The sequence below is a fragment of the Microcebus murinus genome, chromosome 12 (assembly GCF_040939455.1).
Source record: "Microcebus murinus isolate Inina chromosome 12, M.murinus_Inina_mat1.0, whole genome shotgun sequence".
NCBI lineage: Eukaryota > Metazoa > Chordata > Mammalia > Primates > Cheirogaleidae > Microcebus > Microcebus murinus.
The window spans coordinates 26093862-26165950 of NC_134115.1; the positions used below are offsets into that span (position 1 = coordinate 26093862).

Consider the following 72089-nt stretch of genomic DNA (forward strand, 5'->3'; position numbering starts at 1 on the left):
ATTTTTTTCTTTCCTTTTGTACTAAGGAAAAAACAAGAGGACCCAGGCTAAATTTGTAATATTACAAAATTTTTATTTAGAATGTCAATCAAATAAATTCTTGAAGAACGAATAGATTTTCAAGGAAAGCAGCGAATCCCCTTTTCCACAGGACTTTGGAAGTTAAGATGGAAATCCCTCTGTGTGGCATGACTTAGGCACAGTTCTGCTTAGGAGCCAGCAGAAGAGATAATGTAGCTGCATAACGTGACCAGGAAGTTCAAGTGCATCCATGCTGATTTTTCCTTCCGCAATCTAGCATTTTTAAGTCAGAAAATAAGTGTCATGTTCACAAGCTTGAGCCAACCTACATGCAACCATCTCCATTATTATCCACGCTCTTAATTAAAACTGGAAAGAACAGTGGGGACATGACCTCTCAGAAGTATAGGCTATTAGAGGATAAAGGTAAGAAGGGCTCCTTAGGAAACCAAAAAGTGCTGGATTTTTTTTTTTTTACCATTTCTGGCATCTAAATAAAGTTCAAAGAAGAAAAAGTATGAAGTGAACACATAAGATATTCCAGTCCTGGTTTATTGATATAACATTAGGTTGACCTCCACAATGATAGCTACTAGAAGTGTCATAATAATAACCACAGATATAATAACTGTTTACAATTATAATTACAGGTTGGATCAATGCATCCTGCAGTCACACATTTTGGAGCAGCGTAATCCTCTCCACAAGCTGATGCCACATCAATTAATACATATTCAATTTTCCACGTGGTTTGGGAACTTGGTTTTCAAAAGGCAATTGTAGGATCTAAAATTGTTTTCTGGCCGGGTGCGATGGCACACCTGTGTAATCCTAGCACACAGGGAAGCTGAGGCAGGAGGATCGCTAAAGGTCAGGAGTTCAAAACCAGCCTGAGCAAGAGCAAGACCCCCATCTCTACTTAAAAAAAAAAAAAAAAATAGAAAGAAATTAGCCAGAACTAAAAATATATAGGCCGGGCGCGGTGGCTCACGCCTGTAATCCTAGCACTTTGGGAGGCCGAGGCTGGCGGATTGCTCAAGGTCAGGAGTTCGAAACCAGCCTGAGCGAGACCCCGTCTCTACCAAAAATAGAAAGAAATTAATTGACCAACTAAAAATATATATACAAAAAAAAATTAGCCGGGCATGGTGGCGCATGCCTGTAGTCCCAGCTACTCGGGAGGCTGAGGCAGTAGGATCGCTGAGCCCAGGAGTTTGAGGTTGCTGTGAGCCAGGCTGACACCACGGCACTCACTCTAGCCTGGGGCAACAAAGTGAGACTCTGTCTCAAAAAAAAAAAAAATTAAAAAATAAAAATATATAGAGAAAAAGTTAGCCAGGTATGGTGGCTCATGCCTGCAGTCCCAGCTACTCAGGAGGCTGAGGCAGGAGGATTGCTTGAGCCCAAGAGTTTGAGGTTGCTGTGAGCTAGGCCAACGCCATGGCACTCTAACCTGGGTAACAAAGTGAGAATCTGTCTCAAAAAAATAAAATAAAATAAAATTGCTTTCCTTCATTTAAAAAAAAAATGTGTTTGAGAGAACCAATTAGAGCACTACCCACTATTTCATATAGCATTTATTTCTGTAAACATCTCCTGGGTACCGGGTATGGTACCCAGTGCAGGGATACAAAAATGAAAAAGACAAACATGGTGGAATGACATTTATCCCAGCTCACACATAAAACATATTCATTAATATGCCACATTACCTTTGAGGGGAAATATCATGCTTTCAAATGTGATTTTCTGCCTTTGGTCTAACAGAAATTGCACTTCTGTACACATACAAAAATTCACAATTTCTTCAATATGAGTATAAGGAAAATATGCATATATTTTGGTCTTTGAGAGATGAGTGTTATTGTAACAGTGACCATTTAATGCACATCTACTATGCCCTTGCACTGTTCCAGATCTTTTACATTTATTGTTTCATTTAATTATCATAACAATTTTCCAAGATAGATAATAATGTCCCCATATTACAGATGCAGAAATTGAGGTTCAGAGAGCCTAATAATGTATCCCAAATCATATAGCCAGTGAATGGCTGCCTAGCAGGGTTACCTTGGTCTGCTTGATCCCCAAACACTTACTCTTTCCTCTCCTCTAAGACATTCCCCATAAACCACCGACATCTATTTCTCCATGCCTTTGTTCAGGCTGTGTCCTCTTCCTAGAATGATCTCCCCTGCCCAAACTCCAGTCTTCAAGGCCAAGCACAGATAATTAATTCTTCAGTCCCAACCACCCCAGGCAAAATTTGTAATCACAGCACAAGCTTTTGCTACTAGTCTAGCACTTATCACATAATATTGTAATTATTTGTATGTATTTCTCCCCCGTGGGAGGTTAAGAAGACCTTGAGAGGAAAAACTGTTTCTTATTCATTTTTGAGTTCCCAACACATAGTTCACAGCTTGGCATTTAGGTTGGCGCTTCCTATATTAATTGGTGGTAAACCTAATAACATGCACCAGCCTGCTATAAACTAAAAGGACCTCTTCATAAAATAGCGACAGAACCAATCCTCCTGCTTCAGTTTGGCAGATACCTTTTTTACTTAGTTTTATTTGTTTTTATTTGTCTGTTTTAAAGACTCTCAGAAGAGTGTATGCTGCAACTTCTCTACCTTCTCTGTTTGTGATTCTTCTAGCAGGTCATTCTAGCACCATTCATGCATGTTTTCTCTCTCTGAGAAAATGCTGCCTTCCAATATTTTCAAAAACACAAAATGTAATTTTCACAAAGTCTGTCTTTATTTTGCCTATGTCCTGGTTAACTGAGCTGCACGTGGCACAAAAATTTATGTCAGGACTCTTATCACAGGCCTTTTCTCTGCCAGTGAAAAATGTGATGGCCACAAAGGTGTATACTGGTCTTGTAAGGAGGGAACAGACTAGAAGATGGTGCTTGGCTTAGCCTTTCAAACAGAATAAATCCATCTGCACTGATTTGTGTCTTCAAATCAATCACCAATACTTTATTTTCCTGTAAGGAGAAAAGTACATAAATACTTTGATTCTCACTGAGCAGATTGGAAAACTACATACAGAAAGAGTAAATGATCTGTCCCAAACCTTACTGTCCTAGAGTTAGGGATTTAATCCAAAAGTTTTCACCTTCCAGACTGCACTCAAAGCCAAGGCCAAATTTTCAGAAAATGGGCTGCAGCTACATTATTTTCTTTGTCAAGAGAATCAGGTCATCCCTTTAAATAACTCCTTTCTGCTTTAGAACTGACATGAATATACAATTATCCTGAAAGCTTATATGCAAAACAGGCTAATAAAAAGGATCTAGCTTTTTGTTATTTTTTGGAGTCTTTTCCAAATAGGGATATTCACAGATAATTGGCATTACTGTCTGGACAAAGAGTCACAGCTTCGAGGTCTAAAAACATAGTCTGCTTGTACAAATTAGCTCAAGAAATTTCCCATTTCTGAGAGGATGGGCCAGCTGCCAGCTCTTTAAGAGAGAAAAACACACCCCCTTAGAGCATGAATCATTAAATATTACATAAAGCATGCAAGCACGCATACGCATACACACAGAGGCATTTTAAATAATTGCTCAAGACTTTCCAAAATATCCCTTCACTACACATAAGGTGCACATTTTGTCAACCAAGATCAGGTGGTGGGTTTTTGTCTTTCCCATACTGTTTACCAATTGCATTGCGACATGAAAAGGCTCAAGATGTACTGTAAACAGGGATGCCAAACACACAGAGCAGATGACTCAGAACTGATTTTAATGTAGAGTATACACTTGTAGGTTGAACTTAGGCCTGCAGCTGGTTGTCAGCCCTGTTTTAAAAACAGATAGGTTGACTTTTATGCCTATAAATAGTTATTTTCTAAGTCCCATACCTAAAATGCAGTCTTCTTAGAGAAAGAAGACCTAATCAATGCTTTTAGTATAGGTGGACTAAAAAAACCTTTCTTTGGAAACGTGGATTGAAAGTGTTAACAAGGACAGAGGGGAGCCCACCAAACCAAAACAGGACACAAAACCAGAGGCTCTCGGTGACCTGGCAGAACTAAGAGCAAATGTTGGTGTGACTCCCACATACGTTGTAAATGAGTGTCTTTATTCTTTTTATTGTCAATACTCAAAAGTATTGAGATGTTACAAGCAGAAAGACATATAGTTAACAATTGAAATAAGACCAAAATAGTTCCAAGTTAATGTAACAATGTGGAACCTCAACTTTTGAATTCCTTTCCTTTTAATTGGAAGAATATTTGCCTATTTCATACTACTTTTTTTAAGGGTTTTTTTTTTTCTTTGATAAAGCCCTTTTGGAAAGAAAATTTGCATACCTTTTTCAGGCTATATCTGCTTCTATTTAAAAAAAAACACTAATCTAAAAAAAGTAAATGCAGACAAGCAATTAAAAAATAGATACTTTCCCATTTGAAAAGCAACTTTTATTTTGCATGATTTATCAGTGAATTCAAATGCACGTCAATTGATCATTAAAATGACTTGTAGGTTTCTTAATCTCACTGTTAAAAAACCACGGGATAAAATGTGAGTGCCTGATATTATTAATAAAAGTTACACTTCGACCTAAATATGGTGCAGCACCCCTAAAATGGCAGGTGATGAGGACATTATTTCCTTAGATTAGTTCTTATGAGAGACCATCATGCTGAGTTTTCATAGCGATTTAGAGATTTCAGTTTGTTTGGTTTTCTGGGGGTGTTGGTGAGGGTGGTTTATGAAAGCTGTTCAACATTATGTTATTTATTAATACAAATGCCTTTAAAATGCTATGAAGTCAGGAAAGATAAAAGGTCCACTTCCAACAATAAACAACCCTTCTCACTATCACAGTTACAAATAATGGGACAAACGAGATTTTGCCACTAAAATTAAAAGTCATTGAATCTCTTTATTTGTAGCCTCAAATTTCTCACAAGTGAAATGAAAAGTTAAACAGAGACTATTAAAAAACCCTTATAAGACTATAAAAAAACCCTTAAAAAAGTAGTATGAAATAGGCAAATATTCTTCCAATTAAAAGTTAAAACAGACTATTTGACATTTTTATTGAAATATAAAATAGTTCTAATAAATATTTAGAGCAGTACAAAATAATTCACTAAAAAATTAAAATTTCTCAAAGTTAACTCAGCCAACAAATGTGCTTATAATCTATGTCCAGTCATATAGATTTTCTAAAATTTAAAAATGTAAATATAAGATGATAGATTTCCTGATTATAAAATTAATAAGTATACATTATTTTAAGAAGAAAATTACAGAACAAAGAACAACACTTTTATAGTTTGGTTCTTATTTCTGCTTAATATATGCATCGCTTTGGAGATTTTCTTACTAACTTTCTATGACTACAGAAGAGAACTTAGCTCATTACATCTCTCTACATGTCTCAATTTATAGCAGTTATAGCACTATTTTTAGTTTCTCTATTGGTTGCCTTTATCATTTTAATAATTTTCTTAAACTATTAGTTCAACTTAAACTACTAAATCCTCTTTTTGGTCTGTGATATAGGTCACACATCAGAAAAACACATAAAGCCTGTATGTATTCCGAAGCAAACCTCCCTGTAATGGCTGCTCAGGTCACATAGAGGAGAACTGTCCCCCAGAAGGTCCCCACATCCCTCTCTTAGGCAGAGTTCACTCCCTTTTCCTAAAATGTTAACTCTCTTGACTTTTGTGATAATCACTTCTTTGCTTTTCTTTATACTTTTGTCATCCAAAAATGCATCACTTAAGACTATAGTTTTCACAACTGTATTAACTACCTCAAGAAGAGAATAAAACAAAAAAAAAAAAAAAGACTATAGTTTTGCCTGTTTTTGAATTTTATGTAAATGGAATCATGCACTATTTTGCATCAGGCTTTTCGTAGCTCGATGTTATGTTTACAAGATTCAGTTATATTGTAGCATTCGGTTGTAGTCCATTCATATTCACAGCTATACAGAATTTCATTGTTAGAACCTTACCTCAATTTATTCATCCATTCTCCCAAAGATGGACATTTTATTTGTTTTCTAGGTTTAGGCTATCATGAATAAAGCTGTTATAAACTTTTTCATGAATGTTTCCTGCTACACACGGACACGTAATTCTTTTGGATATATATACCCAAGAGAGAAACTGAGCCACAAGGTACAGTATCTTTAATTTTAGTAGATAAAGCCAAATTGCTTTTCAAATTTGCTAAACTAGTTTCCATTCCCACCAGCAGAGTGTGAGAATTCCAGGTGTTCCACATCTTTGGAAAGCCTTGGTATTTTCCATTGTTTTAAATTTTAGCCATTCTGACGAGTGTGCAGTGGATTTCTTTGCAATTTTAATTTGCATTTCTCTGATGACTGAGATTAAGCATCTTATCAAATGTTTGTCAATCAATTAGATATACCCTGTTTTGAAGTGGCTGTTGAGTCTATTTCTACATTTTTCTATTGAGTTGCATTTCTCACTCAGTTTTATGAGTTCTTCACATATTCTATTACAGTTCTTTGTTGGCTGTAACAGATATCTATTAAATATGTGTTACAAATATCTCCAAATCTGTGGCTTGCCTTTTTACTATTTTATCTTATTTGCATTTTAATTTTTCATTTATTTATTATTTTTTTGAGATGGGATCTCAATCTGTTGCCCAGGCTGGAGTGCAGTGGCACAGTCATAGCTCACTGCAACCTCAAGATCTTGGGTTTAAGTGATCCTCCCACTTCAGCTTCCTGAGTAATTGGGACTACAAGTGCACACCACCACAGCTGGCTAATTTTTTTCAAATTTTTTGTAGAGAGAGGATCTCACTCTGTTGCCCAGGTTGATCTCAAACTCCTGGCCTCAAGCAAATCCCCTCCCTAGGCCTCCCAAAGTGTTAGGATTATAGGCATGAGCCACTGCACCTGGCCTTCTTATTTTACTTTTAATATTCTTAATTTTACCATAATCAAATTCATCAATCCTTATATTTAGGGTTGGTGCTTCTTAATGTTCAATATATTTAAAAATCATTCCCTCATACAAGACATTATGAATCTGTTCTTCTGCATTGTCTTCTAAAGCCTTACTGTTTTGTCTTTCATATTTTTTCATATTTCACAGGTCTATAATTTACCTAGAATGGATATTTTTGTTCACAGTGAAGTGGATTAAATTGTTTTGTTCTGTTTTTGTCTTTTTTTGTTTTTTTCCAGATAGAACATTCTCTTTCACACTGCTCTGCAGGGTCACTTTTGTCATCACTATTTAATTTTTCCATCAATTTTCAACAGATTCTCTTGACTCCTCATTTCATGAAATGAGGGTATTTGCGTGCTCACCATTCCTGCCCCTTCCCCATCTACTTTTCATCTCTCAAAATCTGTCAGCTAGAGCTTTACTTTAAGGCATGAAAGCTGAGAGTATTTACATTATTTTCCTAATCATGATTAACCCTCCATGCTTTGTGCATGGGTTTATTTTAAAAGCTGATAACCAATAAACAAGTGTTACACCATTAGGAGTATTCCACTCATTATTCATCACAGAGCCAGAAACTGCTAATAATTATATTCCCTTGACTCCATTTCTGACCTTATAATCCTTGTGCCACTCAAAGGAAAATAAACTAATGCCAAGGTTAAATAGATTTTACTCTCTTGTATTTTACCAATTGCTAAAGAATGATCATGTTTTAAATTATTTCATATTTGGAACATGACATTCTCATAAATGTTTTGAATTATCTAGTTTCTGGTTATTCTTTGTTGCCTTCTTAAGATAAGATTCATAGACTTTTTCTACCATATCCTAAAATATTACAACTTCTCATTAGCAGCAGCTACTATCTGGAATATATTCCTTGAAAATAGTCATCTATGAGTCTGCTGATCTCTGTCCTAAGCTAGACTGATTTCCTTCTTGGCCTACTGCACAACTGTCATCCTTGAATACTGTTTTATTATCACTCTAAACAAGTACTATTGTTTGTGTATCCCTGAAAAGAGATAAGACAATTGCAAAGTCAGAAGAAACACACAAGACCACCCTCATCTATGACATCAATTGCAAGTTTGGGAGGACTATACAAACCATAGTCAGTTTTGATAATTTGCTAGGATTCACAGAACTCTCTGAGCTATTATACTCACAGTTAAGATTTACTACAAAGAAAGCACATAAATTAAAATCAACCAAGGGAAGAAGTGCATGAAGCAGAGTCTGGGGAAGTAGCAAATGCAGAGTGTTCATTGTCCTATCCCGGCGGAGCAAAACTCATTACTTTTCCAGTATTGATATACGACAGTAGGTACAGACTCTTGTTAACCAGAGAGCCTCAGCAGAGCCTCCACATTCAGAGCTTTTATCAAGGCTCCATGATTGGGAGGCTGAGGCGGGCGGATTGCTCAAGGTCAGGAGTTCGAAACCAGCCTGATCAAGAGCGAGACCCCATCTCTACTATAAATACAAAGAAATTAATTGGCCAACTGATATATATATATAAAAAAAAAAATTAGCCGGGCATGGTGGCGCATGCCTGTAGTCCCAGCTACCCGGGAGGCTGAGGCAGAAGGATCGCTCGAGCCCAGGAGTTTGAGGTTGTTGTGAGCTAGGCTGACGCCACGGCACTCACTCTAGCCTGGGCAACAAAGCGAGACTCTGTCTCAAAAAAAAAAAAAAAAGGCTCCATGAGTAAACATGACTGATTGTCCATATGGCCAGTTTCAGTCTTCTGCCTCTCAATGTGTGACCCAAAGCCACCTTCCTAGATAACACTGTTACTATTTGGTTGGCCCAAAGCCTTCCCCCTAAATCACATTTCTGGAATAGGTCAAAGCTCCATCCTAAGTCACATTGTTACTGTCTGGCTAGCTAAAGGCTCCTATGCAAATAAAGATGCCGTGTTTCCCTGAAAATAAGACAGGGTCTTATATGTGTTTTTCCTCAAGGAGACACCCTAGGGCTTATTTTCAGGAGATATGTTATTTTTTTTAAGTACAGTACAGATATCTACATTTATTCAAATATAGTTAAGTCGTTGTCTTCTTCTGGAACGTCATCATAACTCTCCAAACCCCAAATTCCATACTGAATTTCTTGCGACTCTATTTCCTTTAGAACCATTGGCCCCAATCTCTCATGTTGAGCAACAGAGCTCTCATGGGGCAGATGAGAAGGGCTGCTCGTCTTCTTTACTGCTCCGCGACGAAATGCATGGGTTGTGCAGATACACTGCATAGCCACGCCCATCACTAGGTCTTATTTTCAGGGTAGGACTTATATTGCGCAAATGCTTAGAAATCCCGCTAGGGCTTATTTTATGGGTAGGTCTTATTTTCGGGGAAACACGGTAGTTCTATCAGGCACAGCATTCCAAGGGTTTAATGATGACCTCCCAGAAGCTCAAGGCAAAGGCCAGACTTCTTTGGGGACAAGAGTAAATTCCTTACTACCCAATCCTACATCTTCCTCTTTCTTGGTTTTCACCCTCATTTTACCGGCATACATCCTCCAGTAACTATGCATGGATGTAAATTCTCATTCTAAATCTTTGATGTTCTGAGATTTCACGATGAGGTCCCTAAATATGGGTTTTTTTTCCTTATCCTACTGGTCTCATATCCATCCTTTGGTTTTGAAGATCTCCCTTCCCTCTATCATGAGTGTTTTGTCTTTCTGGAATTCCTACTAGTTGGTTGTTGGACATCCTGAACTAATGCTCCAGTTCTGAATCCAAAGCTTCTCCAGGGTTCTTCAGGGAAACTCTGTGACTTCTAGCCTAGATGTCTCCTTCCCTTACGCTCTGGAGTCCTGCTGTGTCCACTTCTTCCTTTCTGCTCCACTTATAAACCTCTTAAAGCAACTGCTTTCCCTCTTTTCTTCTACTCATTACCACCTACAAATCTCTTCATTTCTGTAGTCTATATCTTTTTTTATCCTTTGGATATTATTTTACATTAGTCCTGGGAGAGAGGAATAAGTAAGTGTGCTCACTTTGCCATCTTGAACTAGGAGCCACCCACGAGTTGAAGGTATTTTAAAAGGTATTTTAAAGAAAGATACGTTTTTTTGTCAAAGCATGTTTCCTGTGACTACTTGAGTGGTGTGGGAGCAGCAATGAATGTATTCCCTGAGACTCAATAACAAAATTCAGAACAAGAGCATCTTAGCAGAAGTATAGACAGAGAGCCTTATAATGGCACTTCTGTCTTTATCATATTACCTATTCAAGATACCAAATTACAGCATAGTGAAAAGAAAAAAATGACCTCCATGACTTAATTTTTTAAATGTATTTTCAGGGCCAGGTGTGGTGGCTCACCACCACAATGTAATCCTAGCACTCTGGGAGGCCAAAGAAAGAGGATCACTTGAGCTCACGAGTTCGAGACCAGCCTGAGCAAGAGCAAGACCCTGTCTCTACTAAAAACAGAAAAGTTAGCCTGGCATGGTGGCACGCGCCTGTAGTCCCAGCTACTCGGGAGGCTGAGGCAGAAGGATTGCTTGAGCCCAGGAGTTTGAGGTTGCTGTGAGTTAGGCTAACACCACGGCACCCTGGCCCTGGCAACAGAGCAAGAGACTCTGCCAATAAAAAAATAAATAAATAAAGTGTTTTCAAAGTTATCCCTGACTAAAGAGAAACACAAAAAAATAAAGTAAAATGTCTTGCCAGGTTCCAGATGGCAGCTGTGCTGCAGAAGAAAGAACACAGGCTTTGGCATCCAAAGATCTGGGTTTGAGGCCTGGCTCTGCTTTTGTTGTCTCTGTAACTTTGGTTGAATCACTAAACTTTTTTGAGTCACACGTTTCTCATCTACAAGTAGAATAATAATACATGTGTCTCACCACTGTTGTGAAGTTGAAAAGAAATAACAGACAAGAAAGAACTTTATAAATTAAAAAGTAAGTAGAAAATAGAATATATTCTCCAAATGGATCCATTCTCCAGGGGAGGTTTTGTGCAGAATTCAACAGAATCCTTCAGAAGACAAAAAGTTTCCGTCTCTATGACTATCTCTCCCAGATAAGAAAAAAAAATCATACAAGATTATAGATATGAAAAAAATAAGCCTTTCTTCTGGGAATTGTGAAAAGCTTGGGTTTCCTGTAGAACAGGTTTCATATAGAAGGTATGGGGGCTGGACCATACTCTAGAGAACAGCTTATAACACACTACCTATTGCATGGGAACTCTATTCTATAGACAATATTTATCACTGAGAGGGGTGCATATAAAAATAGAGCATAATAACAATAATATTTTATTTTATATTGATCTTTACTCTTTACAAATGGCTTTTACATACATGATCTCACTTGATCCCCACCACAATTCAGTGGTGGGGGTGTTATTACTACAGAGAGTTCCTGACTTATGATGGTTCAACTGAATCATTTTTGGGCTTTATGATATTGCAAAAGTGATACACATTCAGGAGAAAGCAGTACAATAAACTACGCAATGCCAGGCGGTGCCAGTGAGCCATAGCTCCTAGTCCCCCCACAATCACAAGGGTAAACAACCAAAACTCTACAGTGTACCGTGTTGCCAGATGATTTTGCCCAACTGGAGACTACTGTAAGTGTTCTGGGCATGGTTAAGACAGGCTAGGCTAAGCTATGATGGTTAGGGTAGGTTGGGTGTATTAAAGGAATTTCCAACTTACAATATTTTCAACTTATGATGGGTTTATCAGGCCATAACTCCATTGTAAGTACAGGGGTACCTGTATTTGTTGGTAGAGTAAGCCTTAAACCAAATCAAGAGTCCAGATCTTCTGATTCCAAATCCAGTTCTCTTCAAATCTACTTTTAGTGATTTGCCGAAGATGTGTACAAAATACGTGAAAGTGAGTAGACCCTGAAGGCAATAAGGCAGTTCCTGAAGAACATAAAAATTACTGAAACAGAGTTAGAGTTTAGGACCCAGAGTTCAGCAAAGTAATCCAAAAAATGTACAAGCTTTTCTTCCAGCAAGTTTGACACTACCAATAACGCAGCAGGAAGAGGATCAAGGAGATAATAACATTTTTTTTAATCCCCCTCCTATGGTATTTAGCACTGTGCTAAGCACACAACACTGCCAAACAGGTGGCTGATGTACTCATTCCCCTCAGCGGGGCACCAACGCTACATGTATGTTCAGAGTTCGGAGGGTTCAAAAAGTAGATGCCAAAGACAGAGAGCACCTTCATCCCTACAGTGCTCTGAACTGTACTAAATGCTCCCAATTGCCTAGTCCAAACTCAGGATCACACCACTCCCACAGAATGTAATTAGACGCCTCTCCCAACATGACAAAGATATGTTTGTTTAAATGACAACTGTAGGACTCTCCCAAGGACATGTAGGCCATGTGAAAACTATGAGCACAGAGCTCACAGCTGTTCATTTCAACAGTCAACACTGGACAACTGGTAAGAATCTAAACAATTTTTTTATTGTTTAAATCTTGGGTGCTGTTGTTTTTCTAATAGCTTCCATGCCAATGATGTCAATTTGATCTCTAAATGTAAGAACTTTTTCAGGGAAGATCTTGTGTATGTTAACAAAGACTTGCATTTGGTTCAACTTCTCTAAAATTGAAATATAAGTAATTAAGATTAAAATTTCCTAACACCACATTACTTTTAAGGATTATTTTCTGAAATAGTTAAATCATTAAACTCTTCCTTTCTTTTATGGTCTCCCACCTCACCCTACCCAGATTCTGTACTGGAGAAAGCTGAGTCTTTATAAGACTCCAGGGATGACTCACTTACTTAGTTCAGACACTTCTTCCTGGTTACTTAGAAATGGTGAGAGAATGTGATAAAGCAAAGACTTAACCTCCTTTAACATAATCCCCAAAATTAACCTTCCTAAACGCCCCAACTACTGCTTTTCTTTTTTCTGTTTTCTGGTATTTGTTTTATTCTTGTTGGTTAGCTTAGGGAACCCTATCTTTACAAGAAATCTCATGTAGAAGCCTGCTATATAGCCCTGCTAAAAGCAGAGCTGTTGCCATTGAAGGAGAAAAGGAAAAGAGGTGGGAGGGAAATGGAGACCTGATCATTTACCCTCACCTATGCCATAAGTCATTTGCTGGACACAGAATAAAACTATTAACCTTGAAGTTTTCTGAGGGCACTTCAAATTTGATTCATGACCTTCAGGATTTAGGAACATAGAAACACTGAGCTAAAGCAATCTTGCGTAAATCGTAGAGCAGTCTGTTTGCACACTTCATTCATTCATTCTCTCCACAATTATTCACAGAATATCTACAATGTGCCAGGCACTGTTATAGTCATCAAAGGATATAACAATAAATGAAAGAGACAAATTTTCTACTTTCATGGCACTTACATGATAGTAGGCAAAGACATTAAATAAATTAAATATACATATATGTTACATGTGATTTTAAAAATGAACATAAAAAAAGGAAATAGGATAAGAGACTAGTGAAAGGGTGTCTGTGAGTATGTATGTATATGTGTGTGCATGTACATGCTCTTTTACATGGTGGGTCAGGAAAGGTCTCCCATGTGAGAGCTCTACTGTTTCTTCCATCGAAATATTCCAATGGAAGAAACAGTAGATGCAAAATTGCTAAAACAAGAAAGTGCTTGGCTTGGCTGAGGAAGAGCAAAGACCAAGTGGCAGGAACAAAGTGAGCAAGGGTAAGAGCAGTAGGAGATGAATTTAGAAAGACATAAGTTCCTCTAAGGAAGAGGCCAGATCATCTTCAACACTGCTCTCCAGTAAGTCATGTAGCAGATGTTCAATAAATATGTATTGAAGAGAAGCAGAAAGTTCATTGGTTTAGCAAATAGAAGGTATCAGAGAACATATCTCATTCCTTAGTTGTTTCATCAAAAAGTCTGAGGTGGAAAATTTTGTAAGGTATTTGTCTGATTACAGCTCAGAATGTCCCCATCTCTTAAAGAGAGTGTTGTCTCACTGTCCAGTGTTCCCTGCCTTGGGGACAAAGAGTTTCTGGTGTTTTCAGGCCCACATCTCCCACCACATTCCCAGAGTTAGTTTCTGGTGTTCTTATTGCTCAGATTACATAGTATAGCATGTTCCAAGGAAAATGATGACTCGTAAAGGATGAATGTCATAATAGATTAGATACCCTGGTGCATAAAAATCACTTTTTGTTTTAAATCATAAAAGAAACAAATTGTTACAATATCAGTGGCCTTGTACTGTAGCCCTGAGCTTCATAGGACTTCTGTCCATGCTGCTTAGTCAATGTCACTCACTCTGCCACTTAGTGCTACATTAAGCACAATTTCAGAGCTAAACTGGTATTACAAGGTGAAAATTAGTTTGTTCTTATGTTTCTATTTCTGGAAGCAAGCCATTTTTAGCATCATTTTTTAGTTGGAGTAATTTTCAAATGAGATCATTTTTGTGGCAGGCTTTATAAAATCTTACCAACTAGACCTATGTCTTGTGTTGCTTTTTGTAAAGACAACCATTCCATCATTCTCTGTCTTGGCACCCACTATCTGCTAAGAAACATGACTGATTCCCGGTTTTCTGTTCCCTTTACCAATTTGTAACTGAATTAAAAAAAAAAAAAACAAGGTTGTTCTATTTGCAACTCTAAATACGTCAAGATTGATAAACTGTTCAAGAAAAAAATGCAATCTTTGTTTTTAAAAATTCTATCTTAAAGGGACATTTCATCTTTGGTGAAATGAGGTTGATTTCAGATATCCCACACATACAAACACACATAACCTTAAATCTGTGCAACACTGATAATGCCGTAGCTTAGACTACTATCTTGTAGTTGAAACAAGGAAATTCAGGATATTTTGTAGATCTGTCATAGATAGAGGCAGGACATTACATATAAATTGGCTGACATTGAAAACCAAAAAGGAAAGAAACTTTTGTCATCATAAAATTTGTGTAATTAGGTAACTCTTCAGCATCCTTAGTTCCCTGATATATTAGAATGCAACCTAAGTATAGGCCTCTTCTCCTTTTAATCTTTTCCTGTCCCATAGGGGGTACCCTAGTGACCCTTTGCAGAGAAGGCAGCAGCCTTGACCTTACATGGCTGGATTTACAAAGGTATTCACTTGCCTAGTTCAGAATGAAGGTCCTGTCAACATTCTTTGATGACCATGAGATAGGGGTATCAATTGCCTGCTTCAGATACACCCCCACCCTCAAACAAATACTCCTTGGACTAAGGTGACCACCATCTAGATTTGCCCAGGATTGAGGGGTGGAGTGGGACATAGGACTTCTGATGCTAAAACCAAGAAAGTCCCAGGCAAAGTAGAGGCATTATTCACCCTAACTTGGACCCCCATAAAGAATGGAGCAGTTCCTGCCTGGGAGCCGTGGGCACCTGCTCCCTTTTACCACACAAGGGGTAAGGCCTCAAAGTCCACGCCTTTGAGAACCACGTGGAGGTTCTCTTACTTTTTCACTATCAGGGTAATCTCTGAAATTATTGCTAATTTCTACATCAGCAATAGGGATAACAGCTGTGCCTACTTCCTAATTCTCCTATGAGAATTAAGTTAATATTTATGTGTATAAAATGCTGACTACAAAGCCTGGCACATAATCAGTGCTTAACAAATACATTACCTACTGTTACAATCATTAGCTTATGGATAAGGAAGAAATGATGCAGGACTTCTCTGTGATTGATTCTCTTTCAGTGAATCTTAAACATCCTATGTGTATTATTTGTTCAAATGTTAAAAAAAGAGAGAGAAGGAGGAAAAAGGTGGGGAGAGAAAGAAGAAGGAAAAGAAAAGAAAAGAAAAGAAAAGAAAAGAAAAGAAAAGAGAAAGAGAAAGAGAGGAAGAAAGGAAGGGAGGAAGAGAGGGAGAGAGAGAGAGAAAGAGAAGGAAGGAAGAAAGAAAAGAGAAGGAAGGAAGAAAGGCAGGAAGGAAGGAAGGGAGGAAGAAATAAAGAAAGTGAAAGAAAGAAATTAAAAGTTATGGTCAATTAAGTCAGTAAGATTTATTATCTTTCTTAAAAATTAATTGTACCCTCAAGGACCAACATTTGAATATGGGCAAAGCCCATGTGAAAAATGTGTTTGTTTATTTATAGACAGGGTCTTTGTCACTCAGGTTGGAGTGTGGTGACACCATCATAGTTCACTGTAATCTTGAAAGCCTAGGCTCAGGAGATCCTTCTACCTCAGCATCTCCAGTAGTTAGGACTACAGGCCCACACCACCATGCCCAGCTAGTTTTTCTTTTCTTTTTCTTTTTTTTTTTTTTTTTTGTAGAGACAGAGGTCTCACAATGTTGTCCAGGCTGGTCTTGAACTCCTGGCCTCAAGCAGTCCTCCCAATCTTCCTGTGTTGACCTTCCTGAGGGCTAGGATTACAGGCATGAGCCACTGCCCTCAGACTTGAAAAATGTTTTTAGGCCGGGCGCGGTGGCTCACGCCTGTAATCCTAGCTCTCCGAGAGACTAGGCGGGCGGATTGCTCAAGGTCAGGAGTTTGAAACCAGCCTGAGCAAGAGTGAGACCCTGTCTCTACTATAAATAGAAAGAAATTAATTGGCCAACTAATATATATAGAAAAAACTAGCCGGGCATGGTGGCGCATGCCTGTAGTCCCAGCTTCTTGGGAGGCTGAGGCAGAAGGATTGCTTGAGCCCAGGAGTTTGAGGCTGCTGTGAGCTAGGCTAATGCCACGGCACTCACTCTAGCCTGGGCAACAAAGTGAGACTCTTTCTCAAAAAAAAAAAAAAAAAAAAAAGTTTTTAAAATGCAAATAATTAATATTAATACACTCTGCATTTTCAGGATCACTAACTGCTCTTATCAACATTGTTCAGCATAGCTAAAAATGCAAGCAACCTAAATATCCATCAGTAAGGTAATGATTAAAATAATTATGTTACAGCTATACTCTGCAATTTGTTAAAATGAATAAAGCAGATTTATATGCTGCCATGGAAAGAGCCCCAAGGCATACTGTGGCAGACCGATACATAAAGCAAAATCCCATGTATGTAAACAAATCACAAAGCTGTCTCTGTATATGTATAAGCAGAGGAATGCATAGCAGAGGGTTGAAAGGATAGGGACTCAAATACCTAAGGATTACTTCTGAGGAGAGGAGAATGGATTAATTGTGCTTTAAAGAGGAGACTTACTTTGATGTCAAAATTATTTGTTACTTGAAATTTTTACAAAGAGTAATATTCATATACTATTAATACTTTGTCATTTGTAAAAAGTAAAAGTAAAACAACTAGAGGAAAGAATTCCACCTAAGAATTCTTCTGTTGTCGTTTTGTCCCTCCTCCTTCTCTCCTAACATCCTTCCAAAAAAGGAAAACAAATTTGCTGTAAGTGTCAAAGTACCCAGATTGCTGTAGTTGAGCTATACAGCATATAACTCACTAATTTATGATAATGACAGTTGACCATAGTAAAGTGTTCACAAAATTACACCCAAGTACAAATTGAAAGAAACAGCTGCACTACTGAGGATGACTAATCAGTAAGTTTTTAAAAAATAAAATTTGTTAGCTGTTCTGAATCAATGGTATATTAATAGTGATGGAATGTGTTTAAATGGAATATTAAAGTTCCATTTTTCTGAGGTCGTTGCAAACACGATAATGGTAATAATCTAGATTACTTCTTGTCTCAACATTATGGGGAGGTTGGAACGAATTTCCTCGTGAGCAAATCCTTTCACAGTATTAGTGCTATCTGCACAGAGCAACCTGTATGCTGGATATGCCATAAGTGGATATCTATGCTGGGTGGTGGGCTGGAGAAGACCCTTTAGAGGTTTCATTCCAAGTTCTAATTCTGCGGCTGGGAACAGTGGCTCATGCCTGTAATCCTAGCACTCTGAGAGGCCCAGGCAGGAGGATCACTTGAGGTCAGGAGTTCAAGACCAGCCTGAGCAAGAGTGAGACGTTGGCTCTACTAACAATAGAAAAATTAGCTGGTCACAGTGACATATGTCTGTAGTCCCAGCTACTCTGGAGCTATAAACATGTATCACAATGCCTGGCTAATCCTAGCTCACAGCAACCTCAAACTCCTGGGCTCAAGTGATCCTACTGCCTCAGCCACCTGAGTAGCTGGGACTACAGGCGTACACCACCATGTCCGCCTAAAGAGAAGTCTTTTTGAAAGGAAGGAACTGGCTAGAAAAGAAGCTACAAGTGTACCTGAGGTGTCAGCACCTCCTTTTGACAGATCCACTGCAGAGTGTGGTCTTCTAGTCTCTACAAGCAGCCACTAATGAAGCAATCTTCTCTTCTCTGATCTTCTTAGGAAAGCTGGGGAAGATTGATTTGGACCATCCTTCTGTATCTGATAAAAAGTACAAGAAAGCATTGAATTTCAGGGAAATTGTTTCCCCAAAAGATCAACCTCCTTCAAAGACAATGATAAGATGGATGCTGAAGTTATTCTGAGGTTCTTCTGTGCCATTGTTGAGTACTTTGTAGTCAACAGCTGCAGTCTAGCCCTTACCCTAAGACTATATTCTTCTCAAATCTCTGAAACCAGTAGTGATATCCTTTGAACTCTACTCCTATTTCATTGGCTGAGCTTCCTCTTCAATTGCCTTCTTGAGGTCTTCAAAGACATCACCTTCTGTTATATAATTAGGAGACTCAAGGCAGTATTCTCTCCAGCATCCAAAGCTTCAGGAAATCCTGATAATTTAGGCTTAACCTTATACACCTTTTAGAGATAGTACTATTAAGACCTAACAATCCTCAATTCTTTTTCAATTTTTTATTATCCAGTTAATAGACATGTATAATTTTTTTTAAAAAACCTGGTGAGATGACAATTAGAACTTACCTGAATCCAGGAGATCCAGATTTTTGTGTTTTTTTAAATAATAGATTTTGGTTTTTTAGAGCAATTTTAGGTTCACAGCAAAATCGAGAGAAAGATACATAGATTTGCCATATATGCTCTGCCTCCACACATGCGCAGCCCCCACTATCCAACATCCCCCACTAGAGTGGAACATTTGCTACAACTGATGAACCTACATTGACCCATTGTTAGCACCCAAAGTCTGTAGCTTACAATAGGTTTCACTCTTGCTGTTGTACACTCTATAGGTTTGGACAAATTGATAATGACATGCATTCACCATTATAGTATCATGCAAAGTAGTTTCTCTACCCTTGTGCTCCGCCTATTTGTCCTTCCTTCACTTCTAACTCCTGGCGATCACTTGATCTTTTTACTGTTTCTATAGTTTTGCCTTCTCAAGAATGTTATATAATTGAAATTAACAGCTATGCAGCCTTTTCAGCCTGGCTTTTAAAATTTAGTAATATGCATTTAAGTTTCTTGTATGTCTTTTCATGGCTTGATAGCTCATTCCTTTTTGGCACTCAATAATATTCCATTGTCTGGATGTACCACAGCTTATTTCTCCATTCACCTACTGAAGGATACCTTGGTTGCTTTCAAGTTTTGGCAATTATGGTTACCTCCCAAACAGAGAAGTTCATTCGTCCGGTGGGTAGCAAGTCAACAGACATGGCCAAGTTGGTTGTAGCAAGGGGTTTTTTATTATTTGGCACAAGTAAGTAGCACACACAATGGAGATAGTTGCCAAAGCAGTGTGCCTATAATTAGGGTGCTGGGCTGGTTTCATAGTGAGAGGGCATGATCTGATAGGATCTTGCAATGGGGTGATGCCAGACAACATACTCTGACTGAATCCTGCTATGGGGTGTTGTCAGGGCTCAATCCAACTGGATCCTGGATCCTGCCACATGGTGTCTGCTTCTTTATTCAGTCCCTATTCCCTGGTCCGGGCACTTCGGTTCCACCTACAGTTGCACACATACTCAGGTTACCTGACCCTCAACTTGTGAGTCCATAACAACTAAAAAACAATTAACAACTTTGTTACTTAAGGGTTAAGCTGAATTGGTCTGGTATGGTTCCATTAAGAATAAAACTGCTTAGGGAAAAGAATCCTTACTCAATAAATGGTTCTGGGAAAACCGGATAGCCACGTGTAGAAGACTGAAACAGGATCCACACCTTTCACCTCTCACAAAAAATCAACTCACGCTGGGTAACAGACTTACACCTAAGGTGTGAAACTATTAGAATTCTAGAGGAAAACGTTGGAAATACTCTTCTAGACATTGGCCTAGGCAAAGAATTTATGAAGAAGACCCCAAAAGCAATCACGGCAACAACAAAAATAAATAAATGTGACCTGATCAAATTAAAAAGCTTCTGCACAGCCAAAGAAACTGTCAAGAGAGCAAAGAGACAACCTACAGAATGGGAGAAAATTTTCACAAGCTACACATCTGATAAAGGGCTGATAACTAGAATCCATTTAGAACTCAGGAAAATCAGCAAGAAAAAATCAAACAACCCTATCAAAAAGTGGGCAAAGGACATGAACGGAAACTTTTCAAAAGAAGACAGAATAATGGCCAACAAACATAGGAAAAAATGTTCAACATCTCTAATTAGCAGGGAAATGCAAATCAAAACCACAACGAGATATCACTTATCTCCAGTGAAAATGGCCTTTATCAAAAAGTCCCAAAACAATAAATGTTGGTGTGGATGCAGAGAGACAGGAACACTCCTACACTGCTGGTGGGACTGCAAACTAGTGCAACCTCTGTGGAAAGCAATATAGAGATACTTTAAAGCGATACAAGTAGATCCACTATTTGATCCACCAATCCCATTACTGGGCATCTACCCAAAAGAACAAAAGACACTCTATAAAAAAGACATCTGCACTCTAATGCTTATAGCAGCACAATTCACAATTGCAAAGCTGTGGAAACAACCCAACTGCCCATCAATACATGAGTGGATTAATAAAATGTGGTATATGTACACCATGGAGTACTATTCAGCTATAAAAAACAATGGTGATATAGCACCTCTGGTATTTTCCTGGATAGAGCTGGAACCCATTTTACTAAGCGAAGTATCCCAAGAATGGAAAATAAGCACCACATGTACTCACCAGAAAATTGGTATTAACTGATCAACACCTAAGTGAACATATAGGAATAACATTTATCGGGCATCAGGCAGATGGGAGAGAGGAGGAGGGGATGGGTATATATATATATATATATATATATATATATATATATATATACACACACACACACATAATGAGTGCAATGCACACCACCTGGGGGATGGACAGGCTTGAAGCTCTGACTCCAGGGGTCAAGGGGGGCAGAAAGGCGACACACGTAACCTAAACATTTGTACCCCTATAATATGCTGAAATAATAAAGAAAAAGAATAAAGTTGCTATAAACGTGTGTGTGCAGGTTTTCATGTGGACATGTCTTCAACATCTCTGGGTAAATACCAAGAAGTGTGATTGCTGGATTGTATAATAAGCATATGTTTAATTTCATAAAGAATCATCAAACTGTCCTCCAAAGTGGCTGTATCATTTTGCATGCCCATTCTCAATAAATGAGAGTTCCTGTTGCTCCATATTCTCACCGGCATTTGATGTTGTCAGTTGTTTTGAAAAAAACCTCTCAAGTACCTTTGTCTCAGAGATTAGAAAAGAAGAAAAAATACAAAATAAATAAAGAATTATAAGAATAAAAATAATTTTTTTTTTTAAAAAAAAAACCTCTCAAGGTTTTTCCTCTGCTCTCACACCACAATACACAGAAGACTTCTATGATCAAATGTGTGGATTTTTCCCCACACATCAAACAGGAATGCCAGTTGGGGTTCTCTAATTCAATTCTGACACTGTCTACATGACAATAGCATCAGAGCCCACAGGGTGAGGGCTCAGTTCCCAAAACTGTCCCCAGTCCCCTGTTTCAGATACCAGTCACCAGTCTAGGCCTCTGAAACTTCTGACTAATCAACTTCAAGTTGGGATTCCTACAACCCCCTCTTTGGGCTCAATTAATTTGATAGAGCAGCTCACAGAACTCAGGGAGACACTTACATTTACTGGTTTATTATAAAGGATATTACAGGCCAGGCGCAGTGGCTCACGCCTATAATCCTAGCACTCTGGGAGGCTGAGGAGGGTGGATTGTTTGAGCTCAGGAGTTCAAAACCAGCCAGAGCAAGAGTGAGACACTGTCTCTACCAAAAATAGAAAGAAATTAGCTGGACAACTAAAATTATATAGAGAAAAAATTAGCCGGGCATGGTGGCACATACCTGCAGTCCCAGCTACTCAGGAGGCTGAGGCAGAAGGATTGCTAGAGCCCAGAAGTGTGAGGTTGCTGTGAGCTAGGCTGATGCCATGGCACTCTAGCCCAGGCAACAGAGTGAGACTGTATCTCAAAAAATATATGTATATTTTTAAAGGATATTACAAAGGCTACAGATGAAGACATGACGAAAGTGTGCGGTAAGGGGTGTGGAGTTTCCATGCCCTGCCTGGGCCCATCACACCCCCGGAATGTCCATGTGTTCACCTATCTGGAAGCTCTCAGAACCCAGTCCTCTTGGAGTCTTTCTTATTTTTTTTTTTATTATTTTTTTATTTATATATTTTTTAGAGTCTTGCTCTGTTGGCCCAGCTAGAGTGCTAGGGAACAGTGGCATCATCGTAGTTCACTGCAACCTCAAACTCCTGGGCTCAAGCTATCCTCTTGCCTCAGCCCCCTGAGTAGCTAGGAGTATAGGCACAAGCCACCATAACCACCTAATTTTTCTGGTTTTTTTTTTTTTTTTTTTTTTGTAGAGAGAGGGTCTCTCTCCTCCTCAGCCTAGTCTCAAACTCCTGTGGCCTCAAGCAATCCTTCCAGCCTCCCAGAGTGCTAGGATTACAGGCGTGAGCCACCACTCACCCACTTTGAATCACAAGTCAAACTGTGGTTAGCCTTCTGGGTATGGGGTGGGGTCCTCTCTGGTTTTGAACTCCTGACCTTGAGTGATCCTCCCGCCTCGACCTCCCAGAGTAGTAGGATTACAGCCATGAGCCACCTCGCCCGGCCTATGGGGTCCTCTCTGGAATGAGGGTCTAGTGACCTACAGTCAGAAAGGCAGGGAAGATTAGAGTCCTGCCCTAGGGCAGGAGAAAGTCTGAGAGGGAAGATTAGAGTCCTACCTTAGGGCAGGAGAAAGTCAGATTCTGTTTGCTGAGTCATAACACACGCAACATTATAACAAAAGACTATAACAAGGCCTATGGGTGTTATGAACCAGGAACTATGGACCAGAAAAAAAAAAAAAAATATATATATATATATATATATATATATCTCATAACACCATGTCAGTGTTCTGGATTTTAGCCATTCTAATAGATATACAGTGTATCGCATTGTTGTTTTAATTTGCATTTCCCTGATGACATATGATGTGGAGATCTTTTCATATGTTTATTTGCCATCTGTATATCTTGTTTGGTGAAGTTAATGTTTTTATTTCTTTGTCCTACTTCAGTTTGTTTTATCACTTTTAATTTCGTAGTAAAAAGTAAGATTTTTCTTTACATATTTATATGTTTCACATTTAAAACTGGTCATGATGTTGCAAATTATAGTACAAAAAGAATTTAAATCAGACATACACCAATAACTGAAGCACATGATCTGGAGTTCCAAGGTTCTAACTTTATGTTGGCCACTCTAGAGCCACTGATCAACAAGTAATAAATATAAACTCATCTCTAGTCCAAGGTCCTCCTACTTATGCACCATTCAACAATAGTATTGGTTAGCTATGAATTTCTCTTCCAATGACACAGTATATCTTCAGTTTGCAAAAAAAAAAAAAGTTTTCTGGGTTAAACAGAAAAATGACTATAAGTAAAATTTTAAGATAGATATATCTTTGTAAATGAAAAATTTATTAATCAAGTATTTGTAAGCCAAGGAATAAGTACAGATAGCATTTCAATCTATGGAAGTGGGTAAAATTGCTCCGAAAGAGTGTGTGTAATAGAGAAACTAAGAGAGTTCAGGACCTAAACCTAAGGAAGGCCAACATTTAGAAGTTGGACAGAGGAGTTGGAACCAGCAAAAGAGACAGAAGGAGTTGTCTATTAGCTTCTATTAAGAGTAAGTCACAGTGCTCAGTGAGATGAATGACATATAAGATAAGAATGGTTAACATCATAATGAGAAATATAACTGAAATAAATTACAACGGGACATGCTCCTGGAGAAGCAGAACACTGAACCCAGGGACAAAAGGCTGTACTCTTATTAGATATATTCCAATCAACAGAACACTTTGCCCTGAGCCTCAGTCTACTCCTCCACAAAAGAAGAGGTGATAATACTTATCTCAATGGGCTACTGTGAGAATTTATCAAATTAATGCATTTGTATATACATTGTAAGTGGAAAAATATTACACAAATTTAAGACACTTGCTTTGGCTCTCTGCCTAGAATTTGCATTCCTCTAAGAGAGAGGACCTCTCTGCCCCACTACTCTCATGCCAGTCTTCTGTTGCCTGATAACCAGGGCCTTAGGGCCAATTGTCCACTACCTAAACTTTATACCATCCAAGTTGCTGGGCTCTAGCTGAATCAACAATACCATTCCCGACTGTCTTCCTTGCTCATTCCCCTACCCATTATCCAAGGTTATGATATGCTCCGAAGTATTGTTTCTGAAACAATCACAGAGCTAACTACTAAGATTCAGAATACATACTTAACACCTCACACCTAGTTTGTTCAGTCAAAAAATTTCTTAGTGTCCTTGAGACCAAACTGCTTTGTTTCCTAAAAGGTAAAATTCACAGTAAAATATATATACATATTAAATCATCAATTTCCTTCAACTTAAGTTCTTGATTTACAGAAATAATAAGGCTTTTGTTCTTTTAAGTAGTCTCAAAAATTGTTTATGGCTATGTTAACAATATCTGGATTGTGTCAAAAAGTCTTCTCTAATCAGGTAAGCTATCCACACCATTGATATAAAGTTTCTTTGATCAAGTTTTTTTCAGTGAAAATAAGTATGGCTTTTAAATTATCAGAAGGTCTACATAGTAATGATATTGCTACTTGCTTTATCAATTTTTTAGGGGAAAGTGCAGCCAACCACTTGTTGAGCTGGGTCCAAACACAATCCATTACTGGATCCACTGATACTGATAACTAAATAACTATTATTTAGTTATTAATTATTAAACAGGAAAACATTTTAATTAAATAACTATATGTTATACTTTTAATTTTTTAATTACTTGATTTGCTCTAAATTCAGTACTGTAATCCTTTTAGCTGAACATTTTGAAAATAATAAAAAATAAATTGAGTCTCTTTATCTTGATCTTTGAAATTTGGAAGGGAGCTGGGGAAGGAGAAGGAGGAAGTGCACTATGTGAACGTCAAATGATACTGAAAAGTTTTTAAAACCCCAGCAAAGGCTTTGTGCTTCACAAAGTTCTACTCAGACACGGAGAGAAAATGTTATCCATGACAGAGTATTACTATAATGCCAAAGAAGCAATTCTTGTCTCCATAATGGGAAGTTACATGTCAAGATAAAATAACTCCAGGTCTTTTATATTTTACAGTGAACCAATAACTTACATTGCTATTACTAAGGGATGTCAGTTTCCACTTTCTAAGAAATTTAATTACATTCGCTCTTCTCCAATCATTAATCCCCTTTCTATCCCATTCCTAGTGTACAAAGAAAAATGTAAGTGAACCTGCAATGACTTTACCTGAGTTCTTAAGCAGAATACCGGGTTACCTATCTACTTTAAAGAAATAAGCTTGGCTTCACTGGCAATGGGGATGGTTGGAACTCAGACCTGGGTGGCTTTTTAGGATCCATTATGATTGGTTATCAGCTCCCATAGCATTCTGTACTTTTCTTTCAAAATATTTACCAGTTCATAATTATATATTGTATGATAATATTAATGTCTTTCTCTTGCACATGACAGTAAGATCCATGAGAGTAATGTCTATTTTTCCCACCAATGTGCATTCCAGCACCCAGTTCAGAAGGTGGCTAGAATGTATTAAGTGTACAATACGTCTTTTATTGAAAAAAAAAATAGAAAATACTACGATTTTACATTGTTTTCAATGAGTACTTAGAAAATGGACTGGCTGGGTGAGGTGGCTCATGCCTGTAATCCTAGTAATCCTAACACCCTGGGAGGCTAAGGCGGGAGGCTCACTTGAATCAGGAGTTCAAGACCAGCCTTAGCAAGAGTGAGACCCCATCTCTACAAAAAATGGAAAAATTAGCCAGGCGTGGTGGCATGCCTCTAGATCAGCTACTTAGGAGGCTGAGGCAGGAGGATTGCCGGAGCCCAGGAGTTTGAGGTTGCAGTGAGCTATGATGAAGCCACTGAGAATATGGATCAGTGCCAGTCACTTGGTATGTCCCATGTAATAAAATTCTACAAAAGGTATCTGTGAACAATTCCATAATTGGTAACATCACATTTCGAGCACATCTAACTTTCCCTATCTTCTTCATTTTCTTCTTTCCAGAGGTTAGTTGGTTTCAGGCCAAAGTTTACCTTCTCTGATGAGTATAGAGTAAAACCCTTTTGCACATTATATTAGGAACATTCCATATTTTGTTTTTTATAATTCAGTTTGTCTTTCAAGCCCAACCGAAAATTTAGAACACCAGAAAACAAAAACTTTGTTAGAAGCATATCCCTTAACCTGTTGCATCAGTCATATAAATGTAGTTTTTTCTTTCTTATAAAACCCTTCCTTTTCACGTCGTGTGAGCCATCTGAAAGAAAGGAGTCATCTAATGGCATGGCAGGGGTTAGTTGACAGTGATAGTTTTCAAACTTGAGTGTGCATCAGAATTATCCAGAGGACTTGTTAAAGCACAGATGGCTGTGCTAACACCCAGTTTGTGATTCCATAGGTTTAGTGTGGGGACCCGAGAATTTGTTTTTTGTTTTAATAGTTTTTTGGGGGTTTTTCTGAGACAGAGTCTTGTTCTGTCACCACAGCTAGAGTGCAGTGGTGTCATATACCTTACTGCAACCTCAAACTCCTGGGCTCAATCGCTCCTCCCACCTCAGCCTCCCAAACAGCTGGGACTATAGGCATGCACCACCTCACCTGGCTAATTTTTTTTCTATTTTTGGTAGAGACCAGAGTCTTGCTCTATCTAGCTCAGGCTGGTCTCAAACTCCTGAGCTCAAGTGATCCTCCCACCTCAGCCACCCAGAGTGCTAAGATTACAGATGTGAGCTACCACACCCAGCCTTCTTTTTTTTAAGAGATGGTGTTTCATTCTGCTACTACATGATTATAGCTCACTGCAGCCTTGAATTTTTGAGCTCAAGTGATCCTTCCACCATAGTCTCCCAAGTAGCTGGGATCACAGGTGTATGCCACCACACCCAGTTAATTTTTTTTGTAGAGAAGGGGAGGGGGGGTCTCAAGTCTCACTGTGTTGCCCAGGCCGGCCTGAAACTCCTGGCCTTAAGTGATCCTCCCACCTTGGCCTCTCAAGGTACTGGGATTACAGGTATAAGCCAGCATGCCTGGCAGAGTTACTATTATATTTTTAACAAGTTCCCAGGTGATGCTGATGCTGCTGGTCTGGTGCCCATACTTGTGAAACTCACTAGAAAATAGTTGCTAAAAGGTCATCTTGCTTTGTGTGGGCTCAATACCTGCAACACTCTTGTGGAAACGATTTCATAGAGAAAATGATAAATGGTTAGTAGAGAAGATAAGTTATCAGAAGGTGACATACATTATGGGATACATTATTAAATAACAAGCTTGCTTTTTATCCTTGGGTTTTTTTGTTTGTTTTGTTTTTTGCAATTAAGCTTCTTCAGGAATTATCTTGTTTCACTTGTTATAACTAAAAATCTGAGAGGAAAAAAACTTATATTTTGTCCTCAATAATAATCACCTCCATTGCCTCCTTGCCCTTCAGTACTCCAAGCAAGCCTGTTGAGTCATTATTTCTTTATCTGTAGAAAGGCACATAATAGTGCCTATCTCAGTGACTGGCTGTGAGGATTAAATGAGACCCTAAAGGGAACTACTTGGCACTGAGAATGGCCTGTAAATGGTAGCTACTATGTTTTTACTAATTTAGCTACTAATTTAAGGAAATAAATTCCAATGGTCCAGGAATCAGTGATCCAAACTACTTAACTCTCTTAAAATCTCTAATATATTAATTGATCATTGATCACAGAGATAATCCTGAAGTTGTCACATACACACAAAAAAGGTTATGATGTTCCAGGTACCCTGCTTACTGTGGCAAAGAGCAGTTTGATTTGGAAATGTTGACACTGGCACCAGGCACCAGGGCAGCATTCCTCCAATTAGATTAGATTATAAATAAGAATCACCTGAACCACAACTTAATTTACAAGCTCCCGAGCTCCACCCTACACCAATCAAAACCATGTCCTGGGGAGAAGCCTAGGAATATTTAAATAATCGCCCGAAGTGATTTTCTCTGATCAACAACTTTGAAAAACACTAAAGAGACCTCACACCCCATTCTAATTATGGCTAAAGCCCTCAACATCATTTCTATGTAATCGGTAGGCCATTGTGGACTAGAAAATTTCAGATGTCCTTTGACTTAGTAATTTTGTTATTTTGAGTTGAACTGAAAGTCCCTTGAAGAGGTCAATTGGAAACGCGGGTTGTTTGAGCTTTGGAAAGGCTCTCAGTGTTTTGAGGTAACTCTCCCTTTCCTACTAGCCGGTCCCTGTGCCTCCTCTCTGAATTGACTGCCTAATGCCTCCGTCTCTCGAGCTTCCAGCGGCCCGGCCGGTCTCCTCCGGCTCCGTCTCCTTTCTGATCTCGGCCTCAGGTCTGGCTTGTTTGTCTCTTCACTGCATTTCTTGAGTAGAACATTTGGTGCTTTCCCAGTGCACGATGCTTTACTGGAATAGTCAATTTCCAGGGATTTTACAGGCTGGCCAAAACAGTTTGTTCAGAACAGCGACGCCGGGCCGAGGGCTGGCGGCCGGTCGGCCGAGCGTTCCCTGACTCTGCACAACCACTCGTGACCTTGGCGGGCGGCCGCCGCCAGCCCCGCTCCTCCCGGCCGCGTCGTCAGCGCAGTGCCCAGGCTGCACTTTGGAACTGAAAAGGGCGGGTGCGGACTGGAGAGGTTTCGCAAACATGAGAAAAGGCCCAGAAGCCATAAACCGGGTCTTTTTCCTTTCCGGAGGCGAATCCTTGTTTAAAAAATAAAAATAAAACTACTTGGGGGAGGGGAGGGAAATATCTGCCCGGGGCTGGAGACAAAGCGTGAGAACTCAGATGGCATACAGCGGCTAGAGTGAGAAAATCCGAAGGAGGGAGGCTGAGAGCGAACAATTGGGTTAAAAATAGAAACGTAGCCTGCTCAGGACTCGCTCTTCCCAGCCCCACCCAGAGGCCGGCAGCCCGGCCAGTGACTCGGCGCCGCGCGACAGCGGCGCGGTCAGGCGCGGCCCCGCCTCCGGGGCCCAGTGACTGGCTACCGGGGCGGGGCCTCGTGCCGTGACGTCACCGCGCTCCCCGCCGCCGCCGTCGGGGTTTTCGCTGACGCACAGGCCCCGCCCCACCCCCCCTTTTCCCTCACCGCCCGAGTGCCGGGCGGAGAGAGCGCGTCAGTCGGCCGGGTCGCGGAGCCGTCAGCATCTCGGGCACCGGCTCGTCCGCTCCCGGGCGCCGCGCAGCTTTTCTGGTGGTGGTTGAAACGACGGACAGCGCCATCAGTGGGCCTTCACGGCGCCCAGGCCTCTGCACGCCCTCCGCTCATCCCCCTGGCCGGCCTATCCTGCCGCCTGTGGAGGCGTGAGGCGACGGCGGGCGAGCGCCTCGAGCAGCGTTAGCCGCTGCGGCCTCCGGTCCTCCCTCCGCCTCCTCCTCTGCCCCCCCGCCTCCCTCCTCCCACTTCCCGAGCTCCGGCGTGTCCCGGCCACGCTCGGCGCTGCTTCAGGAACAAAGGAAGACCCCGCGGCGGCGGCGCCTCCTCCGCTTGCGGCTCGGACCCGCTCCAGGCCAGCAGCGGCGGCGGCTCCAGGGGGCCCGGCTCGCCCTTCCCGGAGGCCTCGGCCCGGCCCCACCGCGCCGGCGTCTCGCGCGAGCCCGGCTCCTGCATTTGGGTTCCCACAGAGTGAGTGGTGCGAGGCTGGGGGCGGGAGCCCTGTTTCTCATGCCGGGCCGGGGGCGGGAGAAAGGGGACCGGGACGCCGCGGGCGTCCGGCGAAGCTCGAGCAGGCCGCAGATGGCGGCGTCCGGGGGAGGGGAGCACGCCCGCCAGCTCAGGAAGCACAAAGACGGAGGCGTCATCCTGTCGTCGTGGCCCGAGACCTGGCTCCCCGCACCTCCGGCTCACTCGGACCAGCACGGTCAGGGAACAATGGCCGGCGTGCAGCCTCCGCGGTGCCGGCTCCGGGCCTTGCGTCCGCCCTGGCTGCCCTCGGCGGCGCTGCTGCCGCCGCGGACAGCCTGCCCCGGAGAGACAAAGAGACCGAGACGGCGGCCGCGCCCCCTGCCCGCCGTACCCCTTACCTCTCCCCCTCCTCAGACGAGCCATTTAGGGTCGGGGGTCGGCCCGGAGCCGGCGGGTGTGGGGCCGGCCGGGCCTGCGGAGCTGCTGTTCTGCATGACTCAGTGGTTTTTGGAGGAGGCCCTGCTGGGCTTTCCTGAGTGAGGCCTTTGCACGGAGGGGGATGGGGCACCGGTGGGACCCAAACTTGTTCCAAAATGCACTGGAACGTGGGATTGGGGGTTCTCGGTCGTTGTGTTTGTGTTCCCGATATCACTGCGTTTGCCCCCCAAGATCTCTTGCATGGAGGAAATGGAGCACCTTCCCCTTTGTTTTGTGCATTTAGGCTGGTGAACGTGAAATTTTTTTGCCTACTTGCACGCACTTCGTTTAGCTGTTTTGGAGAAAGGGTTGACTTATCTTTATTGATTGTCTCCTATCTAAGGAGATGTTAAGGTAAAGTAGTATATAGGTCATAGAGCCCTGTTCTTGAACCCAGGATTCAGGTAATTTACCAACTTCTAAAATTTAAATGCATTTTATTTTACTCCTTATTTTTTAAGGTGGTTTTTTAAAGTAGGATTTCAGGACTCAATTGGTGAAAATAGTGCAATTTATGTTTCTGGGTTTTTTCTTAGCCCCCAAAATTTGAGAATTTGTGGTTTGTTCTCCCCTGTTTTTTGTCTCGGACCTGATATTAAGTCTGAAAAGGAGTCTTTAAAAATCAGTCTACTCTATTTGGCAAAGAGGGTACTGAGATCTGGAGAGTAAGGACTTGCCCAAGGTCACTGACTTAGTGGCAGGTTAGAGACTAGAATTCGGGTCTCAACTCCCAGGTGAGTAGGCTTTTTTGCTGTCTTTTAACATGGTGTGCCACCTGAAAAAAATACATTCCATAGATGTAAAACCCCTTATTCTGGTTTGGGGTTGGAAGAATCATTTATTGTTAAACCAGGGTGGTGGTGGGTTTTTTTTTTAAGTTGTGAGTTAGAGTAATCCATGAACTTTATTAAAATATTCATTCCAACTATTCCTTGATAGTGCATGCTTGTGTCAGCACTAAGTTTCTAACTACTTTAAAGGTACGAAATAGAAATGGTATTGTATTTTTCTAAAATGGAGACAAGTAGGAGGAAAAGACAGTACCTAACGATGAACACGGATTCCTCCTCCCCCCATCACTCCTCAAATAATTACCACTAAATGTAAAATGTAAGGATTCTTTGTTTTAGTGCTTTCTCTGCTGTTTGGTTTTTTTCTAAACAACCCTGACCATGTTAGCTTCATATCATGCTTGCATCTTTATAGATTGAATGTAAGATTGTTCTCTAGTCTTCCATACATTAAAGGAAAAAAAAACTAGCAGCCTTTTTTGTTTTGTTTTCTGATTACATTAGATATATGAACGCTGCATCCTTAGTTCTTGGGGTTGTGTAGGAGTTGGCAGGCTCTGAGATATAAATAGAAGCTGATTTCAGAGGCCCCTGTTGACTAGGCTTTATGTGAGAGCCTCCATCCAGCTCAGCCTGTCACAAGGCTGCAATGTGACAGGCTGAAGCGCCCTCCCATGTGATCTAAGCTTCTGAGAAATATTAAAGCAAGCTGTGCACATGTGATGGCATTTAAAAGCTGGCTTTCTAGGGGAAAAGAACTTAAGATGGGAAGCTGTGTAGGAGACTCCAATGTCCTGGTGTCTTGTGTGTAAGTTGAAGGATATTTATGATAAATTGAAGACGAAAAGGTGGTCTGCTTTGTATGTCAAAATGGGTGAAATCATTAGATAGGCTCTCCACCATTTTATTTATCTAAAATGGATTTTAAGAATCAGATTAATCAGAATGATTTAGTGTGGGTTGATGAACTTAAGCATAAACCGGTTTGCATTTAAAGACAATGTCAGATGAGTGTATGTTAGTATAGAAAGTGTAAGCTAGAGTAATTCTTCAACTGGTTTTAAGGAATGGCCCAACTTTTTGCATAGGGCAAAGATTCACATACTGTGCATGGTGGGCATGCAAATAAATACCTCTTTTATTGTTTGCTCATTATCAAATTTTGCTCATTATACTCAACATTTAAAAACCCAGCTGAAAGTGTTTATTAATAAACTTCATAAGTGATGTTGAAATGTTTACAATACCCCACTTCAAAATGAGTCAGCTAAATTCCATTTACTATTTAAAGAGACAGTGTCGACCAAATTAATACTGTTGTTTGAAATAAGTTGTGTAGATCTCAGTTCTTTATACAAGCTTGATTGGCTTGAAATATTTGTATGCTGCACTTTAGCTAACAAAAGGAAAAGTAACTGTCATTTAAATGTTTTGGGGAATAATTATCAACATCTGGCCAGGTCAAAATTAGTTGGTCTCCTTCCCTCTTGGTAAAGAGTTAATACTTGTTAAAATACTGTTTTTAATAACTCGATAGAGTATATTCTAGTATGTGGTAGTTGAAAAATTGGCAGTTTTAGCACAGTTTCCCTTATCAAATACCCTCAAATATGCTTTTTGTACATATATACATATTTTAAGATGACAGGAAACCCTCCACAATTTTCTTTTAAAAATGATTTTTTCTTAAATGTTTTTCTATTATCTAGAGGAAAATGTATTAAATTTAGCTCAGCATTACTATATTTTGCTAACTTTAACAAAATCTCTGGAAAAGCAATGGTATATTTATTGTGTAAAGTTTTTTCTGGTAACCTAGCATTAAATATTAACTATTACTAAAGGTTATATATTTATGTTGCCTTTATTATATTTGAGCTTGGAAAGGTTTTATTTTCTGATTTGAGGAAGACAATTACTTGTCAAAATTAAGAGCCTTTGGCTGATAAATCGGGTTCAAAATTTGTGATTATAGGTTTCTAGGCATTAGCTGTAAAGTACTCTGAAATAGGTTTTCATATCTCAAATGTAGAACATCATAAAAGGAGTTTCAAAAGCAGCTGACCCCTAAATTCTTAAAGAACTTTACTTGTTGGTACTAGGGTAGCAGGAAGACCTACCAGCTCTCTTTTCAGTCTTTTATAAAGATACCTTATTTAAAGAGTATAGATAACATGCCTCATAGCAAAATTGTCAAATTATTGACAGATGGTTACGTGTTTCTTTTGTTTTGCTTTGTTTTTGCTTTTTTGCCCTGCTCCCCTTTAGGTGTTAATTTTAAGAAAGCTTTAGGGTTAGATCCAATATTCATTCAGTTGATATTTAGCAAGAGTCAGTGATGGTGGGTTTTTTCCATTCATAAGTTCCATTTAATATGTTTTTAGCCAATGAAGTAAAAACATTTGAAATGGTCTGCCTATAGTGCAGGAGAGCAGAAAGTAATTCAAAGATACCAATTTTCCAAATTTAGAGCCGCGTTGGTGGTATAGTGGTGAGCATAGCTGTCTTCCAATTTTCCAAATTTATTAAAACATAACCCTAATATCTGGCAGACTGATCTCAAAAATTAAAAATAACACATTTTAATATTTAATGATGGAAATTTTTTTTTAGTCCTAAAGCCCTTTGTTTTATAAAGGCAGCAAAATAGTCTTAATTATCTGTGCCCATTCTCTTTAATGATTAACACAGTTTGTGCCTTTGTTAGAAAAAGATTTGTTTATAAATAACAAAGGTACATTGGTGGCATGCTAATTTCTAAAGTTTTGTTTTGTTTTGTTTATAGCAGAAAAATATGGCTCAGGAGACTAACCAGACCCCGGGGCCCATGCTGTGTAGTACAGGATGTGGCTTTTATGGAAATCCTAGGACAAATGGAATGTGTTCTGTTTGCTACAAAGAACATCTTCAGAGGCAGCAGAATAGTGGCAGAATGAGCCCAATGGGTAAGTTGTTTCCAAGGAAAAACACATTTGAAGAACTGGTGGACAGAAAATATAGAACCAAGAATTGGGGCCAAAGACTGAGAATGCTGAATGCCCAAAAAGAGAAGACTTGACAAGAGCTTGAAATTAAAATAACAGCCCAAGTATTTGACCTGACTGCATCAAAAATGAATGACTATATGTACAAGCATCTTATAGCTTTTTCAGTTTTGTTTTTTTGGTTTGGATACTCAAGTGTAGGATTGCAGCACAGTGAAAGTGCTTAAATCACTAACCTAATTAAATGCAAGTATTTGTTGCTTACTAAATCTTGATACTAAGTGAATTTTTGTAGTGTTGATTGGTTCCTTACAAATCCTGTTTTTAAATAGGGACAGCTAGTGGTTCCAACAGTCCTACCTCAGATTCTGCATCTGTACAGAGAGCAGACACTAGCCTAAACAACTGTGAAGGTGCTGCTGGCAGCACATCTGAAAAATCAAGGTAAGATTGAACATTTTAGAATTTTTATGATACTGCAAAGAGGAAACTAAGATGTCTGTACAAATCATACAATAATAGAGATGTTAACATATCAGATGCTCTTAGCTTTGCATGTGTTACACAATCAGGAATTCCAGTGTCATTTAATATGATTCTTAGGTCTTTGAGTAAAGATGTGTATTAAAGTGTATTTCCTAACCCTGTCAAGGGTACTGTGTTGGAAATGCTGTGCTGTTTTTATTTGTAATTGAGATTTAGGGATTGTTGAGAGTGTACAGACTGTATTATAGTGCCACATAAGGTGTTTTGGCAAAGCTGCCTCTTTTGCTCTTACCCAAGTTACAGGCACAGCTAAAAATTCCTGTTGGTTATAATAGAATATTGTAACCTATACAAATAATGCAGCCTTGAGTTGATGAACCATTTATCAAATTGCTTTCTTTATTCTCAGTCATTTGTTCTGGGTATCCAATAACATCCTTTTTAAAATTTTAGGTTATCTAGCTCTATTTGATCGTGTTGGAAAAAATATATACTTTAAAGTTGAATTGAAAACTTACTATCTCAAAAAGAAGTACCCTTAACATCTTTAAAAATAACTGTTTGCTTGAACTCAAATAGAAATGTGCCTGTGGCTGCCTTGCCTGTAACTCAGCAAATGACAGAAATGAGCATTTCAAGAGAGGACAAAATAACTACCCCGAAAACAGAGGTGTCAGAGCCAGGTATGCTTTTTATTTAATACTAGTTCAGTTCTGAATTTGGTAGCATGAGAAAGGGTTGGTGGGAGGATTCTTTCCTTCCCATTGAAGGACCAAAGAGGAGGGAGAGCTGTAGAGTACCAGGCCAAGCAAAGAGCTGTATTTAAATGTAAAATAGTCACATTCTTTAATCTCTTCTTTGCCTATCCCATCTACTTCCATAACCTTTAAATCAGCAAACTTTGTAATCTAGAGGCTGAATGTGTTACAAACTTTTTTTCTTCTATTCGTGCCTGTAATAAGGAATGTTATGAGCTTAAATTTCAAGGCCATAAAGAGAAATTTATAACCAAAAGCAGTAACTATTCAGTTTTGATATGTCAGTGTTGTAGGAAACTTTCAAGTTTAACAATATATTGAACACTAAAAGTTGAAGACATGTAGGAACTATATCATTTTGTGGGAGTTTAAAACTCAAATGGGAAGTCATTTTGGTTTTCATGAGACAGTGACTTTGAGGCTGTGCTTATATAGCACCACCAGGAGTGCTGTAATGTTACAGGAAGACGGCGTGTTTGTTGAAGTACACATGCTAGGTCCTAGAAAAAAGATCTATGCATTTTATATAGTGCACAGTTTATTCTCCCAATTTGTTCTTTTTTAGTAGAGTGATTTAATGCAATACATAGCTTTATTCTGAAAAAATAGTATCGGTGCTTGAACTGGTTTGGAGGCTTCCTTTTGCTAATACCATGGCCAACTTTATGTGTACTGTATGGATCTTATAAAGTTAAGGTCAACTTCTTAAGTTTGGCAGGTGAATCTATTTATATCTGGTATTTTGAAATATTTCATCCTTCAAAAACAAACCTGACCAAATTAGTATGTTTGTAATGCCTTTGTTTATATGTTTAAAAAAAAAAAAAAAAAAGCTAAATTACTGACCTTGGGTAAAATAGTCTTGGCTAACATTAGAGATATACCTAGTCTGCATTTATTATTACTTAATAGGTATTCTATGGGTCACTGCTATTTTCATTTTCAGTATCACTTTTCTCTTATTTCCCCTTTCTTTGTATGTCTCATTTTTCAGGCGTGGCCAATGAAATGGTTGATTCTGCCCCCACCCCCAACTGTTCCCATAGATTATTCTTTACCTTTGTGCCATCAGGAAAAATTAAGATTGTCATAATAGCTTGTTAGGAATAAGTAATAGGTGAAATACTGTTTCGTTAGTCTAATATTAAGCTATTGATCCCAGTGGATAAGCTAATGCAGATGAATTATAAATTTCAGCAGAGTTTTAGAGTAATTTGTCACTAAACCAATCAGCTTACTCTCTAGGAGCTTGGATATATGCCAGCAGCATTGGTGCTGGCGTTTAGGCAGTAATTGCAGCAATGCATGCATAAATTTGCTATTCTCAGGGTTTGGATAATATTTTTAAAGTTTGATATTTTGTTTTAAGGAACTATTAATAGAAAGGTAGACTTTAATACAGTAATCTACTTTATATTCTGACATTCTACTGATGTCATATATAAACTAAAAGTTAAAGCCCTTTTAAGTAGAAGAAAGGTGGGACTTTTTGTAGATCTTTGTCCAAATTTGGTGCCCATTTTATATAACTGTCTCAAAGTACTTTCAAGAATTTATTCTGCCTCTGGAATTGTTAGTGGTCTGAAATCAAAAACTTTATAAGTACATTCTAAAAACTGGTTGCTAATCTTTAAAAAGAAAGTTTTAAAAAATCTTTGTGATTTTTCTAATGAAAATGGAATGTACTTGTGGAAATGATGAAATGGTTATCTTGAAATTTTTGAATCTGAAGTGGATTTTAGGGATTAATGGTTTTGCTTTTATTTGTCAAAATTTGCTAGTTACATGTACAAGATCTCTTTTCTATAAGCATAAAATCAAAATCACTTTTATAGCCAAGTGCCTCAGAAGTTGGCCACTTTATTTACTGAGAAGGTACAATTTGAACTGCCCTAATTGAGGAGTTTGCATTTAGAAAATTGAAATGTAGAAAAACTGAGCCATATGATCAGTATCTCCCAACTATTTGAAGCATAGTACTTGATGTTAAGAGTGAGTTTAAAGGAATTTTTTTTTAAGTAGCAGTGTAGTGATTGGCAGAAAATTCTCAGATTTGAAAGAAATTCCGATATTAAAAAGGGAAGATTCTATTTATTTAAAGTTCATATTTTTAAGAAAAGCTTCTTCAACATTCTCACTAAGAAGCATCATCTTTTGATTTAGATAATTGTCAGCCAGGGAACTCCTAACAAATCTCATTTTTATCCTTGTTTTTCAGTTGTCACTCAGCCTAGTCCATCAGTTTCTCAGCCCAGTACTTCTCAGAATGAAGAAAAAGCTCCTGAGTTGCCCAAACCAAAGAAGAATAGATGTTTCATGTGTAGAAAGAAAGTTGGTCTTACAGGTATGACAGAAGACATAAAACAATGGGATGGGTTGGTCTTACACACAAAAAAATACACATTTGGAAAACAAATTGGCTAAGAAGGGTAGGGAGATAGTGTTAGGGTAGCAAGATGTTGGGTTTAATTTCCATTTCCATCTGTCTGTCTGTCTTTTTTTTTTTTTTTTTTTGAGACAGAGTCTCGCTTTGTTGCCCAGGCTAGAGTGAGTGCCGTGGCATCAGCCTAGCTCACAGCAACCTCAAACTCCTCGGCTCAAGCAATCCTCCTGCCTCAGCCTCCCGAGTAGCTGGGACTATAGGCATGTGCCACCATGCCTGGCTAATTTTTCCTATATATATTAGTTGGCCAATTAATTACTTTCTGTTTATAGTAGAGATGGGGTCTTGCTCTTGCTCAGGCTGGTTTCGAACTCCTGGCCTCGAGCAATCCGCCCGCCTCGGCCTCCCAGAATGCTAGAATTACAGGCATGAGCCACCACGCTCGGCCTTCCATCTGTCTTTCTAATATGAAAAACCTTTTATTAACTTAAGGCTCTCAGAATTATCTTATTATGTTTAAAATGCATCCTTTTTGATTATTTTCTTTGTACACTTAGGGAAAAGGTATAGCTGAACTAATATAACAGTAAACACCTACTTTGAGCTAGGCATAGAAGCTTCTAGGTACTTTTTACTTAATTTCTTTAAATCTCAGAACTTTATAGTTCTTTCCTCAGTTATCACTTGAAGAAACATTACCCAGTTAACATGGTAGGACTGGATTTTGAATCCAGCTCAGCCTGACTTGAGCCTGTGTAAATTCTAGCCTATGCAGAATTGCTGGAAGAATAAGCTGAAACACAGCCCATTTGTTTTCTCCATGTGGTTTGGCTTGCCCAAGCACTTTCCCTTCAGAGTCCCTATTGCCCTTGGAAAGGACGGACTAAACGTAGTTATTTGAATTTCTTAACCATGTCAAAGGAGGTTAAAAGCTCTTTCACAATTTAAAGTAATAGACTCTTATCAAGAGTTGGCTGTCTTTTCACCATTGCAAAGCAATCTGGTTCCTTTTCTGTAGTGACTAAGGCTATTTTTTTCCTTTTACTTGCCTCACCTTCCCAAGTAACTGCTTCCTCTTGTTTTGTACAGGGTTTGACTGCCGATGTGGAAATTTATTTTGTGGACTTCACCGTTACTCTGACAAGCACAACTGTCCATATGATTACAAAGCAGAAGCTGCAGCAAAAATCAGAAAAGAGAATCCAGTTGTTGTGGCTGAAAAAATCCAGAGAATATAAATTACTACTTGTGAAGAGACTGAAACTTTGTTTTTATTTTAATATATCGTAGGAAAACATTAAAGAGCAGATGCATGGCCATTTTCCTTTGATGTTCTCCAGAGTTTTACTTTACACTTGTCTGTCTTATAATTGATATTTTAGGGTGTTTGGGTGTTTGTTACAGGCAGAATTGGATAGATACAGCCCTACAAAATGTATATGCCCTCCCCTGAATAAAATTGGATGAAAATCTGCACAGCGAAGTAAAATACACAGATAATAGGGACAAAATTTAGTTCCCATGTGCCAAACAAGATAAAAGAAATCTCTGCATGTTTGCAGCATATCTGCCTTTTGGGAATGTAATCGAGGTATAATCTTTGGCTAGTGTTATGTGCCTGTATTTTTTTAAAAAAATGGTACACCAGAAAAGGACTGGCAGTCTACTTCTACCATATATAGTTAAACTTCACCCTCTTAATTTACACATGTTCTTTGGAAGCAGGAAGAAAGCTATAAAGAGGATCAGACCTACCTTCCTTCCAGTGAAACAAATATTTGGTGCCATATATAAGCCTGGTTAATTTGGTCTTCTAAATGCTGTCAAATAAGACATTCTGTGAAAGGTAAACATTGCAACTTGTTATAAGTAAAACCATCAAGCCAACAACAGGGTCTTGAGATAATCTTTGAAGCTTATTGTGCTGGCCTGCACCAGAAGATGTCTGCATTACTCTCATTGCTAAAAATGTGTAGCACAGAACTGCACTAGAATTTGTTTACAAGAAGAAATTAATACTACGTTTGGTTTTCACATACAGCAGCTCTATTGAATAACATGCATCTGAATTTTAAGTTGCAAAGGTATCTGAACAGTTAATTTTTCATGTGCATCTTTTGTTGAATGTTTTGGTTCAAGAAAGAATGTTTAAAGCTTTTTAAAGACTTCAGTTCTTAATGTAACTGTACCCTTCTGCATGGAAAATCATAACCAACATGGCTGCAGTAGACTTCTTAGTGGTATCCAGCACCACTTGCAGAGGGCTGCTTTATCATATTGTACTTGGGTGTAGGACTCTAGTGTTCTTGGGTGTATTGCATGGGCTGCATTATCTACAGCATTGTACAATAACAACTAGAAAAGGCAGTATACTTCACTGATGCTTGTCTGGTAATATCACTTCTGTGTTATAATGGAAGGTTTTTTGTGATGTATGAAACTTGTGTTTTTTATATATAAATGAGTATAGTTAGATTAGTGTTGTGGTAATGCCTGTTTTCATCTGTAAATAGTTAAGTATGTACGCGAGGCACTACTGATTTACTGCAGTGTTCAGTCCTAGTTTTTACTTTGATTCTTAAAGCATTCAGTTTTGCTTTCAATTTTATGTACTTTAGTTCTGAGTTAGATCTGCAGATGTGTACAGATAGTTCATATTTATGTATTGCACATAATCATGCTATTCAGCATTGATGCTATATTGTATTATGTAAATAATAAAAGCCATGTACAGAGGGAAATTTCACTTGTTCATTGGGTTTTTAAGCCACAGTTAGAATCCTAAGGGGAAAATTAGAAAATGTTAGACTTTGCATGGCAATGTTATAATTTTGATTTCCTTTGCCATCCCTGAACTTGATTGTTCAAGTGAGAATCGTGAGATGAGTTGTTTGAAACATTTTCAAGTGTGGTACATGATAGGCTGTTTATTTTTGAAGAATGAATAGGCACCTTAAAGATCAACATCTTAAAACTCAGGAGAAAGGCCATAATTGTTCAAGTTTCCTTTCTCCGTTTTCCATGTTTTGATGACATTTTATGATAAAAATTCTGAAGAGGAAAGTAGGCATGACCTATTGAATACAAAAACAGTTAACTTTGATTTCTGTTTTGGGTTTGATTCTAATGTAGATGGATCCATGGACTTGATCTTACCAGGTGCCATGCCAAATAATGAAGAACAAAAGGAATGAACAGTTACGGGCATACTTTGCCCCATGAGTAACTGAAGCCAAGAGCAAACCACTGCTTCTCAGTAATGGAGTTTGGGATGGGAATACTTATCCTAGTTCTTTATCCTTTATCTGTTTATCCTTTGTTACAGTTTGTGCTGCTACTTCAAATGGGGGAGATGTGTTTGTGTCAAAGTCCCTATGCTAAGATAAGAGTACTGTTTCCCTAAATATGAAAGCTATTGAGGTTTCACAATTTACTTGAAAATTATGGTATTTAGAAAGGAAACAATTTTTCAAGTTTTTCAAGTTTAAAATGAAATCAGTGGTATGTGGACAAATGTAACTTAGATGGAAAGATGGTAGGCCCAAAGGCTCCATGGGTCTGTGAAGGTCTTTGAATAGTAGCAAGAGATTGTGGTAGTAAATGTTTCCATAATCATTTTCATAAACATTAGAAAGGATTTGGACATAATTTGTCAAGAACATCCATTGGGAAGAAGGGGAAAGTGTAAGGCATCTAGGAAGATTCTAGCCTGAATGTTTCTGTCCAGACTATGAATGGACCTTAACTCTGGAATGTATATTGAGATATTAAGCACTTTAAGAGTATACTATGTTCACCCTTACATAAGCAGACTTGAATCTTCACCTCCACAATCCCCCAAAAGTTTGCTAGGACAGGCCATGATGACATAAATTAACCATTATGATGTGGCTATTCCTTTTTTCAAATCTAATATTCAGTATGTCAAATCAGTTAAAACAAGCCTCTGAGGTAGGCTTCCCACAATATGGATTAGTTTGCAAAGGATGCTTTTGTTTGAACAGTATGGCGTAGTGGTTAGGGTCATGGGCAAGTTATTTTAGGCCCACATCAGGCTGCTGCATGTTAGATGAGGATGGTAACTACTTCAGGAGTGTGAAGATACAGCACTTAAAACTGCCTGGCATTTAGTAAAAATTTGCTATTGTTAGTTTTAGTCATTGAAGCAATGACTTCAAGAACTTGGAAAATAAAGTTGAGAGCTAACAAGATTGGTTATACATTAAGTTGTATAGTGAAAAAGTAAAGATCTATAACTTTTAAAGTGATTAGAATCATTTTTTGGTAAGGCTTTCTTTGCAGATGTCTGCATTAAATGATGTTCCTAGCAAGCAAGTAAAAATGGACAGATGTCTACTGAGTAATAATAGCAAGATGTTAAGCATACTACTGTTCTAATTTTATTTTGGGGGCTTCATGAGATGTTCACATTGTTCAAAAATGAATTAATACATTGAGAAGCAAAGCCTCTCATCCTGACCCTTATCCTCCATTCCAAAAAGCACTGAGATTTCAGGTAACTGTCATAACTTAGAAAGGGTTATTAAATCTTTTCCACATAATGTAAACATTTGAATATGTACAGACTTAATTTGACTTGTCTCATTGTTTGAATGCAAGATTTTTATGGTGGTTTTTGTCCATTAGCTTATAACTTTGCAGAGTGATGGATGTGGTGGTTAGTTGATTAACAATAAGACTATGTAGCTTTAAACTATCTAGTAGAGTTCCTGTGGGTGAGGCAGCAGGCTGTTAATGAAAAGAAACTTGAAATTTCACAAAGCAGTTTCTTGTGTTTGTACAATTTGCTTTAAAAACAAGTGTATACTTGCAAGAGAATACAAAAGTGCCATTTAATATTTACAGCTAATTCCATGCACAAATGCTGGGTTTTAATTTATATAAAGGTAAAGAGCACCTTTTTTGTGTTTTCCCCTGGTATGCCTTTCTGTTCTAGTCCTAGAAGTAAAAGTTAACACTATTTTGTGGCATAAATGGAAGACTCCATTTTGTCTGTAATGCTAAGTGCTACTTTCCTTGGCTACTGATGCTGCTAAATCATACTTTACATTTGATACTTAAGTAATTAACAGCAAAACGAAAGAAGTTAGGAATTATTTTCTAGTTGGTTAATCTTTTGAGTATGTCTCCCTGATGATTTTTATTGACACCACAGAACCTCAGATTGTATATATCAAATGATTGATAAAGTAACCAAGGCTGTTCAGGAATTGGGGTTATTTTATCAGTCGACTGTGAAGTTAATAGGAAATCTTTCTAGCAAATTCTTAAATGTCAAGTGCAAGAACTGTTCGCACAATAGCATTTACTTAAGCACTTACCTTTTAAAATTCATGCATCAGCCAGAAAAAATATGTAAACTAATTAATGAAATCAATTTAAATACTAGGGCCTGAGTAACTTCTCAGACTAATCCTTGTATGCATAATCTATGGCAAATTAAAAATGTTACCTGGTTCTTCCTACATAATATGTTTCTGCCCTCTTGTCCCTCCCAATCCCTAAACCTGTGTTCAAACATGGCGACTTAGAATACCATGTACCGGTAAACAAATATTTAGATTTCCAATTGTGTGGCACTGCATCTACTCTTACAGAACCTCAAACATTTCTTTAAAGAAAACTTGTCTTATGCATCCTGGTGTTCTGGTTCCATGTCCACCCCAATGAGAAACATGCTTCCTCACTGGAGTCATGTTTCCTGAGGAATCCTCCCCTAGACCTACCCCATAGTAGCAATAATAGAATATTTCTATTCTAATAATAGGAATATTTGTACTACCCCCTAGTAGAAATAATACGTACTAAAAATATCTGGCTTCTAATGTTACGTTTTACACTAATAATTGCTATTGTAAAAGTAATTCTACAGTAAGAACTTGTAATACTTCCCTGCTGCTTGAGGCTGAGGCAGGAGGATCCCTTGAGAGCCCAGGAATTAGAGTTACAGTGCATTCCACCCTGGGTGACACAGTGAGACCCTATCTCAAAAAAAAAAAAAAAAAAAACTTGTAATAAATAAGAATGGTTAATCTGCCACCCATCCATTAACCATTAGCATTTGTGTCATATTTAAATGCCTGCTAAAATTACCTAGGTTCTTTTTGTTTGTTTTATTTTTGAGACAAGAGTCTCGCTCTGTCACCCTGGCTAGAGCGTTGTGGCGTGGGCCCAGCTCAGCAACCTCAAACTCCTCGGCTCAAGCTATCCTCCTGCCTCAGCCTCCTGAGTAGCTGGAACTACAGGTGTGTACCACCACACCTGGCTAACTTTTTCTATTTTTAGTAGAGATGGGGCCTCGCTCTTGTTCAGGCTGATTGTGAACTCCTGACCTAGAGCAGTCCTCCCGCCTCAGTTTCATAGAGTGCTAGGATTACAGGCATGAACCACCACACCCAGCCAAAATGATCTATGTTTAAACAAGTTTCGTTTTTAATTTTTACTATAGCTATACTGCAGCTTATTTGGTTGGCATGAAAATTCGATTGTTTTGCATATTTGGGGCAGCATAACCAGTTTTATCGGTGGCTAGATTATATCAGATGACAAAATTAATGTAACATGAAACTTCAGAGGTTTGATACATAAAGCAGTGATACCTGTTAGAAGCAAGTCCAATCTATAGGCATCAAAATATGATGCATTCATATGCAAGCAGGGCCCTTTAGCATTCAAATGATAGATTTGTTTATTTGGGTCTTTAATTAAAAGATAGGCTTTTAAAATGGATTAAGGAGTAGCAGTTTTTACTTGATAAATTGGTGCCCATGGTAATATAGCAAGCATCCCACTTATCACAGAACTGTGGTATCCATTCAGTATAAAACAGATTTAACCACTATGTAACTTGATAATACTAAGAAGAGGATTGCACTAGTAAAAAATGCAATAGTAAAGAAATACTAAAAAGATTATACTAGTAAAAATTCAGGGTATGAAGTAAAAGAGAAAATTAACAGAATAGGTTTATCTTTTTTGGATCCCTTTACTGGGACCTGTCTTCCATGATGACTAACTCTAAAGGTATATTTAGAAAGTGAAAGGTGTTTTTTTTATTTGTTTGTTTTGTAGAGATGGTCTCACTATGTTGCCCAGGCTGGTCTTGAACTTCTGGACTTAAGTAATCCCCCCACCTCGGCCTCTCAAAGTGCTGGGATTGCATGCCCAGCCTATTTTGGTGAAAGTTTTCCTCAAATAGGCTTTTCATGACTTTATCAAGAATAGAATAAATCCAATCCAAGATTTTCCATTGTAAGGCCATGATTTTTGTTTAACTGTATGATCCTTAAACACAATTTACTTGATTTTGTATAACACCTACCAAGAGCAATCTAATAAAATTAAACACGGTCTGGTTTAGGTTCCACAAAATTAAAATGTGTTTAAACAGAAGCTAAAAATGGTGTGAATTTGCTCCTAGGAAACATTGAGAGCATGGGAAAGGTACAGCACTTCAAAACCACAATCACTTTATTTCATTTGTAGTTCTTAATAACTGCTGTTATATTTTCTGAGGAGTTAATACTACATGGTCATTTCTATTTGGCTTTGAGGTGATCCATATGTATATGTGAGTTGTTTCATAAAACAACCACAAATACAGTCTCATACAGCACAAGAAGCTCTAAGAGACTGCTAGAAAGTATTTCCACTCTCCAAGCAGGAAACATCATGAGTGCTCTAATATCTGACTAATTGCAGACTAGGACATCTCAAACTCTACTTTTTGTCCAAGCTAGAGGAGTTTTTCTGAGACTTTTCCTGGACTGAGGAGGGTATTTTTAAAAGATTGCTATTAAACTCCAGGAATCAAAAGGGAATCTAAGAAAATTGCTCATTTAATCCTCATACTGATAAAGTTATGAAAATGATTAAATCGTCTATAAAATTGATAATTGATTAAAAGTAGAAAGATTTTAATTACTTCTTCCAAACACTGTCTACTAATAATTCTTGTGCCAATACCTAGTGCTTTAAATTGCCTACATCAATAGTGGCCAATAAAAATTTAATGCAAGTCAATATGTAATTTTAAAGTTTCTAATAGCCACATTTTATTTTTTTTTTTTACAAAGGAACAAATATTCTGATAATAGCCACATTTTAAAACATAAGGGTCAAATTAATTTTAATATATTTTATTTAATCCCATGTGTCCAAAACATCATTTCAACATGTAATAAACATAAAAATTGAGTTATTTTATATTCTTTTCTATGTTGGATTTCCTGAGCACATCTCAAGTAAGACGCCACATTTCAAGTGCTCACTAATCATATATGGGTATTGGCTATTCTATAACATAGCATAGTCCTAGGCTATGAAAGGCATCTTTGAGGACCCTAGGCAATTGTCACATCTAACCGAATCTACCCAGTGATGTGCAGCCCTTATACAGAAGCCCCCAGATTGGTTTGCCCATAATACTTGGCACTGAATTATAGTAAAGTGAGTTGTTCAGTGGCATGCATTTGTAAAGCTAAGAATCAATAGCTGTGTTTTAAATGAGCTAGATGTACGATATATGTAGTATAATAGAAACCAAATGAAACAAGCTTGTTAAAAAGTTGTTACAAAAGGATTCTCACAGTTTGCATCTGTAGAAGGTTATGTTACCTTCTGGGAAGCCTTTGAGATCTGAAAGGAGCAATAACAAATTCTTGAATTTGACACTGAGCATCTCCCTACAGCCTAGGCACACCATGTATGAACAGGATAAGTGAGCCATGCATGGTTTCAGCTTTCAAGGAGACCATGAACTAGTACAATGGACAAAAATAATCTTCTGAATTACTAAATTGGCCACGTTGATTCTAGAACCAAGAAAGTAAATTTATTTGAGTTTTGTGAAGATGAGTAGTGAGAATTTCAGAATTAATGTTGGATATTGTTAGGTATAAATCATTACTTGAATGGAAGCTCTTCTCCTAGCGAAAACACCATACACAATTTGTAACTGTTGCAGGTGGAGAATAAATTTTTCATTCCAGGGTGGGAAAGCAATGGACTAGATGGTAGTTAGATACTGGCCTTTAAAGTTTGTGACTCAAAAGCTGTGTGACTCTGCAAAAGTTACTTACTCTTTGAGTATCTGCTTTCTTCTTTTCAGACTTTAAGAATTAAAATTATGTTGTGTGTAGATACATTTAGTAGTGTTAAGCACATTGTGAAGGCTTGATTTGATATGGATTAGGTGTTTTAACATCACTTTTAACAGGGTAATAATCTCAGCAAAAGCCTATATTCACAGATGTATAAAAAGCCAGATTCTAATTTATGGAGAGTAACAATCAGTCATTGTGTAATCAACTGAAATTCATTTGGTAGAATGAAAATGAAATTCTACCAGCAGTTTTTCTGCAAGACTGATAGTTCAATCTTGGGTCCATAAGACCCTAAAGTTACATGCAAAATTTGGTGTCTGTGTTTCTTAGTAGAATTTTCTTTTCTTTCTTTCTTTTTTCCTTTCTTGCCCCACCCCCTTCCTTCCTTCCATAAGGTCTCACTTGCCTAGGCTGGAGTGCAGTGGCAATATCATATAGCTCACTGAAACCTTGAACTGCTGGGCTCAAAGGATCCTCCTGCCTCAGGCTCCAAAGTTGCTAAAACTACAGGCACATGCCACTATGCCCAACTAATTTTTTTTTTTTTTTTTGAGACAGACTCTCACTCTGTTGCCCACGGCTAGAGTGCTGTGGCATCAGCCTAGCTAATTTTTCTATTTTTAGTAGAGCCAGGGTCTGCTCTTGCTCAGGCTGGTCTAGAACTCCTGATCTCAAGCAGTCCTCCCGCCTCAACCTCCTAGAGGGCTAAGATTACAGGTGTGAGCCACCATGCCCAGCCAAATTTCTTAAATTTTTTGTAAAGTTAGGGTGTTGCTATGTTGCCCAGGCTGATCTTAAACTCCTGGCCTCAGGTGATCCTCCCATCTCCACCTCCCAAAGAGCTGGGATTATATAGGTGTGAGCCACCATAGCCTCTTTGTTGAATTTACAAAGAGATCCATAACTCAAAGAAGCCCCAGGATCTAAATGGACTTCCTCTGAAGACACTTGAGTACTTTAAGAGGGACATAGGTGTTACGCACGCCAGGAATATCAAATCTGCCTTGCTTCTCTAAGACAATATCACAAAAAATGTAATACATTTATTCCACTTGTTAGAGGCAGCAACAATAGTTCCACAGACTGAAGGAGGAAATGAATTGATGAGTCACAAGAATAGCTCTCCAGTTAGTCCTTTTAAAAATAATCTTGCCTTGCCATTGTAGTTTGGTCTTTGCTGATAATCCCTCTCTTACTCCTCTCAAATGCATACCAGGGTCTCAAGACATCATGCTTTGCATGATGTATGTATTTGCAAGCCAAGAAATGTGAGTTTCAAGTGGGTCATCTTACATAGTGTTTTTCTCAACCATGTAAGTCCAGATATCTTATCATAGCCCTGGCTGAATTGTCAAGGTACACTGTTCTATGTGATGGAGAGAAACCAAACCATCTCTGCACTGTTATTTTCAAGGCTAAAATAGTGGAGAAGTTGAAATTTGGTCTGAATCTATTTAGGACAACAGCACTTTATTACTAAGTGGTGCCTCTTTGGGTGTATACTTTCTCCCTGAAGCTGTGTCCCAGCCTGCTATTACTGGATGGATGTCTTAGAATCAATCTTTGAAACTCTTCTAATGAGATTTGCCTATATCACATCTAAGAGTGCAAAGGTAGCCTAAATCTTTTAGCAAGGTCATTCACAAACCTGTGGATCACCAAAATCAACTGGAGAGTTGAAAACAAACACATACTTGGGTCTCAGTTCATTCCCACTGAATCAGAACAGAGAGGGGAGAGAATCTGTATTTTTGACAGCTCTCTCCTAAGTGATTCTGTTAATCAGCCAGATTTGGGAAACACTGCTTTGAACACACATCTCCTCTCCCACAAACTAGGCTCACACAATAAAAAGAGAGGTGAGCTTTGACAGTGCAGTGGCTCACTTATGTGAACTGTTGTAAATACAGTTTTCGATATCTATGTATTAGCCTCATTTCATTAGTATCTATGCATTAGCAGGTATACATGGCCTCATTAGAACTCTTGTGTTTATTGTTTTCTATACATGGGACCACATTAGAGTATTTTGTAAAATGCTGATACAGGAGTAAATCCATTTCAATTTTAATCTTATGGTTCCTGAACATATAGCTGAGACATTTTACCTGGAAAATCTTTCTGAAAAGTAACTATTTAATCATATTGTTCTTTGGAGTTTGCTGAAACTCACTGATAAAACTCAAACTCAAATAGGTACTTCACCGATCTTACCTACTTATTCATTGACAACCCTTTTATTTACCATCCTTAAGGAAAGCTATTTAAAGCTATAGTCACATTTCCCCACTTTGGAAAGGCAGTGGAAATAAAGAATCATTTTTCTACTGCATTATGTGAGTGTCTAGAAAAGTTGAGCAAGAATCTAGCACATGGAAACAAGACATTTCCCAGCATATCCATTGTCAGGGTTCCCTGGCACAACTTCAGGATTTTGTGCAAAAGCATTTTTAGAACAGTAGGCACCCACTTAATTAAATGTAAGTACATAATCAACAGATAGATATAAATATTTAGTTATCACCAAAGTCTTGGCTTCATTTCTCTAAATGCAGTCCAGGACCACATGAGCATACACTGAGAAACACAGAAGAATTATTGGAATAGTTTTTTGTTCTCAAGAGATATGGAACAGAAACATGGGAAGAAGTGTTTCCCAGGAACATGGGAAGGGCATCAAGACTATAGTGAGTCAGAGGTGACCTTAACTGAGTAGGCCGGGCATCACTGAGTGTGTCTCAAAGAGAAATGTCATAGAAAAAATTCAAGGACCTTGAAGCCAGCCACAGTGGCTCACGCCTGTAATCCTAGCACTCTGGGAGGGCAAGGCAGGAGTATCTCTCAAGGTCAGGAGTTCGAAACCAGCCTGAGCAAGAGTGAGAGCCTGTCTCTACTAAAAAAAGAAAGAAATTAATTGACCAACTAAAAATATATAGAAAAAATTAGCCAGGCATGGTGGCGCATGCCTGTAGTCCCAGCTACTCGGGAGGCTGAGGCAGGCGGATCACTTGAGCCCAGGAGTTTGAGGTTGCTGTGAGCTATGAGGATGCCACAGAAGTCTAGCCCAGGAAACAGAGTGAGACTCTGTCTCAAAAAAAAAAAAAAATCAAAGACCTTGAAATTAGATACACCTGGGCTCAAGTCTTTGCTTCAGTTCTAAAAGCTATGTAGTGTAGGGCAAGTTATTTAATGCTTCTTCAGTAGGAAAGTGAGCCTAACAAGACAATTTTATAGTGTTTTTGTCCTAATTAGATGAAATAACATCCAAAGGGCTGAGTACAGTATTTAGCACAGAGTAGATGCTGATGCTCAAAATTGTTTGCTTGCTTTCTTGGCCATCTCACCTTCACTCTGCCCTCCCTGGCATAAGCTATCTCAGTCAAGTTAAGAAAAATCTGGGCTAGAAAGGAGTGGGACAGATGTCAAAGCCAAGCTGTCATTGATTATTGAGTAAACAGGATGGTTCATCTCTCCCCCATGGAAAGGAAAGGGGTATCACTACTGAGATGAACTCTGGAAATGAAACTCCTCTAATTAATACTTACCTAAATGAGATGACCTGTGTTGCAAGAACAGGTCATCAGCTGCAGCCCAAGATGGGTGGAGTTAGGGGGTCTAGGGGAGATACAGAGCTCTGCAAGGTGTTTAGAAGGATTCATGAGGTCTCTCCTTACAGAGAGCAGCAGACTTCAGGAAGTGTTTCACGTAGCAGCAAGAGCAGACAGACTAGGCCGAATGACTGTATACCAGGTAATAGAGTTCTCCTTGAGATGAGAAACGTAATGACATTGGCGACCTGCTGAGGGGAGACAGGGATGAGCTACTTGACATCTGACATGATTACCTGCAGATATTAGTCTATTGCCTTAATTATAGGACTTTTTTCTTTTCTTTCCTTCTTTTTTTTTTTTTTTTTGAGGAGAAAGAAAGAAAAGTTTATTAATTTGCCAGTAAATGAGGAGGCTGACAGACTCCCATCTCAAAGTCCCAGTGTCCTGCCTCTGAGCAGAAGTACAGAGCTGGTAAAGGATCTGATTAATCCCATCTTAGGCTAAGACAATCTTGTGGCCTCTGCCCAGGCAATTCCCCTGATCTACCTCCTGTGGCACAAAGAACAAAGGACACTCTCTTGCCCCTCCCGACCACTAGCCTGCAGCCGGGATATAGGTTTTAGTTTTCAAAAACAGTGAGGGGGCTTTGAAGAGATAGAAAATATTTTTACCCTTTTTCAGGTCATTCTATCTGTTACATATTCTCCACTGTCAATTTTACCCTTCCTTATCTATGGGAGGAGGAGTGACATCGTCATTGAGCTACTTCCTGCTGAATGGGTATGATGTTTTAGACAAAAGGTACAGATTATCAGCTGAAAAAGGGCATAAGCAATAACTATAACCCTGAGGATTAACAAGGTAAAATGGACTGTCACCTTGCACACAATGTCTGATACACGGCTGAGTTAGAAAAGAAACATGGGACCTCTGAGTGCTGAGCTATTAGTTGTACCCTGCAGGTCATCCAAGAGACCAGCTTCTGCAAATTCAGAAATCATGTACAGAAATACCTGTACCAAACAAGGTTTAGGATCACACACCCTGCAGCAAGACAGATCAACAGAAGAGGTGATAGCCCTGGGAAATCCTCACTGAGGAGCTGTCCCTCTATTTTATAGACAGAAGCAAAAAAAGATTAGCAAAAATATCAACATTTTCATTTTTTCCCCCTTTTTCTCAAACAGATACTTTAGATCGCCTAAGGCTGGCCCTTCCACTACGGGCCCTCTTTACTTTGGTATGATGGATGCAAGATTTCACTTCTGACAATTTTAAAGAAGTGTGAATTGTTAGAGGCACTTCACAGGGTCCCTTCCAATTCTCTGCTTCCAACTGGGGCAGGGACCTGAAAGAGGCAAACTCATGTGCAGTGGTTAGCACCTGACCCACTCATTTGACATATTGTTTTACTTTATTCTCTTTTACTTATGGGTATATTACCATATTTACTTCAGGGTGCTAGGAAGGGTGTCTCATAAAGTATTGGGGGAGGGGGCTTAACTTAGGCCTCCTTCTAAAAGGCTACTGTTACCCAGAGGAGGTTAAGCAGCAACACCCTGTCTCACTTTAGATGGGTTTCTTGTATCCATTCCAGGATGTATGTAATTTCTAGTCGAGGTGTAGGGCTTTGCTTACTTGTTGGGTTACCTCTGCTACAATGGAGGGTCCGTTATCACTCTTGTGAAATGTCCAGGGATCTTCAGAGTGTGCTCCTGGGTCCTGTTGACATTGGGGTGCGTGCTCACACACTTGCTATAAGAGGAGGAGCTGCTGAGCCGTCTCTGTAGCTGTCTGCCCACGGCGCCCATCATCAGCATGCCTCTTTCCCTGGACTGAACAACGCGTAGGCTTGCTGAGGCCCTAACTTCATAGCTCAATCACAGTCTCCTGTATACTTTACCGGGCCCTGGTATTCATCCATCAGGAGCTTGGAGGCATCTTTCCCTGACCCCACCCCAGAAGTGAGCTTCAGCGGTTTCTGAAACAACCCCCGGTGCTCCTGCTGCTCACCCAGGTTCACCTCCTGTGCCCAACTGTGATGAGTTTCTTAACCTCAGCTTGTCTCACTGCAACCTGGCCCCTTCCCAGCCTGGCTCACAGAGCCCCAGGCACAACTGGTGCCAGAGATCGGGGTGATGGCAAGGGGAAGGGGCCCCCTGGACCATGTCTGTCCACGTGGCTAGTGCCTATCAACTCCCCACTGTCAAATTTTCCCAGGGCTCCTCTGGGGATATTTGGAGGTAGGGGGCTCCAGGCCCCCTCCTTCACTGTCTGATTCCTGGACTTAAAACAAACAAAAAAAAAATCATTTGCTTTCCTGGAGGATTCATGCCACCCAGAGTCCTTTACATTTTGGGTGATGTTCTTTTCCAGGTCCTCTCAAAGTCATTCTGGGGCATCTTTCTTGCCTATTCTTTTTGACTGTCTCAAAGGACCCTTCGGCTGTCCTTGCACATTCCCCCCTACCTGATATTGCCGCAAATTGCCCGCCCTGGCCATGGGTTCCCTCTGGCCCAAATTGTGTTTGCTGCTGGGAGAGACCATTCCAAACCCTGAGTCATAACTTTCTGGGTGTGGGACTGAAGAGTTAGTCCAGGAGGCGTCCTCCCTGGCTCCTCCCGAGGTGCCAAGATGGCGGCAGTGACAGGCGTTCCTTTCCCCTTGCTGTGCAGTGCTTGGGGACAGGCTGTGTGCACCACTCCTCCCTCCTGCCAGGTCCACTCCTGGGCCATGGACCCACCTGGCACCTCAGTCTGGCCAGCCATGGAGTTCCAGTGGGGGTGGGAGGACCTCATTTATGAAAAATCTTACAAACACAAATCATTTTGTATACCATAAACAATGAGTTTATCTCAAGCAGAGAGCTTGAGACTCAACATTTTAATTCTGTAGCGGCAGGGCAACCATTTGAACTGTGAATTTTCCTTGATATAATTCGCCCTTTAATAAAAAACTTGTGGGCCTGGCTCGGTGGCTCATGCCTGTAATCCTAGCACTCTGGGAGACCGAGGCGGGAGGATTGCTCGAGCTCAGGAGTTCGAAACCAGCCTGAGCAAGAGCGAGACCCCCGTCTCTACTATAAATAAAAAGAAATTAATTCTCCAACTAATATATACAGAAAAAATTAGCCGGGCCTGGTGGCGCATGCCTGTAGTCCCAGCTACTCAGGAGGCTGAGGCAGGAGGATTGCTTGAGCCCAGGAGTTTGAGGTTGCTGTGAGCTAGGCTGACGCCACGGCACTCACTCTAGCCTGGGCAACAAAGCAAGACTCTGTCTCAAAAATAAATAAATAAATAAATAAATAAAAACTTGTGCATAAGGACAAGTTTTTACCATCCTAGAAAACCTGGCATGCCTTTGAACCCTATACAAAACTTGCAAGTAGAGGCACCATAAACGAACTGGGGTACCAAAAGGAGGTTGTTCTCCTTGTCTTTCTTTATTTTTAAAGGATTTAAGAGGCAATGGAGAAGACCCTTTAGAATCCACCGCCAAATCAAAATTAGGATCCAAACAACAAATTCCTGGGAAAAGAACCAACAGCTCAGAATAAACCCAAGGACCATCAACCACCACTTTTCCTCACATTCCATACATGCGGTACCATAATACAAAACCTCACCAACAATCAAACACAAGCAATATAGGGAATTCCCAATACAAACAATCTAAAATTCCATGTCCTATCAATCAAATGGGAATTTTCATTTGTTTGTTTGTTTGTTTGAGACAGAGTCTCACTCTGTCGCCCGGTTAGAGTGCCGTGGCGTCAGCCCAGCTCACAGAAACCTCAAACTCCTGGGCTCAAGCAGTCCTTCTGCCTCAGCCTCCCAAGTAGCTGGAACTACAGGCATGTACCACCATGCCCAGCTAATTTTTTCCATTTTTTAGTGGAGATGGGGTCTCGAACTCCTGAGCTCAAACGATATGCCCATCTCTGCCTCCCAAGTGCTAGATCACAGGCGTGAGCCACCGCGCCTGGGTGGGAATTTTCATTTAACAGCCACTTCTTCTCATTCTCCAGCACATACACTGGACCACAATAACACCATTCTCTTTACACATGGATTTGTAGCTATAAGTTCTTCCTTACATTGCAACAAAATTCACAAGTAACAGACATTACAGGGGATCCCCAACACAAAAGTACCAGAGTCTATCAAACCAATGGGAATCCAAAGGGGATAAGCACCACCCCAAAGGGAAGGCCCAAAACCCTCCCCAAATGGGTGGCCTAATTCCCCTGTTCCCTGGGAACTGCAAATGGGCTTCGAATTCAAAACAGTTTCCCTAGTTTCACTCAAACTCATGATTTCCACCCCGAAAAGGTGCCTCAAAACAAACAAAACCAACATGAAGTTCTGAAAACCCCCCATACGGGTGGAATCGGGGTCCCGGCACACACTCTACGGAACTTACCAAACAAATGGCCGAGGCTGTCTGGATGTTTCTAGCTCCACTTCCTTCTCCTCAACTCAGTTCACGTGGCGGGAGCTGCATCCACTTTGAGAAGACGGAGATGGGCGTCCCCAGGAGCTACACTAAAACAGGCTCCAGCAGCTGCTTGAGGCCACCCCGTGCTCTCTCATCTCAAAAAGAAGTTGCTCCTACCTGTGAAGACTCACAGCTCTGACTCAAGGCTGGTCCCTCCCTCTTCCAGCAGTTGTGGGGCGCCCTTCCATTGGGGCACCCACAGAGCCCACCCAGGGATGCCAGATTCTGTTACCAAAAGTTCTGCACTTGTCCCCGAGACCGCATCAGAAGAACAAGGACCACTCACAAATACTAGTGTCCTCCAGTTTTCTCTTCTTGGTGCCTGAGTATTTCCTAGCTGTGAGGCTATCTTGTAATTTGGGTTTACCGCACCACCAGAGAGTGTGTTGCGTGGGCTACAATGAACTTCAGTGTAAAAGCTGTTGTTGTAAATGATCTATAGCCGACTCCCCACACATCCACCAATGGAGTTAAACTAGATTTGACTTTATGTGCCAAACCAGGGCCAATTTGTTAAAAATTCCTCTTTATCTTTTCTCTCTGAGGGAAATGCATGACAGTGCATAAATATTTGAACACGACAAATTTAATGTGGCATTTTCTACCTGTACTACCCAAATTGAGCCAATGAGATTTATTGAGTTCATTTTCTTTAGTTCATTATGAGACTCCCAGGAATTGAAACCAACAGTTAATCATCTCCTTAGCAAAGTTAGATCAATAATAAACCCTTAAAAAGCCATGAATTACACAGTCACGGTGTCAGGACCCCAGTATAATATCATAGAGGTTTTTCTGCATGAGCTGACAATGATATAATATCACATTTTTATTGATTGATTAATTGATTCAGTCAGAGTCTTGCTCTATCACCCAGGCTAGAGTGTGGAGGCATCATCATAGCTCACTGCAAATTCAAACTCCTGGGTTCATAAAATCCTCTTTCCTCAGCCTACCAAATAGCTGGGACTATAGGAGCGTGCTACCACGCCCGGCTTATTTTTCTATTTTTGGTAGAGACGGAGTCTCACTCTTCCTCAAGCTGGTCTTATACTCCTGGCCTCAAGCAATCCTCTTGCCTTGGGCTCCCACCTTGGCCTCCCAGAGTGCTAAGAGTACAGTCATGAACCACCACGCCAAGCCTCATATTTAGCAGATACAACAAAAAAAGACAATTCCAAAAGTAGTCAGTTATCAGCACTATTAATTATTCGACCTTATTTTTCAACATAGACACAAGGGTTGGCTGACAGTTTCGGTTCCTCATGAATGATTTCTAATTAGGTGTTGCTATGTTCTGAATGTTGGTGTCCCCCTAAAATTCATATGTTGAAACTTAATTTCCAATGTGATGGTTTTAGAAGGTGGGGCCTTTAGGAGGTGATTAGTTCCTGAGGGCAGAGTCCTCATGAATGGGATTAGCTCCCTTATAAAGGGGGTTCCAGAGAGCTGCCTTGGCACTTCCACCATGTAAGTTTACAGTGAGAAGATGGCTCTCACCAGACCTCAAATCTGCTGTGTCCTAGATATTGGACTTCTCAGCCTCCAGAACTGTGAGAAATAAATTTCTGTTGTTAATAAGCTACCCAGTTTATAGTATTTTATTATAACAGCCTGAATAGACTAAGATGATATTATTCTAAGTTGGACATCCTATCTCAAACACAAAACAACTGTTTAGTTTGGCCCCCAAAAACCAACCTGCATCATGAAGAATTGTTTTTTATTTGCCCTTGTTTTCCTAATATGAAATGATCTCCAAGAATTATTGTCTGTTATACACTTTTTAGCTTGTAGCAACATTCTAAAAACATAAAGTTCTTAACAAGCACTAAAACATCAATGATCTTTCTCTTAAGACTTCAGGATAAACAATGGAATATTTCCTGCACATAGTTTGTACAATATCAGGAACGTATTTAATGTCTCGAAAGTTAAGCAATAGGTATTTATTAAATTGAAGTGGCTACTTTGACTATTGAAGGAAGAATAAGAAGTCATAATGTAAAACACCATCTTTGACATCGTTCATGTTCTTTTTTGAGGTTGGGAATTCTAAAGAACAAGAATGCTTTCCCACAGTTGAATTCAAATACATCTGTTTACATATCTTTCACCTCCACTAGTTTGTAAGCTCCTTGCACCGTCTTTGTGCCACCAATGCCTAACAGGGCCTTGCACAAGGTAAGGGCCTAAAGATGGCACCTCTCAAAGACCAGATTCTTCGTAAGTGATGTACAAGTGTCCTAGGACTACTGTAACAAATCGCCACAAACTTGGTCCCTTAAAACAACTGAAATGGAGGCTAGAAGTCTGAAATCAAGCTGTCAGCGGGGTTGGTTCCTTCTGGAGGCTCTCAGGGAGAAGCCATTTCATGCATCTCTCCTCACCTCTGGTGGTTGTCGGCAACCCTTGGAGTTCCTTGGCTTGTAGCTGTGTCTCTTCAATCTCTGTCTCTATCTTCATGATCTTCATCCTGGGTGTCTCTGCATCCAAATCTTCCACTTCTTTCACTTATTAGGACAACAGTCATTAAATTTAGAGTCCACCTTAATCCAGTATGACTTCATCTTAATTTGACTACATCTCCAAAGACCCCATTTCCAACCTAACTTGAACATATCTTTTTGGGAGACACAACTCAACCAACTGCATAAAGGATATTACAAGGACTAGAAAATGTGACCAAGGAGTCTTGCTTTAACTAGGAAAATGTGATGCAGAAAGGCTAATTATGCTGACTATAATCCAGGTGTGTTTTTACATAAATATTAGTTACGAAGACTTTAGCTACAAATAAAAACTATATCAACATGTATTATTTCCTTGATATGACAGATTCAATAAGGAAACAACTGGCTCTCTTTGAGAAGTACCATAATGGAAAACATTCAGTTTTTTATGATTGTTGAGAATATTGGCATTCATTTTCAATGTTGATATCTACTTTGAAAGGTTCAGAGAAAAATGATTTTCTGCTGATTTCTGGCAGCAGAAACAATGATAAATGCTCACTACCAACAAAGATTTTCTCTTTGACCAAATTCTAATTAGCTCCTCTTGAGCCGTCTTCAAGAGCCAAATTTTAGCAGGAATCCTGCTAAGATAATTTAACCATAATCCCCCCATCCCTGATATCTGATCACCCTCAATCTCTGACCAAATTCTTCTTCATCTCCTGCCATCCCCAAGGTGACATCTGATCACCCTTCCCTGCCTTCAGCAAGAACCCTGTTAGGTGGGGGTTAGCCAGAATCCCCCTTACCTTTGAGGTTTCTTCTTGGTATAATAACATTTTTCCAGATTTCCTTGCAGTTAGCTCTGTGTCATTGTCTGACCAACAAACTGTGGGTAGAATGAACATAAGCCATAAGCTACTTCTAAGTTTGGCCCTTAAAAACATTCTGCTTGGGCTTATTCTCTCGTTTCTCCACTAGGGTGGCTTTGGAACCACATTTTCCAGTGGCATAGTTACTTGGTGGAGGACAGCTACCTGACCATGCCACAGCATGGCATGAATAATGGATAAGGTTTCGCTGTCTTACTGCCTCATGGCCCAGCCCACTAATATAAGCTGTGGATCACGCCAGTTTGTAACATCATCTAGCTGTAAGTAAACAGAATTATGTGTATTTAAAGTTCCTGGAATCAAAGACTGACTGCAGTGTATTCATCTTTGTATTCCTCAGCATGTTTCACAGTGCCTGGCTCATTGCAATGTTTATTTTTCTTTACATCAGAAATTGATCTCCTTTAAAAACCAGTGTAAGTATTTTTTCAACCTAAAGCGCTACTTATAATGAAAATTCATTATTTGACGTCCTTATTATTATTATTATTGAGACAGAGTCTCACTCTGTTGCCCAGGCTAGAGTGACATGGCGTCAGCCTAGCTCACACCAACCTCAAACTCCTGGGCTCAAGTGAACCTCCTGCCTCAGCCTCCCAGGTAGCTGGGACTACAGGCATGCGCCACCATGCCCGGCTAATTTTTTCTATATATTTTTAGTTGTCCAGCTAGTTTGTTTCTAATTTTTTGGTAGAGACAGGGTCTCACTCTTGCTCAGGCTGGTCTTGAACTCCTGAGCTCAAATGATGCACCCACCTTGGCCTCCCAGAGTGCTAGGATTACAGGAGTGAGCCACCGTGCTCGGCCGACATCCTTATTATTTGGTTTACACTGGCCTATTCCTTCTGATGGCATCATATTTTGTTTAACAATTTAAAAGAAAAAGAAAAAGCAGCAACAATGAAAACAAAACACAGCAAGTTCTTCCCATGTGTCAAGCTTTTTGATGTTAAACAGGCAGAACATATTTACTTTAAAGCAAGAGATAACAACTATGCAGTCCTAATTTGGAAAACTGGCTAATGAAATTAGCAAAACATCCTGCATTGCCCACCAGTGAATTATTGGTTATTTTAATCATGAAAAGTTTATCAATATATGGGAAAAGATAATCTAGAAGAAAGCTCATCAGTTCATATAATATTCTTAAATGGGGGAAAAGGCTTCATGACAACTGTCTGGCCTGGTACAGAGCAGTGGCCATGTTATGAGTGGCCATACTGAGAATGAAGTGGTAGAGTTCACAACTGGGTATCTTAATGAAATACCTGATCCAGTAGTGTCAGGTGGGATAACCCCACCAGGGGAGGAGGTTTGGTGGGCTGTGCAGCCAAGGGAACCTTCACCAAAATGACTAGAGAAATGACAAGAACAATTATAACTGACAGATCAGAACAGCCTGCTCAGATAAGCTAAAAATGAGTCAGGCCTGCTGGATGATGACAACTTTGACAAGAATTTTGAAAGTGACAACAAATGCATCAGCTTCATGCATCCAGATCACCACATCTGTTAATTAGAGCCCCCAAGGGTTTGATGCATTTAGCAAGTGATTGTTCCATATTTCTTTTAATCTTTAAGTGCTTTAATAAATTCATATTCTCGAAATGAAGACATTTCTTCAGAGCTCTGTTGCTCTTCCAAAGTCTAAGTCCAGAGCTGGTGGAGGCAGGGATAGTTTGTGTTTGCTAAGCATGACAATGGCGTGGCAGAGATTTCAGATTGTGCTCCAGCTGCAGACAAACTTTACCAATTCCTTTGGAAAAATTAAAGTAATTCTTAAGCGGATTACAACTCATTCTTATCCAGTCCCCTCACCCCCAACATCTTTTTTTTTTTTTTAAGAGATGGTCTTTCTCTGTTGCCTAGGCTTGAGTGCATCATAGCTCACTGCAACCTCAAACTCTTGGGCTCAAGCAATACTCCTGCCTCAGTCTCTCAAGTAGTTGGGACTACGGGCACATGCCACCAGGCCCAGCTAATTTTTCAACTTTTTTGGTAGAGTCAGGATCTCACACTATGTTACCCAGGCTGGTCTCAGATTCCTGGCCTCAAGTGATCCTCTCACCTTGGCCTCCCAAAGTACTAAGATTATAGGCATGAGCCACTGTGCTTGGCATTTAAATCTAGTAAACTCATTTGTTACTATCAAATCAACTTAATTTCCCTCAAAATATTCTATAATTCAGACTTGCCTTTTTTCTATATAGAAATAAGATTGATGAGGTATTTAAATTTTAGTTTTAATAATAATTTTGCTAAGTGGGTACAAGAATTTCAAAAACACTCAAGCTTAACGCTAAAACTTGAAAAAAAGAAAAGAAAAAAAAAGAATTTCAAAAACAAGTTTGCATGCCCCTAACATTCAAAGGTGATATTACCAGAGCTATGGGAATGAGGATGAGAACAATGTGATTCACTGGGTAGGGAGGGAGTACCAAGACCTTTCTGGAGGTTTATGTACCATGTCAGGCCATGCTCTAGAAATAATAGAGGATTTTATTTAAAAAGAAAAAAAAAACATTTCAGTCAATAATCAAGATATATTTGTTAGAAATCTAAAATTTTTACTTCATTTGTAGATAAGGGTTTTAGTCTTCTTGCCTTACTTGAACTCCTGACCTCAAGTGATCCTCCTGCCTCGTCCTCCCAGAGTGCTAGGATCACAGACGTGAGCCACCACATCCAGCTCTCTTTCCTTACTTTTTCTTATGAATGACTTACACATAGTTACAGAGAGTAGAGAACCCTAAATGTCCCCCTCTTCATGATGATTAGAAAATAAATGGCTCCTTGTTAATTTGCTTGATTTAATAATTCCATAATGCATACATACATCAAAACATCACATCATACCTGATAAACATATACAATTATTTGTCAATTAAAAATAAAATAACATTTTTACAAAATGAACTGAAGAGAGAAGCAATGGTCCCTCAGACCAGGCAGCAGGGAACCAGTCCTTGGAAAAATCGCTGGCTGCGTCTGGGTCTGCGGTGAAGCAGCTCTGTGACTAGGGACAAGTCAAGTCACCTCTGGGATCCTCGTTTTTCCTCACCTGTAAAATGAAGACTCTGCTTTAGAGAGTATTCAGACTCTTTTCAGCTTTAACATGTTGGGATTCCAGAAGAGAAGGGCTTGTATTTGGACCTTCACTTCCCCCTAAATGGAACTACTTGAGAACTCAGAGGGTGTAGCCAGTAAACTCGCTCTGTGAAGCCCTCCCCAGCTTGGGTGGGCATTGGCTGGTCTCCTTAAGTGTCACCACAGGCATTCTTCCTGGCCACTGATGATTTGGTTTGAACTGTCCTCATGCTAAGTCTTTCATTTTGCTTCAAGCTTAATTGTGTGTCAGTTCTAAGATTCACACATCCCATCTGACAATGTCTACGTCTTTGTTTCTGGAATGAGTAAGTGAGCTCCAAGGGAGAGGGTAAGCGAGGGAGGGAATGGTACCTGCATAAGAGTGGAATCCATAGCTCCATCTACCCTAGAAGTCATCTGTGGATTGAAAATAGCAAAATTCTCTGCAGCCCCCACTTCTTGACTGAAATTCTGGGGGAGGGGGTCCTTCACTGAGTGTCACTGAAGCTAGAAAAACACACTCATCAAATGAACCTCTGGTAAATGATTAACAGGGCCAGAAGAATCACGTTTGGAATACCTTGTTTCTTCAGAAAGGCCACAACTTCCTCACACAGTTTGTTTCACCGATGACTTTTCTTTCTCCTCAGGCAGAGCTGAGGCCGTAAAATGTGAGAAGACTCTCACAGTTGTCTTTCTTAAGAATACCACCTTGGCTACCACACCTTCCTCTGAAGAGGACCGCCTGCCTCTTCCTGGACGGATGCTGATTGTCGCCTCCAAACAGCCACAGAATCCATGGCTCTCCCTCCCCAACAGTAAGGACCTCTTGGGCTTTTAGCTTAATCAGTTTCCATTTTAGGACCTAGAGTTCTCTCCTCATCATTTTCCATCGATCCCCACAGCAGAACACATTCCTTTTCCAAATATCTCTAACACTTGACCACTAATCTTCCCATCAGCTGTCAGTGAGAGGTCTATTAAATGGCTCAATCTTGAAATCCTTCTGATGAAGACAAATGAGAAACCAGCTTGTTGTGAGACAGCTCCTGGCACATTTATCTCTCAATTTCCTTCACTTTCTCTCTGCTCTGAGGCTTGAATGTGGAATGGAGACTGGGTTTCAAGTGACAGATGGCAGAGGATTATCTTTCATTTTGTCATAAAGTCAGCCCTCGGAGGGGCCTGAAAAAGACCTTTCTCTTGGAAAATCAGTGGCTTCACATGTCCTTGCTGTTAACCAGGTGCAAAAAACTCTTTTCTGATTTTCTATATAAAGAGCAGGCCTTTCCTTGAGGCTAACCCAGCTCTCGAGAGACTTGGATGAGGCTGGTCTCTCCTTTCTGATTTATTTATGCTGCCGCAGGTGCCTTGTGCATTTTAATTAATGATGATTTGACTGTGCTTGGGCTGTAGCAATAAATACAAAAATGGAGCTATTAAAGATAATCCAATAAACAAACCCAAGAAAAGCTGTCTTCCCAGTCTTATTTGTTGCTATTTTTAAAGGGGACAAAAGACTAAATGAAATGCAATACTGAAATTAATTTTTTTAAGGTTGATAAACAAGGACTATTAACATGACTAAGAAATGTCCTTTATATCTTCTACTGGCTAAGAAATTACCAGTCTATATCCAGATAAAACATTTGTTTTATTTTTTGAACAAGTTCAGCCAGAGGGGGTTTATGATTTAATGAGTGGAGAATTCTTGTACAAGGTGTTGTAGCAAAGTGGAGAGACTGTCACTGAGACCAAGTAGCTTCCAGCCTTAAGCAGCAGATGACGAAGAGGTTAAAAGACCAGTTATCAACCTGGCAAAATCTGGGGTTGTTTTCTGATCATTTAAGAGAAAGGAGAATTGAGATGGTTCCCAGTATGAAAAGAGACAGAATGTTAGCTCAGAGTGCAGGGAATGCTAAGGGGAGAGAAAGCCTGGGTCTGGTGTCTGGGCTAAGTCACAACGCAGGAAGGTAGAGAGCATTTGGGTGTGGGGAGCATTTGTAAAAGGCTGGGCCTTTATGTGGCTTTATGTAATGGTAAGTACGAAGGACACACACAACATAGCAACGCAGGGAGACCTGGAGTCCCTAGAATCCTGAACAGAAGCAAGCCAGCTCTGCTCGTGTTAGCAGTCTTTCCCGAGCTGCTCTCCTACACTGAATGTCTGACGCCAGAGACACTGAGAAGCAAGAATAATCCCTTTGTGAGGAACGAGGGGGTGGAGAAGCTGAAAGGAGAGAAGACGACTGATGTGGAAACCTGGTTCTCTCACATCACGCGCCATTTCTATGACAGAGCAGTTTCTTCTTCTGTTCCAAAGGAACGGACACTCATCCCAGGTCTGGGGGAACATTGGAATCATTGCTAAAGAGGACAGGCAACTGGGGTAGCCAAGAATAACAAGGAAGGATTAGGGGGGAAGTAGAGGGTCTCTAAAACCTAAACATGGGATTTTCTCCAACAAACTGCGCGTCAGATCTCTCAGGGCTTTCTGGCATGCGCTCTTTTTCTGGGTACTGACCCAAGACTGGAGACACTCAAGCCTTTCATGTAGTTTTCATCCCATAGTTCCCTGTAAAGAAAGGATCTTTTCCTTGGAACATGAGATTTTTTTTTTCTTTGCCTCTAACAGAATGCAATGAAGAGAAGACACAATGAAGAACATCTAAACATGTAAAGACTCTGCATACTCATCCATACATCCCTCAGATCCTTGTAAATGAGATTTCAGAAAATCTGGGATCTACAATACCATGAATCAATGTTGTTATGGGTGAGATTATCTTTCATGTGCTATTTTAAAGACCCGGCTACCATTTTCCACATTTTCCCTCCTAAAGTGGAAAAAAAAAATCTCCAAATAACTAATTTATAGGCTGGGCGTGGTGGCTCACGCCTGTAATCCTAGCACTCTGGGAGCCTGAGGCGGGCGGATCGCTCGAGGTCAGGAGTTTGAAAACAGCCTGAGCAAGAGTGAGACCCCGTCTCTACTATAAATAGAAAGAAATTAATTAATTGTCCAACTTAATACATATGAAAAAAATTAGCCGGGCATGGTGGCGCCTGCCTGTAGTCCCAGCTACTCGGAAGGCTGAGGCAGAAGGATTGCTTGAGCCCAGGAGTTTGAGGTTGCTGTGAGCTAGGCTGACGCCACGGCACTCACTCTAGCCTGGGCAACAGAGTGAGACTCTGTCTAAAAAAAAATAAAATAAAATAACTAATTTATAAATTTTGGAACTCACCAAAGTGGGAACTATCTGTGCTTGGATTTGACAAACTTTAGGTGCCGGTGACAAAGTTGAAGTAGGCAACAGTGCAGACTCACTAGCAGAATATGATCCATACTCATCTCTCTAAAATAAATTAGAGAAAGATGATTTTTTTTTTTTTGAGACAGAGTCTCACTCTGTCCCCCAAGCTAGAGTGCCGTGGCCTCAGCCTAGCTCACAGCAACCTCAAACTCCTGGGCTCAAGCGATCCTCCTGCCTCAGCCTTCTGAGTAGCTGGGACTACAGGCATGTGCCACCATGCCCGGCTAATTATATATATATATGTGTGTTTATATATATATATGTGTGTGTGTGTGTATATATATATATATGCGTGTGTGTGTGTTTAGTTGGCCAATTAATTAGTTTCTATTTTTAGTAGAGACGAGGTCTCACTCTTGCTCAGCCTGGTTTCAAACTCCTGACCTTGAATGATCCTGCCGCCTTGGCCTCCCAGAGTGCTAGGAATTAAGGTGTGAGCCACCGCACCCAGCGGAAAGATTATTTTTAAAAGATAGAAAGGCTGATCCCTTAAGTTACTCATGTAAAATGTTTAACATAATTTCTGTCTTATAGTAAGTGCTCAATAAATCTACCAACAAAAAGTAGGAAGGACTGTTCTTCCTAGGAAGAACAGTCACAGGGTAAAGATCAGAATAGTGGAGCAAAGCCAAAAACAGGGAGAAAAGAATTTAAGGAGGTAGCCTTGCTCTGTCATCTCAGATCATACAAAATCAATTAAGATAAGGAATGAGAAAGGGCCTCATCAAGATCTGACAAGGATTTCAGCAGTGAACTGGAAGATAACAATAGAGTGCTTGAAGATGGAATCAGTTTCCAATGTAGTAATAAGGGAAACAATTGAAGCATGAAGGAAAACTTTGCAGGGAGGGGAAAGTGACAGAACAGATCAAGATAAAGTTATTTAGGATGGAATAGAATTAAGCAGACTAAGCAAACAGAGATACTACGGTGCCTATGTCAAGCCCCAGTGATACTAAATGTTGGTTGAAAGGGCTAGGGTATATATTTCTACCATAAGCTCAAGAATGCATAAACTTGGTACTTCTAAAGACTCAAAATCTAGATTCTGTATTGGAGGTTCCAGAATGAATTCACTGTACCAGCCTAGGCAATTAATTAATGCTGCCTGGGTCACGATCCACCAACAAATAATACCAAATCTAAGGAGTGTATAGCTGGTGCCTGTACTCCCAGCTGCTCAGCAGGCTGAGGCCAGAGGATTGCTTGAGCCCAGCAGTTCAAGGCCACCGTGGGGGGGGGGGGGCAACATATCGAGACCCCATTTCTAAAAAAAGAAAAGTGTGTAATACCATATTCCATAACCATTACTATAAGAAAAAATTCATGCATGTATAATCTACATCAAGTAGATAGAAAATGCTTTGAGAGGGAGAGTGATAGAAAACAGTGATAAGAAAGTGTTAAGTGTTATCAGCAAAATAAGTGTTGCAATGCCTGCTACTAAATGGTACTTTCTACTGATGATATTACACATTCTGGTTTTTCACATTTCAAATGCTGGGGCTGTAGGACCTGGTTAATACAAGAGTAGAGGAAAATTAGTATTCCTACCATGTGTCATCTTTGAAGCAAAGGAGTGATTTCAGAAATGAAGAGGTCACAGTAGAAGCAGCAGAATAATGATGCCTCAATAATCGGTGAAATTATCTTGAGATAATGAATGCTTCTAGAAGGCAGCAGGAGTGGGGGATGAGAGGAATTAAGTGATGAAAATGGCCCTAACTAGATTTTTCTTGGAACAGGTTATGAAATAACCTGGATCAGTTGGCTTAGAATACAGAGTAAAAGATCTCGATTTGGGTAATGTAAAATTTCTCTTCTCTGAGAGCATCTTTTATTTGGCAATTATTTGTAAAGGAGAGTTTATGTGAGCTTTGAGCCGTCTTCTTTTTATTCTTGCCAACTTACTTTTGGCCTCCGTATGGCTACTCAAAAGTTAATGAGGTGGCAAAGTTATGCCTAGTAAAAGAGAAATTGTTAAGAGGGAAGTTGGGAGTGGTGACAGAAAAGCCTTCTTTTAAGACTTTCATATACCATTTAATAGCGAACACTTTCATAACATTGAGTGCTTTCATGTGTGCTGCGTGAATATTACCTAGGAAGTAGATACTATTAATATCCCCACTTTTCAGATGAGAAAACTGAGACTCAAGTCTATTTGGCAGGTTGCAGAGCTCATAAGTGACAATGCTAGGGTATCCAAACCTACCCCCAAGTGCACTTATGCTCTAACCACTGTGCTGTCTTGCTTCCCTACGGGCACTAACTGCAGATCACTTCGTATCGCCAGCATGTGGTCCTCAGAACCTTTCACTATGAAAGGGTCTCAAAGGCCACTGAGCACTTTGCTCTCCATGTCTTGTCCAGCAACCAATGACATTTACATTGCTGGCATTGTCCCAGCACTGCCTGAAGTTGTGTTTCCTCTTATTTATTTTCCTTATTGGAAACTATGCATATGGTTGTTAAATGCATCCAACTAGAGCGGTTCAGGAAAACAGACTTTTGTGAAGGCCATAACCCTTATTAAAGGCTAATAGAAAACTTTTTTTCCCCTTAGAAATCAGAGAAGCATGAAGGGTAGTAGAGTCAGAAAGAGAGAAGGAAGGAGAGAGAGCTTCCACTCTCCTGAGCTGAGCAGTAGACTATTCTATCCTTGTTCACCAAAAATGGGCTGCTGGGGTAGTAGAAATCCAGTTTGTGGAATCGCATCCCCCCCAAAAGGAAGTCACTAGCCAACATTTCTTCCTCTCTTTTAAGGTATGTGAAATATAAGGAGAATAATTAAGAACCTAACAAATAACACAGTGGTTAACAGGGGAGTACTTGAGTCAGATTGCTTGGGTTCAATTCTGGTTTCATTGCTTACTAGTCAAGTAAATCTTTCTGCAAATTATTCAGCTTCCCTGGACATCAGTTTTCTTACCTGTATGAGGAATAGTGCCTATTTTATAAGATTGCTGTGAAAGTTTAATGTAATAATCTGTGTAAAGCCGCACATAATAAACATTAAATAAGTATTAGGTATTATTATATTAACACAACTTGGGGAAGAGAGGTGAATGAGGGTTGGATTAGCTTCCTAGGGTTGCTACCACAAATTAGCTACAAACTGAGTGGCTTGAAACAATAGAGATTTATTCTCTTACAGTTATGGAGCCCAGAAGTCTGAAATCAATGTGTTGGCAGAACTGTTCTCTCTCTGGGGGCTTTAAGGAAGAATTCTTCCTTGTTGCCTCTTCCAGCTTCTGGTGGCTGCCAACACCCCTTGTACCTACATCCCTCCAATCTCTGCCTCCGTTTGCATGTAGCCTTCTCTGTGTGTCTTCTCCTCTCTGTCCCTTTTAAGGACACTTATCATTGGATTTAGAGGGTAAATCTTGGCGGTCCAGCATGATCTAAACTCAAGATCCTTAACTCACATCTGCAAAGGCCCTTTCTCTAAATAAGGTATCTGGGTAGACTGTGGACCTATCTTTTTGGAGCCTACTATTCAACCAAATGCTTCTCACTTCTCTTTTAACTATTTTTATTCAACTCTTGGCTGGGTATCCAATATCCTTATGCTGTTTCCCAAATGCTGATGGTCTTTCCCTGACTCAAGAAACACTTAAGAGCACTAACTCTGTTAGGTTCAGTGCCATGGAGGAGATAAAAACAAAACATCCTGGACCACAAAGTAATGCAAATCTGACATGATCAAGGTTATCAGAGAAGTAAAGGTGAAGCCACATAGGGGATGAGAAGTTACTTTAAAGGGGGGTAGCAATGGAACAGGGCATGGGTGTATATGGACGTGGAGGGATGGGAAAATACCATTGAAGTAGAAAGAATAGCAGAAGCAAGTGTACAGAAGTGGGATAGCAGAGGGTGTGTATTTAAGATAGCGAATTGTTTTTGCTTTAGGACAGAGATCAACAAACTGTGTGACCCCTTTCCCAGCCTACCATCTTTCTGCATGCACTCTGAAATAAGAATGGTTTTCTATATTTTTTAATGGTTGATTAAAACAAAGAACAAAAGATGAAAAGAATTTGTGGCCTGCTAAAATTATATAAAATTTAAATTTCAGGGTTTTATAACTAAACACAGCCACATTCGTTTGTTTACATATTGTCTACAGCTACTTTCATACAACAATGGCAGAGTTGAGTGGTTGTGACAGAGACCATTATGACTAAAGAGCCTAAATATTTACTATCTGGCCCTTTACAGAAAAAACTTCTGCTTTAGAAGAAACCAAAGGAACATAAAGAAAAATAGCGGAGGAAGATGTTCTGGTCCAGTGTGACCATTTAGCTTTTGGTAACACCCCATGTTCTTAACTTTGCCTAGCCTTTTTCTACCTGTCTAACTTTACCCCTTTACATCTCATTCTCTCAAAACCTTATTTGGTTATTTGCTAAATTACCTGAGAGCTAATTTTGCAATCTTCTTTAAGCTATGATTGAATCATAACAGCTTAACAGATAGCTGATTACTCCTCCTAAGTAACATATTTGGAATTCAGGAGAAACTAAATCAAAGACTTGCCCCCCCACCCCACCTGGCAGACTGGTGGGGAAGATATTTGCAAAGGTGAGCCTTCCTTCTACTTCCATATCACATCATATAGGCAGCCCGTTCTTCTACCTACCAAAAGTAAATTTAGTTGGTCATTAGTTTTGTTATTACCCTTTCAATTGGTTAAGTCAATAGTGAGCCATTTGCTGCTCAATTGCCCCTTAGGGGAGGAGGAAAAAAGTCAGGAATTACCTTGCAATAATTGCCAACCTCTGAGAGTTGAGTCTCTATGCCCCTTTAGCTAATAAGGCAGCCCTGGGTAGCTATCATTAAGATGGAGATTTTTCCATGAAGAAGAAAATGGCTCCCTGATGAAGTGGAGTTGAGATTAGAAATGCAGAAAGTAGTGTTCTCAAACTTTAGCCTAAGGAACAATTGCCAGGGGAGCCTGTTAAAATACAGATCCTCTAATCTTAGCCCCAGTGAGTCTGTGGGTCTCCAGTGGAACTCAGGAGTTAGGAGGAAAAAAATGGAGGATCTTTTGTGGGATGAAACTACATCCCACAAAGTAGTGGGATATTTGATTAGTAGTAGTGGTTATAGTTGATTCTTTGCTTCTTCCAAGAATCCCTTAAGTTGTTAAAGTAACAGACAATATAAATAGGCAGAGGCATTATTTTGAAAAATTTTCCCATTCTCTCATTCTGTTTAATTAACTTTATTCCCTGTGAGTACATGTGAATTGAACCCATGGCGAAGTAAGAAATAACTGGATTTGCAAGAAGGGTGGGTCTTTGAAGGCAGTATGGAATAGAAGTTAGGAAGCACACTCCTGACAGGCTGCCTGATTCAAATCTTACCTCTGTCCCTGTTGCTGTGTGAGCTTGGGTGAGATCTTAAATCTCTCTGTGCCCTAGTTTCTTCCTCTGTAAAATGGGAACAGTAATATCATCTATGTCTTAGAGTATTTATGAGCACTAAATAAGCTACTACATGTAAAGAGCATAGACAAGAGACTGGCCTATAGTACATTTCAATAAATGTGAGTACTTATTGAGGAATTCCTGTGTGATTTCACATACTTCTTAAGAATGGCATGAGAATTAGAGCATGTTCGGACTTTAACAAGTTGTGATTATACAACCAACTCCAAGTTACCCAGCTCCTTAGAGACCACTCTCATTTTCTATATTTATCCATGAAATTGATCTCCATATTTACAAATGTCAGGTTTAAACTTTCATTTATTTTTAATAACTAACATGTATTCAGAACCATATGACAAGAACTTCAACTGTTTTACATGTTTTATCTCTTTATTTCTCGTAACAGTCCCATGGGGTAAGTACTACTACTAGCCCATTTCACAGATGAGGAAACTGATGTCACACAGCTGGTAGGTAAGTGGAGCTGGGACTCAAATGAGGTCATCTGACCCCATTCTTTTAGAACAGTAGTTATCAAGTTATCAACCATTGGGCAAATTTGTCCCATAGTAGGCTGAATAATGGACCCTCAAATATGTCTATATCCTACCTGTCAAAACCCGTGAACATTACCTCATATGGCAAAAGACATTTTGCAGATGTGATTAAGCTAAGGATTTTGAGATGGGGAGATGATCCTGGACTAGCCAGGTGTCCCCAATGTAACCATGACAGAACTCATAAGAGGGAGGCAGGAGGAGCCAGAGTGGAGGACAGGGTAATATGATAACAGAAGGAGAATTTGGATGCATACACTTTGCAGGTAGAGGAAGGGGCCACAAGCAAGGGATATAGGCAACCACTAGTAGCTTAAGAAAGACAGTGAAACAGATTCCCCCTCAGAGGCTCCAGAAGGAATCAGCCTTGCCAATGCCTTGATTTTATCCCTATGAGACTCATTTAAGACTTCTCCACCATTGCAAGAGAATAAAATAAATTTTGATTGTTTTTTTTGTTTTTTTTTTTTTTTGAGACAGTCTCACTCTCTTGCCTGGGCTAGAGTGCCGTGGCATCAGCCTGGCTCACAGCAACCTCAAATTCCTGGGCTCAAGGGTATCCTCATGCCTCAGCCTCCCAAGTAGCTGGGACTATAGGCATGCGCCACCATGCTCGACTAATTTTTTTCTGTTTTTAGTTGTATGGCTAATTTCTTTCTATTTTTAGTAGAGACAAGGTCTCGCTCTTGCTCAGGCTGGTTTCGAACTCCTGAGCTTGAGCGATCCACCCACCTGCGATTCCCAGAGTGCTAGGATTACAGAATTTTTGTTGTTTTAAGCCACAAACTTTGTCATAATTTGTAACAGCAGCAATAGAAAATGAATACAGCTCTCTAAGGGACAGATGTCAATGTCTGGAGACATTTTTGCCTGTAGAGCTAGTAGCACTGGATAGTGGATAGAGGCCAAGGATGCGGCCAAACCTCCTATGAGACACAGGACAGTCCCCCACGACAAAGAATCATCCAACCCAAATGTCCCCAGTGCTAAGATTGAGAACCCCTACGGTAGAGCACCAGACCAGGAAAACCTGCATAGAATGCCAAACACATTTGCTCTTCAATTATCCTTCTGTCTAGTATAACTCAGGCTGGTCTTTAGCACCTCATGGATGTGGAAATTGTACTTGCCTGGTTTCTTGTTAACACACTCAAATCAATTCTGAATTCTGCTATTATAGGAAGCTTTTTTACCTATAGAATATCGTTCAGGCCCCTCCCTCTGGTTTTAAAGGCTCACCACAG

At 39.7% G+C, this 72089-nt stretch overlaps 1 protein-coding gene across 3 annotated transcripts; it reads left to right on the forward strand.

Moving 5' to 3' along the window:
* Nucleotides 1–29518: 29518 nt before the first annotated feature.
* ZFAND5 (zinc finger AN1-type containing 5) lies at nt 29519–39263 on the forward strand. 3 transcript variants are annotated; one of them, XM_012770895.3, is made up of 6 exons: nt 29519–30054; nt 34108–34267; nt 34639–34750; nt 35372–35475; nt 37769–37894; nt 39023–39263. In XM_012770895.3, the coding sequence occupies exons 2-6, from the start codon at nt 34117–34119 to the stop codon at nt 39169–39171; spliced, it is 642 nt and encodes a 213-aa protein (XP_012626349.1). In that variant the 5' UTR covers nt 29519–30054; nt 34108–34116; the 3' UTR covers nt 39172–39263. The 3 variants fall into 3 exon arrangements, with proteins under 3 accessions (XP_012626349.1, XP_012626351.1, XP_012626350.1); XM_012770897.3 differs by having other exon boundaries at nt 34111–34267; XM_012770896.3 differs by lacking the exon at nt 29519–30054 and adding an exon at nt 32039–32130.
* The last annotated feature ends 32826 nt before the right edge of the window (nt 39264–72089 follow it).

Excerpts from the sequence above, each read along its gene's own strand:
- ZFAND5 (XM_012770895.3), top strand. The coding sequence starts at position 34,117 with ATGGCTCAGGAGACTAACCAGACCCCGGGGCCCATGCTGTGTAGTACA. Across the intron at positions 34,751-35,371 it reads AGCACATCTGAAAAATCAAG|AAATGTGCCTGTGGCTGCCT; the intron begins GTAAGATTGAAC and ends GAACTCAAATAG. Across the intron at positions 37,895-39,022 it reads AAAGAAAGTTGGTCTTACAG|GGTTTGACTGCCGATGTGGA; the intron begins GTATGACAGAAG and ends TGTTTTGTACAG.